This window comes from Panicum virgatum, chromosome 4N (assembly GCF_016808335.1).
Source record: "Panicum virgatum strain AP13 chromosome 4N, P.virgatum_v5, whole genome shotgun sequence".
NCBI lineage: Eukaryota > Viridiplantae > Streptophyta > Magnoliopsida > Poales > Poaceae > Panicum > Panicum virgatum.
The window spans coordinates 14,684,324-14,754,138 of NC_053148.1; the positions used below are offsets into that span (position 1 = coordinate 14,684,324).

Sequence of the window (69,815 nt, forward strand, 5' to 3'; positions counted from 1 at the left end):
TTGGCACTCCTTAGCCCAACGGCAACTTGCAACTACTGCTATGAAAGCACCCAAACATGATGGACAACGAGGGACGGATAGGGCTGTCACCACCTACCGCCTACCACAACGGTTTCGTGGGGTGGAACACAACCTGAGATAACTACCAAGCCTGGGCACCACGCCCATAGCTCTCGAGCTACTTGCTCCTACCGTGTACTTAGATAGAAAGCAACCTCAAATAAGTAGAACATGCTACTTACACAGACTCAGGATCCCGCAGATCAAAGAAAGTACATAAACAAGTAACTAAGACAGAAAGTAAAGCTAGCGAGAAACTGAAGTTGAGACAAGGAACTTACTCAAGTATATTCCTCCGAGGTGGATACAAAAGTGGAGTAAGACCGAGAGAACTCGAGTCCTCTCCTTTCAGCTCGGCTTTCACCAGAGCACTCACCTCACTCTCTTCCTACTCAACACAAGAGTGTAACAAGGGACTCTCTTCTCTAATGGATGGGTGTGTGTTACAAGAGGGGGTTTGGGCTCTATTTATACTACTCTATGGTCGGTACTGAGCTGAGCGTCGGTTGCACGTAGGTAAGGTAGTTGTGCTTATCTTTCACACCAAGGGAGCACATCAGAGACCGCCAGGAGGGGCCGGCCGGCCTCTGTTGGCGCCTACCAACGTCACCAGCGATGACGCCCGCAGACGCTAATTTGGGGTGGCAGTATTTCATGAACCACGAATGAATCTACAAGCGCACGGAATACCGCTGTAGCATTTTACCCGGGAGTATACCGGGGTATCATTTATATTTCCGCAGGGAATGCGGTGAGTGAGAGAATATATAGATTAGTGGATGAACTCTATCTAGATTGGATATTCTCATGCATAAATAGGGGTAAGATAATAACATGGTAGGAGGTAGTGTGACACACACACAAACTACCCTCTTGGATAAATAAATAAAAGAAAGATAAAAGAAAGATAAAAGATGCTTTAGGCCGGGAGCAAGGTAAAAGTCAGAGCTCAAGTCAGCTATGCTAGGCTAGCTATATCTACACTTTCTCATTGGTTAGCTCGTCAGAGATTAAACTACACAACAGGGAGATCGCTATCGAAGCGACGGGAGGAGCCTGTACACCCCGGCGACTTTATGTACCTCCTACCCCCCATATCAAACGTGGAGGATTACTAAAAGGCTCGGACAGGGCTGTCACCACCTGTCGGCTACCTCTACAAACCGTGGGTATAGTTGACATCCAGCAACACTTAGCTAATCTAGACACCATGTCTACACTAGTAAGGGATACTCTAGTGTCCCACGCGGAGCCCCCACCCTTCGGATGGACAGACATCACACTAGAGCAATCATACGAATACTGGAGCAGTTGATAGAGTTCTAAGAACAAAAGACTAACCATCTCCAGCACAGGGCGATCATACAATGCAAGCATAGAATGATAACGCAACCATGACAAGAAGCATATACTCGATAACTCAGAATATACTTCAAGCAGATATCGGTAACCATAGTCTAGTTCTATTACAAACAACCGAATATTACAAGAGAGAGCTAAAGATGAACCCATACCAGACTCTCGAGCAACACCGGCGACTCGATGACTCCTAGACTTCTCCTAAACTCCACTAAGCCTAAAGACTATGCAAGGAATGCAAGAGAGGAGAGGTGAGTGGTGTGTGGGGTGTGTGTGTGTGTCCTATTCTCCACCCCCCCCCCCTTGTATTTATAGCAGGGAGCCATGGGGTGAAGCCAGCACAACCAACGTAGGGGACCAATGGGGAAGCGCCACGTGCCCTGGTTGAGGCGGTGGGACCCACGGGCTAGGTCGGCCGACCAGGTAGGTCGGTCGGCCTGCCCGGGCCACCAACCGCCCCCAACTTCTTCTGGTGGGCTGTCTTGGGCCTCTTTGTCTGATCTACACTGGGGTTGGCCTGTCTTGACTTGTTTGAATTGGGTTTTTGCATCACTTTTGGTCCATCTGAGCCTGAATTGGTGCTCTGATAATTTCAGTGATTTTATGTTGGGCCAAAGTGTGCTTGTAACTTGCATATTAGCTTGAAAACACAACTTGCATATTCTAAAAGGTAAAGTGTGGTTTAGGGACCTTATTGGATAAGGATGCGTGTAAGAAATGCAAACTCTCATGATTTTTTGATCAAGTTGACGCCTGGAAATGATCGTTAGTGAGCGTCAACAAGATCCCCCAAGCTGTCCTTTGCTCGTCCCGAGCAAAGTAAGACATATCAAGTTGTTGATCAGAAAATCACTTTGACTCATACCTTACCTGTCATGTCATAGTCTGAAGCAAAGGGATTCATCTATAAGCTTAAATAAGTCGGTTAGCATACCCTTGCTCAATTATCTTACTCCTTCATGGGGTTTTTAGCTATCTCCTTGTCTTGGGCTGTTGAAAGTCAGAACGGTGCATAGAGTGATACTTACTTGTTCATAGATCCGCAATCCATCTGGAGATACTTTTTGAAAGACTTTTGAAAACATGGCAAAGCTCCCAGGATAACTCTCTTGAGGCACTCATCTTGTATTTCCTTACCAGGGCAGTATCTGCCTTTGATCTTCCCTACTACTACAAGCCTTTATGGAGCTCAAGGTAGGATAAGAACAGGGCACACTTGTATTCTATTTATTGTAAAGTCAAAGAGAGGATCCATGGAGAAACAAATCATGCAATCTCGATCAAAAGGTGCAAGTGTATGAGTGGATGGATGGATGGATGGATATGACTTACTCCTAATGGCTTTTCTCTCTCGAATCATCCCTATGTCTCTTTCTTTCTTTTTTTTTCTTTTTTTTGAGACATGGCTACCTCTTTTTCTCTTTCTCTTTTTTTTGGGTCATGCTTCTTTGGCATGCCATCTTTTCTCTTTTTGGGGCAACCATAATCTGACTTTATTTTATTTTAGGGATGTTCTACGAGAGAGATCACCAAGACATGGAGCATTTATTATGTGGAATGAATGGGTGGTGGTGCCAATTCCCAGTGTAGGAATGTAGCAATTAGATGGGATGTGTGCGTGCTTATGATCGAGGAAGCATGAAAAGCATCTCTCTAGGGTCACACAATTTGACAAAACTCAACAGAATATCAAGCAGCATATGTGCAAAGTGTTTTTCATGGAATATGACATATGGCTCTGGTAGGACTTTACATATCGCTGGGAAACTTGCCTCTTTAAAAAAAAATTTGAAAACAACTCCAGACTTCATGCATCACTAGAACAAGCTTGCACAATCTTATTTACCATATCTGAACTCGCAACAACTTAGAGTTGAATCAAGCATACGCAACCCACAGAACTTTCAGGTTCATTGACAAGATATTTGCATAACCAGCAGATTTAAACTCAAGAGAACTCTTATTTTCAAACCAAGCACAACAAACATGATAGAGCAAAGCAAAACTCATCCTTTCAACTTATCAAAAAGAGTTAAAACATTCTTACCGCGCATCATGAAAAAGGAAAATAAAGCATTAAATTTTTATTTTGTTTTTGAAAGTTTTTTTATCAAATTTTATTGAAAGCAAATAAAGGGATACAGTTGACTTAGGGGAGGGAACCTCCCCCAAGCTAGCTCTTGGTTTAGGGTCCAAAAAGCAGGACCTTTCTCCATACCTGATCAGGTTGAGGTCGTTTCGTCTGTACCTGGAGAAGTAGTAGCGGTCGATGACGTCTTGTTCTTCTTGCGCCACACCTTCTTGGTCTTCTTTAGTGGCGTAGGCGAAGCAGAAACAGGATCCTCGGATGCAGGATAGTCAATTTCCAGATCTTCCCATACTGTGTTGGTGATGAAGTCAGGGATCTTCTGGTCGTCTTCCACTGGCTCGGTTGGTGGAGTAAGAATTTCCCAATCCTCCCAAGCTAGCTTGGAAGGGGGATGATAATCTTGATCATCCCAACCTGGCTCTGCCCATAGCCCTTGTTTCATACTACCCTCATGAATCAGGAATACCTCCCTTTTGTTCTGGAACTTGAATTTCATGGTCTTTCCCATGATACGGAGGCTGATTCTTCCTGTCCCCACATCAATTCTGGCATTTGTATCCTTGAGGAATGGTCGCCCAAGTATGAGCGAAATTCTAAGATCTCCTTCCATATCAAGGACTACGAAGTCCACTAATATGTAGGTATTCTTGACCTTTACCATTAACCTTTCCACAACTCTTTCTGGATATCTTATCGTGGAATCCGCTAGCTGAACACACATAGTGGTAGGGGAAATTGATGGATGGCCTAGCTTCTCGAAAGTTACCTTGGGCATGATGTTGACGCTGGCTCCATGGTCACAAAGGGCGTGATCAAATTCATAGTCAAAGATTGAGCAACTGATCACTGGGGTTTCGGGATCTTCTCTTATTGTGGCTGCTAACTCGCCCCACACACCTCTTTTTGGGCGTGTGAGCTTTTCTGCATAGCTGAGGGGTGTCCTGCTAAGTGACTCTTTCCACATAGCATTGATGACATTTACGCTCTCTAGAGTTGATTCGGGTTGCTCTGGAATCTTCCCTAGTTCAGCAGCAGGTGTAGCAGCAGCTAATTGAGCCAATTGAGTTTCTAGCGCCTTATTGAAACTCAGCTGGTTCTTCATAGCCGTGGAGAATCCATCCATCTTGGCATGCATAGTCTCCATAGATTTGTCTATAACGGCCAACTTCTTCTGAAGGGACTCATTGATCTTCGTTTGGCCGTAGACAAGATCTCTCAAGGTAGGCTGGTTAGGACCGAAAGAATTCGAATTCCCATTACCTCCTTGGTAGTATGGGCATGGTTGATTCCACCCCTGACCTCCTTGTGGACGAAACCCATTGCTGCCATTGAGGAACAGAGCGTCTTCTTGGGTTTCTGGGCAATTATCACCCGAATGTCCAACATTCCCGCAGACCTCGCACGTCATGCGAGTCTCCAAGGCTTGAAGTGTTTGCAATTGAGCCTTATCTTGGGAATAATCCTCAAATTTCTTGAGGAGGATATCAATCTTCATAGCGAGCATGTCGGCCTCCTTAACGGAGTGCATACCTCGCTGGCGCGGTTGGAGGCGATCATCGCTCCAACCTAGGTTGGAAACCATCTTCTCGATCAATGATGTAGCTCTTTCAGTGGTTAGCGAGAAGAAAGCTCCACCCGCAGCGGCATCCACATGATCACGGGATGACTGTGTCAACCCATTGTAGAAGTTTTGTAGAATGAGCCAATTATCCATTCCATGGTGTGGACACGCTAGAATGTACTCCTGAAGCCTCTCCCAAGCCTCCGGAATTGACTCAATTGACTCTTGCTGGAAGTTCGAAATCCGACCACGAAGGGCATTGGTTTTGCCCATCGGGAAGAACTTCGAGAGGAACGCCTTGGCACATTTGTCCCAAGTATTCACCGCAGCCTTGTTAGCATAAAACCATTGTTTTGCTCTCCCCAAGAGAGAGAACAGAAATAGACGGAGCCGGATAGCATCTTGCAATACACACTTGATAACAAAAGTACTGCAGAGCTCCAGGAACTGCTGGAGATGAGCGCTGGCATCCTCATTGGCCTTGCCACAGAATGGGCTGGCCTGCACCATCATAATGAGACCCATCTTGATCTCGAAATTTTCTCCTCCGGTGTTAACCTCGGGCCCGGTAGGGACCTGATTAGCAGACGGAGGAGAGTAATCACGGAGTGTCTTCTGGGCCATAACTCTAGGAGCTGACGATGATGCGATGACTGGATCGACTGCCGAGAGTGATCTCTGAGGTGATACAACACGAGCTCGCGTCCTCCTCAAAAGTGACTCTGGATCGGAATGAAAGTTTTGCGGCAGATCGAAACCGGTCATACACTACCCTGTTTTCATATCAGCAAAGACAAGAAAACAAAGCCAAGTTAGCCTGTTTAGCAAGCGAATACCAATTTCGATTTTGTTCACAACTTTTATCTATATATTTCACTCTATGCCTTCTTCGGCAATGGCGCCAAAAATGCTTGTTGGCGCCTACCAACGTCACCAGCGATGACGCTTGCAGACGCCAATTTGGGGTGGCAGTATTTCATGGACCACGAATGAATCCGCAAGCGCACGGAATACCGCTGTAGCATTTTACCCGGGAGTATACCGGGGTGTCATTTATATTTCCGCAGGGAAGGCAGTGAGTGAGAGAATATATAGATTAGTGGGTGAACTCTATCTAGATTGGATATTCTCATGCATAAACAGGGGAAAGATAATAACATGGTAGGAGGTAGTGTGACACACACACACAAACTACCCTCTTGGATAAATAAATAAAAGAAAGATAAAAGATGCTTTAGGCCGGGAGCAAGGTAAAAGTCAGAGCTCGAGTCAGCTGTGCTAGGCTAGCTATATCTACACTTTCTCATTGGTTAGCTCCTCAGAGATTAAACTACACAACAGGGATATCGCTATCGAAGCGATGGGAAGAGCCCGTACACCCTGGCGACTTTATGTACCACCTACCCCCCATACCGAACATGGAGGATTACTAAAAGGCTCAGACAGGGCTGTCACCACCTGCCGGCTACCTCTACAAACCGTGGGTATAGTTGACATCCAGCAATAATTAGCTAATCTAGACACCATGTCTACACTAGTAAGGGATATTCTAGTGTCCCGCGCAGAGCCCCCACCCTCCGGATGGACAGACATCACACTAGAGCAATCATACGAATACTGGAGCAGTTGATAGATTTCTAAGAACAAAAGACTAACCATCTCCAGCACAGGGCGATCATACAATGCAAGCATAGAATGATAACGCAACCATGACAAGAAGCATGTACTCGATAACTCAGAATATACCTCAAGCAGATATCGGTAACCATAGTCTAATTCTATTACAAACAACCGAATATTACAAGAGAGAGCTAAAGATGAACCCATACCAGACTCTCGAACAACACCGGCGACTCGATGACTCCTAGACTTCTTCTAAACTCCACTAAGCCTAATGACTATGCAAGGAATGCAAGAGAGGAGAGGTGAGTGGTGTGTGGTGTGTGTGTGTGTGTGTGTGTGTCCTATTCTCCACCCCCCTTGTATTTATAGCAGGGAGCCACAGGGTGAAGCCAGCACAACCGACGTAGGGGACCAATGGGGAAGCGCCACGTGCCCTGGTTGAGGCGGTGGGGCCCACGGGCCAGGTCAGCCGACCAGGTAGGTCGGTCGGCCTGCTCGGGCTACCAACCACCCCCAACTTCTTCTGGTGGGCTGTCTTGGGCCTCTTTGTCTGATCTACGCTGGGGTTGGCTTGTCTTGACTTGTTTGAATTGGGTTCTTGCATCACTTTTGGTCCATCTGAGCCTGAATCTGTGCTCTGATAATTTCTGTGATTTTATGTTGGGCCAAAGTGTGCTTGTAACCTGCATATTAGCTTGAAAACACAACTTGCATATTCTAAAAGGTAAAGTGTGGTTTAGGGACTTTATTGGATAAGGATGCGTGTAAGAAATGCAAACTCTCATGATTTTCTGATCAAGTTGACGCCTGGAAATAATTGTTAGTGAGCGTCAACAGCCTCCCCTAGGCCGGCCGGCCTGGGGATGTGGCCATCTGGCCACCGCCTTTGAGTGGACGCTCTGGATCTCCTCCTGAAGTCGGTGGCGGTTGCGTGGCTCCAACGGATGTAGTTAGAGGCCGATCGGCTTCTCCTAGGCCAGCCGGCCTGGCTCTGGCTCGGCTCGGGCCTCCGTCACTCTGGCACGTTGCTCACAGGGCCCACATTGCTCCTCAAGTTGAGTTGGGTTCTGAATCTTTGGGTTGTCATTGGATTTGGGCTCAACTCAACTTGGTTCAAGCCTTTCGGTCTTGACTTGTGAATTCTGCCTGAACCACATTGGTGTGAACTTGATCTTGTGGTCAAGCCATATTCCACAAAGTTGCACGACGAAATGCTGCAGGGGTAGGCCGGCTCATTTTCGTACATGTTGCTCCTGAATTCAAATACTCACCAAAACTCATTGAACTTGTTAATGTTAGTGAAAATTATAACAACATAGTTATAAAAGCATGAAATCTGAAGGAATGTTGGCGGTAAAAATCATTGAAATTGACCGCCAACATTAGGCAAGGCAGGATGGCGAGGCGGCATGGCACAGGTTCCGCTTTGGGGTCGGACCTTTCGGCCTCCACTTCTCTTCTCCGGCGGCGGCGAGCCCCTCACCCTTTTCTCTCTCTGTTTTCTTGGCGCGTCGACGGCGAGCTGGGGCGGAATGGTCCTCCGACGGCGGGGCAACTCGACAGTCTTTGCTTGGCGGCGTACTTCGATGTGGCGGTGTTAATTTCTCCCTTCTTGGGTCCTGTGGCCACCCAAGGTGCAGTGGAATCGACCGGCGGCGAGGTTGCCCGACGGCGGGGTCGTTCACCGCATGTGAGGCTTCGTGGGGAGAGATATGTTGCCGGCATCACTTCTCTGAGGATCAGTTAGTGTGTGCGAGGGCCAAAGACCATGCCTTGGCCCAGTGGCGTGGCCCTCCCAGTGTGCACGAATTTCGACATGGCGGAGCACAGCGGCGGCGGCTTGGACGGGCTCCAAGGCTGCCAAGAGGATTGGCAGTGCGGCTTAGCTAGACCGGTAAGGGAGTGCGGGGCCAAATTAGGGTAAAAATCCTGGGCCTTGCCTTGGGCGTTGTTTGCTCGCGCGACAATGGCGAGCTTGCCTGCAGTGGTACCAGCTCGGAAGGCGGCGGTGCTAGGGTGGCCCTAGGGCCTCGAGTTCGTGCGCTAGTAGGGCCAGAGCGCCTGACCGGTGGTGGGGCACCAACTGCGAGTGGCGGAAACAGGCTCGTCCCGCTCTCAGAAATGTCCGGCGGCGGCTCCACGCACAATGTCGCGTCGCAGCACAGGGTGATCGTGCACAGTGAGGTCATGGCGCGGCTGCCGGGCTTGTGCGTGGCGGCGATCTCAGCTCGGCCGGAGCATGTGCACGCGCGTGCGGTCGCCCTCGTTCTGAGGTTGACGGTGCTCGAAACGAACCGGTTTTTCGGAAGGAGAACTCGACTCTCTATATCGTCGTGATAGTCCCTAGATCAATAGCTATCACATACAGAACTCATTTCAATTACATATCGCAGTCATACTCGTCGATAAATTCATTACATGGGATTTATTTATTACATAATCTTGAGGATTGTAATACGAATATCTGAGTACAAGCCCCTTGGGCTAAAAGGAAACAATCAGAATAGCGGAAAACGGTAACTACATTTCTAGGCATCTTCATGTGACAACCCAGGTTTTATGGGCTAACACCATCCAGTTAAAAATATAATTTTTTTGTTTAAACCATGTTTATCCTAGCAAGGGTATTTTTGTAAAATTGCAAAGTCCTTTTTACAAAGTAGATTTTGCAAAAGGTAAAATTTCAAATTTCATGAGGGGTTAAAATGCATATTTTCTTTTTACTTTTCACCCTCATAAAAAGACATTATGTCTAGGGCTGCCCTTGCAATTTTAAAATTTAATTTGTGTTTTTTAAATTTTAAAAGATTTGATGGATTTCAAAATAATTTCAAATCCTTTGGTCTAGTAAAAATTTGCACAACATGAAAGTTGTAGGTCTTGAAAAACTAAGCAACTTTCATATTGAACACTTTTCCATTTGAGCCCTAGATCCATGAGAAATTTTATTATTTTAGTTAGGTCCCTAAAATTTTGAAAAATCACAAAACCACCCCTGCCTTACCCCTTCCTTCTTCCTTCCTCTACCGAAATAGGAGCGCCGCCCTTGCCGCCATTTTGACCGCTGCCGCCGCCGTTTTGGTGTCATCGCTGATTTGCCTCGCCTGCCAACTGCCCCGCGCCGCCCCACGCATCATCAGCAACCTCTACTGCCGCCTCTTTTTCTATTTGCTGGCTGCTCGCGCGTGCCACGTCGCCGCTCGTGCCTCGCCGTCGGCCGCCCGAGGGAAGAACGCTGCCACCGTCGATTCTCGCCCACAGCCTCGACGAGCCTATCCCCTTCCATGAGCGCTCATCCTCTCCCTCCTTTGGCTATAAATAGCCCCGGTCGGGCTTTACCTCGGCATTCCCCAACCGCCGCCCGCCATTGCCGCTCGGGCTCTGAGCTCTTCGCGGAACGTGTCCCTCCACCCCATCTTAATCCAAACCAACCTCACCTAGAGCTCGACCTCACTCCTGTGAAGCTCCTAAAATAGGTCACACCACCCCGTTGCTGCCACAACGCCGCCGCCACGGCACAACCTTGTCGCCGGCCACCTGCTCCCGTGGAGCTGCCTCTCCTTCCTTGTACTACTCTAATCCAGCAACCCACTAGTCTCGCCTTGCCTCAATGAAGCTTCCACGCCTGGTCATCCTCTCTTTGCCTTGCCGGAGCGCCGCCGCCGCGACTCAGTCCGCCGCCGGCCGCCGGAGCACGCGGAACTGCCGCTACAGGTCACCCCGAGCCGCGCCGAAACCTCCTAGAGGTACGCCTCGACTTCCTCCTCCTTTTACCCTACTCACCCCTCGCCGCCGGCGACCTGAGCCGCCGGAACCCGGGCGGCTAGCGCCGCTGGTGTCCCTCCCTTGTTTTGGCCGGCCAGGGACCTGATTGCTTTAAACCAAAACCTTCCAAGGACCTTTCTGTAATAGCTCTAGTTCTTTTTCTTGTGAACTTTGAAAAATCCTAGAAAATAGTAGAAAAAACAAAAAAAAATGCCAAATTAATTTTGTTGAATTCCTCTTAACTAGCTCTATGACTTTGGTTACTAAAGGTTGTTTGAAACTTTATATTGTGTGTTCTAGTTTAAATGATAGAAAATGAGTGTTTTATTTTTTATCTCTTGAACCATAGTTGTGCTGGACTTCATCTTTGAACCATGTAACCTATGTGCTATGCATGTTCTTGTGTAAAAATTGTGGCCCTAATAACTGATTTTTGCTTGTTATTTCATGTACTTTGTTTAAATCTAGTTTATGCACTTATCTTTTTTTAAAGCATGTTTTTGTTAGTTTTCTTAGGGTCATCTTTTTACTATGGGCTCTACTGATCACAAGTAGCTCATGGTAATTTTGGAAGAATTTTAGCACTGTTTAGATCAAGGTTTTAATTTTTAACCATGTGGCTCTAGTTTGAATTCATGATTTATGTGTTGCATGAATGGTTTCGAGTCTAGTAGGGTAGAGTTGTTTTATTGTTTACCATGAACTTATAGGATTAAAACATTGTTGCTCTAGTTGGTTAGTTTTTGGTAAAATACTAGTCCACTTATGTTTGTCAAGTTTAGGTTAAAATGATTGAATGCAGGATCATGCCACACTTGCATTAAGGTTTAAGTCGTTTGACTTCTTTTAAATTCAACTTTAAATTTGAATGACACCACTCTGTGTTGTTAGAGTAGCCAGTCATGTTGTTTTATGGAATTTATTCTATTCACTTCTCCTTCTACTCCATAAATGACTGCCCAGTAAGTACAAAATGAAATGGTTATTTTCTTGACTTGAGTTTTATTGGATAACAACTTTTTAGTGAAAGAAAGCTATACTTTAAGCACTTCACTAATTTCAACTACTGCATTGCATATAGAAATAATATCGCTAGTCAACAGAATGTACGAATTCATCCAGGAACCAGACGGGAATATTTCTGAAGCCCAGACCAACGTTGCGGAATTAACTGAAGTCCCGAATGTCGATTCAGAAGAATCAAAATCCACTGACTCTATAGACATCACTAAAGGCAAGCCCGGTGCATAATTCTATTATTTTAAATTATGCAACTATTATTACTATTTATTTGTGCATTTAAGTTATTGGAGTTGAATGAAAACTTAGATGCATACTTCTAGGTACCTATTAATTGAATACTAGAACTGAGTCCGCTTAGATGCTATGCTAATAGGACCGGTAAAAGTCGAGTGATTTCCTGTCACTCGCGAGATTTATAGGAGTTTATTGTTTACATTCTCGCAATCACTATAAGGACCATGGACGGATTTGGTCATCAGCTTCATTTGAAGTCTGTCTGTGTTGATAATTTGCTAAGGCCGCAGTGTGTGGTAGCGGTGGTTAAGTGTTTGAAAGTACTAGCCACATGCCGTAAATATGGTACGCGGCAAGCCTAGTAACTCCTCGGCCTGGCAAGTGGACATACCTCCCACTCTCTCGTAGAGATAGGAAGTTAAAATAAGTTGGAAGTTGCGCAACACCACGGGTACAGAGATGTGGTGGTTCTCTGTAGTTGGGGAGAGTGGCACTGATCCATGAACCGAATGAGAAGCAAAAGGTTGCTTGGGAGTGACTCGACGGTACTCCAAGTGTGTGTGCTAGGTTTATCCTTGCAAGGTTGGAATTCGATTCAAAATCATCTGCATCTCACGAAGATTGAGACTGCTTAATCCCTTTGCTGCATAGAGTAAGAAGTGGAACAATGATGATATCAATTTGGTTGGATGAAAATAATTCTCTACCATCTTTGTTTAGATAGGAGCAAACCTAGAATGGTTAATACAACTAGAACTTGAAAGCTAAAATTTGAAATTAAGGACCTACTCTTTGTGGCTTTTCAGCAAAAGAAAACCCCAGAGCCTTCACAAGCCTTGCATGTCTAGTTAAAGGGATATTTTATACCCTTATTCGGGTTAGTCTTGCTGAGTATTAGTATACTCAGTCTTGCTTGTGACTTTGTTTTCAGGTAATCTTTGGGATGCTTGGTGAGATTGACGTCATGTACAGGCTTCCTCATGATGTCATATATCGTCGCTAGTTGTCGTTTTCATTTCTGCTGTTTGTAAACTCTGAAGAACTTGTCTACTTTCAAATTTTTTGAGGTACCTTGTTTAAATTTTCAAACTTAGTTTGCAATAACTTTCACTATTAAAGTTGTATGGTAAAATTTATGGTTATCGTAATCTCTGGACTCACCTTCGCGTGAGGTATGTTGTTACGATCGGATATTTAGTGGTTTTATCGGAATTTTACCCGACAGACTGTCAAATTACTCTATTTTAAGTGCGTATTAACCATTTTATCGGTAATAGTGATGGTTAACGCATTTAATCAAGATTAATTTTGGCGGTTCTACCACACTTCATCTTCTCGACTCCTCTCCACAGGCAACTCAGAGCGTAGCACGGGCCATCCTTTACTTCTTCCTTCGACGTCCTGGTGGAATCCTCTATCTGGATCCTGCATCTAACAGACTATCCCCAAGGACGGGATAGGTTCACGTCACCATCCGTATGCAGCTTTTTGGTGGATGCATCAGGGTAAAAGAATATAGCCAAGGATAAGGCTGAGGTTTCCTATGCAAGCAACAAGTAAGTATATAAACATATTCTTCAACCAAACTCCTCGACGCGGACCATTCCGGCATCCCGGACTCTCGGTCCACTGACTTCTCCAGACTAAGCCTATTCCACTCAGGTGGTACGAGAACTCCCACTCCTCACACCTCATCTGCCATCCAAGCAAGTAAGAAGACTAGAGGGAGGTAGAAATCTCTCTGGGGAAACTACTCTATGAAAGTGAAGCCAGATAAAGAAGTGTACTTGACCGTGCACGCGGCTATACGTATAGATTTAATAAATCTACAGAGCTTGTACACATGTACCCACTCGCCCCGAGGTTAGCCAGGAGCGACCCGACTAATTCTGGGGGCACCGGTCTACTGTAATGAAACTAATAGCTACGGCTACCATCCTGCTTTCCTGGTCTAGGATGCGTCCTCCCGCGAGAGGTCGCCCGGGACTGTGAAGCCTTCTACAGTCGGATTCCATCGAATCCTACTAATCGGGAGCCATTGGGTCGCCCCCTCTCCCCCTAACACTGATACCCTCTCCTCCTACAGGTATGGTGCCGTGCATAGCTAGCTCGGACCGGGTCCATCCTCATAATGGATAAGTGGTGTGTACGTTTAACATAGTTCCATCTCCAGGTCCACTATCTCGGCCCTTATGTTGCTAAGGCGAGTATCTCTGTCCAAGTGTGTATCCGTCAACACGGTCCGCGATCGGCACCCATTACAGGTATTGCCCGCCAAACTCCGCTGTGGTTCCCGAAGGAACACCTCCCCGAAGGGATCCTGCACCTGCCACAGGTGCTCCGTAGGATTGTGCCCAACACATAGTCCCCAGCCCCTGATCCGAGGATCAGGTTAATTCACTCACCTCCGCTAAGATCCTAGTCACCAAACTCCTCATATGGTGGATCTCCGCTCACATCAAGACTATCAGCACGAAACTCACACATCACTCTCTCAGCAAGCAAAGCAAGGTAACTCCACCATTCAACATGGTGGATACTAGGAGCACAAGGAATACGATAAAATAAATAGGCTATGCAGGTTCATCTCAAACGTAAAGTAAAGCACTAGCAAAATCTAGCAAGCAATGCCTCCTAGGTGGTTAAATCGTAGATGGTCGTGAACCTATCAATTCTTCGTGGTCTTCTTGACTATTTGGAGCTTCTGGTCATCCGAGTGAACCTCCTAGATCTTCTAGGTGTTGATGAAGTCCTCCGGGATCCTCTTGGTTGTCTGGGGCGTGGATCAACTCTTCCCCGTAGGGACCTATTTGTAAATACGTATAAACATAGAGACTAAAGTGCAAAAAGTACACAAAAGTATCCAAATAAGATCCAACTCACACCAAAACCTGTACTAACGGGTAGATCATGATTTTAGAATTATGAAACTGGTTTCATACTTTTTGGAGGTCCGGTTGATTTATTATGAATTTTCAAAGTTTAAAACTATTTCTGGAAATATTAAATGAATTTCGGAAAAGGAAAACACACATGCAGCGCCACGTGGTAGCCTCCGGGTGTGCCACGTGTCATGCTGACGTCATCAGTGAGGTTTGGTCTGCTGACGTCAGCAGTGGGCCCGGCTGACGTCAGCGTTGACCAAGTCAATGTGTTGACCATTGACTGGGTCAATGGTGGTGGGTCCACGGGTCAGAGGGGTCCCACATGTTGGTCTTAGCGTGACACTAACAGGTGGGGCCCACACGTCAGCCGGGTGGTTAAAAGGAAAAGGAAAAGGCTTAGCTAGTTACTGGGCTCAAAATAGACTGTCGGCTTGGCTTGGCCCAAAAGGCTGGGCTCACTCTGGCCCAAAAGGCCGGCTCAAGTTTAACAGGCCGGCTTGGTGCGGCTCCAGGTGTGGCATGGACTCGCGAGTGTGTGTGCACAAGTGTGTGGCCGGGGAACGATCGCCGCCATGAAGGAACAGAGCAGGGCGATGGGGGTCCGGCGAGGGTTCCCGGTGGCTAGGCGACGATGAGACCAGGTCAGAGCGAAGGTGGGTCGGCAAGGCGGGGCTCCGGTGGCCCGAAAGGCCAGCAGCGGCAGGGAAGCGCTTGCGTGTGGGGTCCACAACAGCGCGCGGACAGGCCGTCGACGAGGCTGCGGTGGAGCAGCGATTCGGCGAGGGGCTCGGCTCTGCGGATTTCTCTTTCTTCTCCACCGGCGGCATCGATTCTCCTCCCCCTTCCCTTCTCTTCTCCCCCTTGTCCTCTCTCTGCTTCTTGGGGTGGCGGCGACGGTGAAGTCCGGCGGCGGGGCAGAGCGAGGGCACCGGCGGCGGTCCCTCTCGGTGATGGCAGCGAGGAGCGATTGTGCTAGCCGAGCACGATCAAGGGCTCGATTTGATGGCTTGAAATTGCGGCAGCCACACCGTGGCAAGGCCGCGGTGGTCCAACGGTGGCGGCAAGGGTCCAGGCAGCGGCGAGGTCAAGGCCAAGGCGGGGCAAGGTGAAGGGGTTAGGGAAAGTTGATGGCGGCGACGAGGTCGAGCGGCGCTTCATGGCGAGGGCGAACCCGGTGAGATGACAGTCCGGCGAGGCGGCATCGACGAGGCTCTCCCTCTCCCTAGCGGCGGTGACAGAACGGCTTGGCTCGCGTGACGTCGTGGCAGCCAAAGGGTGGTGACCGCGCACGGCGAGATCATGGCGCGGTGAGGCTCTGGCGGTGAGGGAAGGTCGGGCGGCTTGGTCGTGAGCGCAACACGAACGCAACGTGGTGTTCCCACCAAGCAGTGACCGCGCACAGCGGCGGCGGTCGTTCTGGGGTTGAGTGCACGTGGGCACCGGGGTTTAGGCACGGCAAAGCTAGGGCCGGCTTCTGGCTCGGGTGGCGCGCACACGCAGGGTTTGGCAACCCAGGCCCGTGGCTGCGTGACTCACCAATACTAAGCTACACATCGATTGCATGCGGGTGGTGTGTGATTGCCATGCCGTGGCGTCGCGACGAGGCGGCGAAAGCGGGGCATGGCGTGCACAAGGGCAGGACGCGGCAGTGCCACGGCAAGGCCAAAGGCCCGACCTTTGGGCCTGGCCATCGCGCGAACGCATGCTCACGAGCGCCTAGGAGGCTAGGGCTGCGGCACGGCGGTCGGCGGGGTAAAAGACGACGGCGATCACGACCACAAGGAAGAAGGTCGATCGGCGGAGCACTCACCAGCTGGGCCGAGGTTAGAGATGGGCATTGCTGTGTCTTGGCGAAGCAGTGGAGAGGCGGTGCTGTGCAGGGCGACCCGCAGCGGCGGAGTAGTCGATATGGGTCGTCGGCGTAGTGAAGCTCGGGCGATCGGTGACCTCCTCCTTGGCACGGTGTAGGGTCCTCCCCCTAGGTGCATCGGTGTCGATCGGCACCTCCTCCTTCTCCTCCTGTCCTAGCCTCCCTCCGTGGCTCCTCCTTCCCTTGCTCCTCTTCTTCTTCTCTGGTTCCTCTCCCTCCTTGGCGCCCCATTCTTGATCCGCGGCGGCACACAGGGGGAACTCCCGAGCTAGGGTTGAGTGACGGCCGCGCGAGGTCTTAAATAGGAGGCCTGCTAGGGTTTAGGGTCCGGCGCGGGGTGGCTATGCGGCACGGACGTCGAGGATCACCCCGGGGTGGCTCGATGGGCGCACCAGCATATGTGGCGACCATCCGGTGCTTGGCGCAGGCGGTCGTGGGTGCCGGTGGAAAAAGCGGCATGGGGCGCGGGGAAGAGGTGGTGAGGCGGTTTCACTAGCTTATCGCGATGTGGTGCAGACTGCGGCGTCGTGTAGGAGCAAGTGGAGCAGCGGCAGGGAAAAGCAGAGCAAAGCGAGTGGCGCAGTGCGGAGGCAGGTAAGAGAAAGCTGACTGCGGGGCCCGCAGGTCAGGGGCTGGGCATGGGGAAAGGGTGGAAGCGGTGCTAGGCCGGTAGGGGAAACTGGGCCGAGTGGCCAGGTGCGGAGTTGGCGGGCTGGTTCGGTGTGGATCGGGCCGCGGAGCAGGCTGTGGGCTGGGGAGCAGGTCACCGGGCCGCCAGTGTGGCAACGGGCCGGCATCAGCAGGCCGGTTAGCTGGCCGAGGTCAAGGGGTTTGGTTGGGTTTGGTTCCAGGGTTAGAAGTTAGGATTGGTTAGTGTTTGAATTTTATTTGAATGGCTGATTCAAATAAAATTCCACTCAATCTTCAAACAAAAACTCAGCAAATGAATTTGAAACAAGGTAGATCCAATAAAATACAAATAACTCCAAATATTTTCACACTAGCATTCTATTTCTCCTAAATTTAAATCAGAATTTTTAATTACTAGGATTTTTGGAAAGAAGAATTCCTACTTAAGTGAGTGAAATTACAGCACTGCCACAAATTTTTTTGAATTTCACATTTTTCGATTTTATAACATTCCGGAAAAATCCAGGATGTTACAGTGTGGTGGTGGGGTGCAAAGGCATGGCAGGCGCTCGCTGGAATGGCGGCGCACGGCAGAGCACCCTTTGGCCGCCAAAGGCTCAGCCTTTGGGGCTAGTCCGGCCAGCACACGGCTGTGTGTGCACGGGTCCCTGGAAAGCCAGGGTTGTGGCACGGCCGGCGAGGTTTACACACACAACAAGGAGGAAAAAGGAAAAGAAGAAGTAGGGGTGATCGAGAGCTCACTGGTGGGCTTGGGGTGGTCAGGGCGGTGCAGTGGCGAGCAGGAGCACAAGCGGGGTGAGGCCGTGCAGGGCGCCCAACTTCGCCGAGGTAGTCGATCGGGGCGTTGGCTTGTCGTAGCCTTGGCTGCGGCGGGGCTCCTCCTTATTCCCCGCCTCCAGTCCTCTTTTTCTTGGCTTCTCTGGCGGCGGCGGGCGAGCAAAACTGAGCTCAAGGCTCTAGGGTTTGGAGGTAGCGGGCGCGGGGGTTTTATAGGTGGGCAATTAGGGTTTGGAGGGCATGCGTAGGAAAGGCGGTGATCATCAGTGTCCTTGCTACGGACACACGGGGCACATCGGTCGGGGCAGCGCCGAGGGTTCTATCATGTAGCGCTCGAGGCGGGAGCATCTCGTGGTGGCCGACAGGGCTGGCGCTGCTTCAGGCGTGACGCGAGCGTAGCAGAGCAGGGTCAGTGCGAGCAGCGGGCGGAGGAGAGGTGCAAGCGTGGGATTAGGTGAGGCGGCGTGCCTGTCCGCGATAAAGTGGAAAAAGGGAGCGGGGCAGAGCGCAGGTGTGTGCCACCTCCGGTTTGGCGCGGAGTGGGGAAGGTGGGGTGCGCTACGCGCGAGGGCAGAATAGAGCAGGCGGCAGGCGGCGTCGCGGAGGAAAAGAATAGGGGGAGGGGAAAGCTGCCCTGTGGGGCCGGCACGTCAGCGACTCCGGAGAGAGGGCGGGGCGGCGGGCTCGCGTGCGTGCGTGATGGGCCACGCGCGCGGAGTTGGACCGGCAAGCGCGAGGCAGCGCGGGCGGGCGCGGCCAGGCCGAGTGCCGTGCGTGGCAGGCTGGGGTCGGTGCGGAGCTGGGCCAGGGCCCAGGAGTGGGTCGAGTCGTGCTGTGTGCAATTCGGGCCGTGTTCAGGGGAAATGGGCCCACGAGCCCGGGTTTGGGTGCAGGCCGGGGTTTGGGGTCTCAGGCCAGTTTGGGTTGCTGACCTAGGTCAAACTCGGGTTGGGCTGGACCCGGGTTAGTGTCAGGGCTCTACTTTGGGCACGGGTCTGGTCACTGAGTTAGGGCTCGGGTCGAACTCGGGCTAGGGTTTGGATCAGGGTAGGGCTTTAGGCCTAGGTTAGAGTTTGGGTTGGTGGTTTAATTTGAATGCCACAATTCAAATTAAACCAACTCTCAAACTAGTTAGCGTTTGAATTTAAATTGAGGGGCACACCTCAATTTAGATTCCACACAATCTCACACAAGGAAAAATTAAACTCCATTTGGAATTCGATTAAACAAGGTAGAGTGATTTAAACATAAGTGAACATAAGTGAACACATAGACAAGTGCACAGAAAATCGCTATCCAGGTGTGCCACTTACAAGGAGGCGCCCATAAATCAGCGGAAATGGGTGTGCCAAGGCAAATGCACCCTGTGGATAAGATCAAGGGCCACAGGTCAACATCCCAGAAGAGGATAAGGACAAGGGGCTTCCGTGTGGGGCCGCCCAGCCTCCCGTCCAGCTGTACTTCGACGTCGAGCAGCCCCTACTCATCCTTATCCCTGGGAGATAAGGTTTCCTTCTATAGGGACACGTGGAGTAGCCTTTACTCCACCTCCACCACTATATAAGGGGCCTCCCTCACCCCCTCTCATTCATACACAATTCACAATTCATTCAAGGAAGTATTAGAGTAAAGAGGCTCCACCACTTGTATCCTTAGCTTAGGGAGTGTGTGAAGGAGAGAGTGCGGAGAAGAGCCGAACTTGCCAGCGTCTCTTTGGCTTCGTACCTCGACGGATATGAGGCACTTGAGTAAGTATCCAGTTTTGTCTAATCAGTGAGTTCTTAGTAAAGTTATTCTTTTGTCTTCATTCATTTACGGGATCATCGTACATTCTAGTAGTGGATACTCTAGAAGAGGGCCCTTGATAAAGACGGCATAACCTTGGGCAACTCTAGAGTAGTAGTCGAAAGCATAGGCGTGGTGTCTGGATCTTAGATTACCTTTGTTTGCTCCGAGCTCCACGATGTTACTGGGGTAGAGGGTAGGTGGTGACAGCCCTGTCCGTCTGCTACGGAGACAGTCTGCATGGTTAGTGCACTCCCCAACGTTCGGGCTCGGTAGTAGAGCTACTAGCCGGATGTCCTTGGCAGACCAAGGTCAGACCGGTGCCTGAAGTAAACGAGTGAAAGAATCAGTTTATCTTCCTTGAGCCTATCCTTTAGATCAGAACCACACTACCCTAAAGCCTTTCTACCTCTTATCTTCCAAGGGTAATCTAGTTAGAAGATAGTTTCACCCCCGTTCCTCGTGAAAAATATGATACCCTAAATACTCCTGGGTGAAGTGCTACAACGGTATTTCCGTGCGCTTGCGGACTTCTCTGTGAGAGTTAAGAAATACCAACAGACGCCATGTTCATCACCATCTAATCCTGCATGTACTCTTGCTTTGATCGCGCACCATGTGGATGAGACATCTCTACATAAGTAGAGACTAAATGTGATACAAAGATAAGTCCCAGTAGGCTGATAACACATATATTCAACAGATAGTTCCGTCATCGTTCAATCTCCGTAGAGGTGGGCACTCGATACACACGATAATAAGAACTAAATATGCCACAAGGATACCCCAAAGCACGACTAAGACAAAGTTCGGGTCGGACTCAGAGTATCTTGCTAGCGGAAGCATCCTACAAAGGGCCAACACCACAGGCAGCGTTGGGTGCAGAAGCGACCATCTATTCGATGTCCTCGATAACGAAGTCTGGATCTTCATCTGAAGCAACAAAATAGGGGTGAGTACAAAAGTACTCAACAAGTACAACCCCATCCACGGAGGGGGTAACAAAGAATATACACAGGATATAACAAGGATTAGGCTAGGGTTGATTTGCGATAAAGCTAGATTTTACACATGCAAAGGTTTATTTAAAAAATGGTTTTCTCAAATCAATTCTTTAGTAACTAGGTAGTAAGTGTGGTTGATCTTATAGAAAGAATCTAAATTTTAATGATATCGGACTCCTCATCCGCCATAGATCACGGCACGACTGTCGGTCACCTTCCAAAACAACTCATGCCATAAAACCATTCATCCCAAAAATCTAGTTATATGACCAAACCGTAATTTGCCCGATGCCGTGCGCACCGCTATTCAACTAGGTTTAACTCTGCAGAGGTGTACACTTTCCCCATAAGTAAGGTACCATAGCACGATCACCTTAGTGTCAGTGCAAATTCTATCAAAGCCATTACCCACCTTAGCTAGACCTGACTAGCCAACACGGAATTCACCAAGGGGTCGTCGACCTACCAGTGAGGTCCAACCGAGGCATAAGTCACCCAGATCTTATCATGTCTCCTTGATCACTCGTTGCTCATCAGCTCTCCAAACGACTAACAGACTAGCTAGTGGGATTTATGCTAAGCCGTTGCCACACACAATGGTCGAGTGGTTGTACGATAATTTGAGTTAGGCAAGATGACACATCAACTCGGTCCTTAATTATGACAAGATGGATATCTCCCAACCTTGCTCAACCACTACGGTACGAGCCCATCATGGCATTTCACACAAGAAACACACGTCCATCTCATCTAAGCAACTCTTTCTTTTATCTTTCAAAAATCTTATTTCCCTCCTTTTAAATACTCACGCATTTCTTCTTTAAAAACACATTGTAATTATATTTGAAACGTAATAAAATGAGTGACAATGTCCTAAGCATTCTAGCAGGATTTAGCATTCAAACAGAGCAAATTATATTTAGAGACAAACCTGGGTTACCAAGGAATGATCATAGCAATTAAGGGGTGGCTATCCAACCATGTTTCAACAGCAAAACAATATGCAATTTTATAAATAGGATATCAGGTTGTGTCTGTAAAACTGGGTAAACCATGTTTCAACCATGTCTTTGAAGACTTCGAGCAACTCCTATTCGCAGTACGGGTCTTCTTGCTCCGGTACGCGGTACTGGCCTCCAAGATCCTCAGCGTTCTCCTCCTCAATCACTCCGTCAGCTACATCGAAAACGACAAATGACACAACCACGCACAACAAATAAAATAAAATGAGCTTAAAAGGAGATGATAATAGAAGGGATAGATAGTATGTGATCTTAGAAAAGTTTAGAAAGAAGAATCAACTGAATCGGAGCTTAGATGGGTGAGATATTGGATGACAAAGCGGGCTGATAATTAAGTTGTGTAATTAAATTAGCATATTCCACGTGAGGCATGGATGGGTCTTTTGGGCTGCTCTACCAGCACATGGGCTGGTGGGTTTAATCGTTTATGGGCTGGGCTGTAATACATGTCTCAATCCACACAATAACCCCTGCTTGTGACTATCATCACATTTGATTATGGCATAGCACACATCTTGTCATATGAGCCTTCTATCTCAATTCTCAATCCATTTCTTCACAAATAGATAACTGAATATAACGATCCATTTCTGCACATATACTCAACAAGATGATTAGTTCCTTAATTGTGGTGTTATTCAATTCACTAAAACCCACTAGGGGTCTAGATGCACTTTCACAAGGGAACATAAACATTTTCATGTGCCGAGTAAAGTATTTATATAGATACTAGTAGAAGCTAAAAGGTTTGGTTGTCCAAAAGCAGTGATTGTTTTTTTTTGTCTCAAAGCAGTAATTGTTTTTACTGGAGAGAGTAAGTGAGATTTTCTTTGAGGGCGTGAATCTTCAAAATTAAAATGTTGCAGGAATCATAGTACGGAGTCAAGGCTGCTTAATTTGCCCCCCTTTTTTCATTTAGGCAAAAGCAAGCACCTTTAAAGAAAAGCAGAGGAAGATTTTGCTCCTTTACTACAGTTTTTTCTTCGAGCATGAAAATTGTATGCTAACCTATGTTTGTGCGACGAGGGCTCTTCAGACCTGCCCAGCCAACTGGCACAAGCGACGGCCTACATCAAAGATCTGCGAGGAGTAAAAAAGCTGAAGCAAAGGAGACATGACTGCTATGCAAAGGTCCTGAAGTCCAGCCGCGTCACTGCGGCAAATGAAGCAGCACTAGAATCCTGCTCACAGGATGTTCAGGTACAAATGACAGGAGCAGCTCATTTTTTACGTGAATTTGACGATGAATTCAAATGCATCAAAGGGAGCAAGATCAACGAACCAAACATGCCGGCAACAAGCTCTGAGGATCTCTTGGATGCACCAGTTGTAGCAACGAGACCCAGAAGGTTGTTTACAGAATAGCGTGCGAAACTTGAAGGCCTTTGTGCCGAATCCAACTTGTTGAACACTCGATACATACAGAAAAGAGATTATTACATTCAGTTCCTTTTTCAATTGAGATTTATTGGTTGCATTCCATTTGTTAGCTTAAGTTGTATATTCCTTTGTTATATGATATCAACTATAAAAGGAGTGCCTGTCGGCATCTGCAAACCTGACCCCCACCAAGTCCACAATGGATGCACCTCAGGATGCAAGTGAGTCGCATTTGGGTCAATCGGTGACCGACCCAACCTACCCATAAGTAAATGGGGACGGCTAACTTACGGCCGGCCGTAAGATAACCTCCCCGTACGGCCTACCTTTTTTAGGAAACTATATTAGATTATTGCTTTTCTGTTTCGGTAACCCCGCCTCAACCTCCTTGCCTACCCCTTTTTTTTGGCGCCAACGCTCGTCGGGACCGCGCTATAACTATTGCGGGCCCCACAAAAACCCTCCTGCACGAAAACCCTCCCCTGCCTCCTTCTCTCAGCCGCCAGAAAAATTGCTTTCTCGGATCTCCACCACTGCCGCCGCCGCCTAGCACACACAGAAGCAGATGCAACTCCAACAAAAAATGGCGGCGGCACAGAAGCAAAGATAGGCATCAACGAAAAGGCAAAGAAAAGCAGATCACATCGGATTAGGTACGTCACACATAACGAAGTCTTTTATGCTGCGATCATCTGCAATTCTTCCCCTCCCCCAAGGCCCCAACATCTAGGTTCCAGTAACCACATGGATCCACATGCGGTGCCATCATCATCCCCAGAAAAAAAATGTGAAGAAAAAAACAGCAGATCTTCTCCCCAAAATACAGATGCAGATACGCTGTAGTTGGGTCCAGTGTTGTAGAACCACTTTTGAAGCCGCTGCCATAAAGCCTGATGAAATAAGTATAGAAAAATGCTTGATTAGATTGGTTGTGGTGCTGAACAAAGTACAAGCTAGCTTGATTAAATGCATATAGACAAAATATACATACAACAGTTATCTAGAAAATATAAGCTAAACAAAAATAACTGATCTACCTGTTGAACAGTACATTATTGCCTACTGAATCACATTTACTTGCTTTTTGATGCATATAAAAAATCATGAAAAGGAGATGCTTGATTAGATTGATTGTGGTGCTGAACAAAGTACAAACTAGCTTGCTTGGATGCAGATAGACAAAATATACATACAGAGGTTATCTAGAAAAATATAAGCTAAACAAAATAACTGATCTACCTATTGAACAGTACATTATTGCCTACTTAATGACATTTACTTGCTTTTTGATGCATATAAAAAACATGAAAAGGAGATGCATGTTCAAAACAATGTGTTGTAATGGTCTGGTGCTTCTATCTAAATCAGGTTTGTGATCTGGTACTGAATTAATGTGCAGGGGGCAGAGTTGCAAGGGGAAAAAAGAGGTTAAGAAAAAGAATGGATTTAAATAAGTCCCCACCAGATTTTGATTATGATTTCCTTGGTGAGTCAGATGCAAATCCGCTCTATTGCACTCAGGCAGAAGATGGGGGGTGTGTGGGGGCAGTGCATGATATTGAGCATATTCCAGAGCAAGATCCATCTGTATTTCCTGTTGGCAACTATTTGGCTACTGTTGGCAACAATGTAGATGAGGCCGCCCAGAATGTGCAAGTGAATGATGAGAACACACAAGATTTGCAAGTTGTGGAAGAGATCTGGTCAACACCTCCAGTGCCATATATTGGGCAAACATTTTCCACTAAACAAGAGGTGAGGGAGTTCTACAACTCTTATGCAAAATGAATTGTGTTCTCAGTTCGTACAGGGACTTCACGCCTCTCAAGTTTGACTAGGGAACAACAAAAGATTCTGTTTGTTTGTAACAAAGAAGGCCGTGGAAGGAAAATGAAAGAAGGCAATTCAGTTCCAGAATATGATGACAGTGATTCTACGGTGCAAGAATCTGAACCTGAGAAAAACGATGAAGGTAATGACATTGAAAATGCTGAGAAAAAGAAGAAGATGGATGGTGGAAAGAAAAGGAAAAGGGAGAAGATGCATCATACAGATTGCAAAGCAAGAATGATTGTCAAGTTAATTGGTGATAGATGGCATATGATTTTCTTTGCTCCAGATCACAACCACGACCTTGTTGTGAAGCCGTCCTTGAAAAAGTTCATGAGGTCTCACAAAGGCATCCCTCAGGCAGAGAAAGATTTCATTGAAATGTTGCATGGTTGCAATTTAAGCACTGGGCGCATAATGCAGCTAATGAATGAGTTCTATGGGTCTGCACAGCTAGTGCCATATGAAGCAAAGGATGTTGGCAACTTTCGCTCCAACATTCGAAGAACAGAAAAATTTAAAGATATGCAGGAGACATTGGACTACTTTAGGGAATTGGAACATGGAGATGCAGAATTTTTCCACAAGATTAAACTTGATGCTGAGCACAGGGTTGAGAGCCTCTTTTGGGTTGATGGTGCAGCAAGGCATGCTTACATCGAGTCATACCATGATTGTGTGTCTTTTGACGCAACCTACATGACAAATATGGATGATATGCCATTTGCTCCTTTCATTGGGATCAACAGGCATGGGCAGTCATTCATGTTGGGATGTGCCTTCCTAAGGGATGAAAAAACTCCTAGCTACACTTGGTTATTTGAAACATTTCTAGAGGCAATGAAAGGCAAGGCGCCTGTGAGCATTATCACTGATCAAGATGAAGCTATGAGGTGTGCAATTGCTCATGTATTCCCTAATACTAATCACCGAAACCGCCGGTGGCACATTATGGACAAGTTCACTGGTACAATTGGGCCAGTTTTGGATGGGGATGAGGAGCTAGAAGAGGACTTCAAGGAATGCATGAACCACACTGTGAATCCGCAAGAATTTGAAGAAAAATGGGATGCTATGATAAACAAACATGGATTGACTGACAATGTCCATTTTCAGCGCTTATATGCACTCAGGAGCAGCTTTGCACCAGCTTACTACATGCACTGCTTCTACCCCTTTTGCAGTCCACACAGAGAAGTGAAGGGTTCAATGCTGTCCTAAAAAAATATGTAAACCCAAACATGTCTGTGTTGAACTTTGTTAAGCAATACCAAAAGATTCAAGACAAGTGTTTGGTTGCACAAGATGGGCAAGACTTCAAGACTGACGATAGAGACAGGAGAAGATGGTCTAGATATCCTATTGAGAAATATGCATCTACTGTCTACACTAAAAACCTATTTTACAGATTCTCAAAGGAATTTGAGAAGACCGCTGAGTATGATGTGAAGCCTGAAGGGCAAATCCAATACTACCTAGTGCCTAACAACAATTTTGTTTATGGCTATGGCAAGCGGGCATATCTCGTGACTGCGATTGAGGACGAGGGAAGCTATTACTGTGAGTGCAGAAAATTTGATAGAGATGGTCTGATATGTTGCCACATAATGAGGATAATGACTAGGCTGGGTGTGAAGACAATACCTAATCATTTCATACTGAAAAGATGGACACAAGAATCAGTCCCTGAGAATGAGAATGGGGGAGTTAATGCTAATTCACATGTGCAAGCTGACTTTATTGCTCGAGGTATGCCCCTAAACAACAGAAAGACCATGTGGTTTGCAAATCTGTCTACAGCGTTCGTGGGATTAGCTGTTGAAGGGAGTGTTTCGAGGGAAACTTATGATCTTATGGACAGTCATATCAAAATGATATGCTCTGCACTAGATGAAATCAAGAAGAGGAAAAGACCAAGCAGACAGAGGGTCCGTGCAAACACGCAGCCTACCGGAGGGACCATTATGCCTAGTGTTACAACTGAAAGTGCTGCAGATATACCCGCGGTTTCAGCTCCTGTTATTGGTGTTCATTCTGCTCCATGTAGCGGAGGAGTCATTGCAACTACAAATGTTTTGCCTACTGTCCAGCCAGGTGTGTGAAAAAAATCAAAAACTATCAAACCTAACACTATGCACTAGATTAATTTGCTGGTTGGTGACTCTGCGGGCATGAAAAAATGTTGTGACTAATATTGAATACTTTGTCTGCAGGTGGTAGTGATGGTCTACCTACTAAAAACCCTGGTGCTGGTGCATTATTGAACCTTGTGGGCAATCCCCCGAGGTCAAAAGTGAAAAGCCGTAAGAAGGAAAAAAGACTGAAAAAGGGATGAATGCAGAGGCAAAGAGGAAGAACAAGTGCAGCATTTGCAAGTCCACTGAGCACAATGCAGCAAGGTGTCCAGAAAAAATGGGAGAGAGAGTTTCAGAGTCTGGGTGTGTCCGAGCTTTGGGTGGGTTGGAGGGATAGTTAGGGTGTGTGTGAGGCTATATTGAATAGTGTGCACCTCAAAAAAATGCTTTTATGCTCATAGGAAAATGCTTCTCAAATACACTTGAGATGCTTGTGTGGCAATGTGATTTGCTTAAGATGGTGGAACTTTCTAATTTAGTTACTAAATTGCTCCATGAATACACTTGAGATGCTTTGTGGGTTATGCTAATTTGCTTGTGTGAGAAAAATAAGAAATCATACATATTCTGCATTTAAGATGCTCTCCCAGTCTACGTCATTTTCTTCATAGCTGAGCCATGTATGCGCCAGGATCTTCCGTATGTTAGGAATGTCCTTTTCATGAAGCTCACACACCAAACGTCCATCCCAATGTTGAGCATGCATCAACATGTGGAACCCACAATCATGGCTGCAAAATGTAGAAAAAATCATAAAAAATAAGAATTTAGTGTGTCCAGCGTTGTGCATCTAATTGCATACATTGAAAAGCACACAATTTTTTTTGCTTACTTGTTTGTTTGTTTTGGAACTGGAATTTGAACAGTTTCATTGTTCTCTATTTGCTTGGTTGTCTGAGCTCTGTTACGCGGATACTCCTAGGAGGTGGCGTATCCGTATCCGATACGTATCGGATACGGATACGCCCCGGATACGACTCGGATACGTTTATAGCCGTATCCTGAAAAAACGGATACGTATTTGCTTGGATACGCGTATCCGATACTTTTGGGCCAGATGGGATACAGCCCAAAGCAGTAATCAGCCCACCGAAATGCTGTTTTGGTAGTAAGAGATTATATAAAATGATGAACTTGCTGTAATAGAACTAGATGAGCAGCAACTGAAGAACCCCTTGTGGAATCAGTTGTGCTTTTAGAGAAGGCTAGTTATAGAGGTAATGTTATATGGACATGCAAGTATTGCACATCTGAGTATAGGGGAAGTTACTCAAGAGTAAAATCTCACTTGCTGAATATCTATGTGATATTTATATATAATTATTAATTATTCTAGCCGTATCCGCATATCAGTGTTTTTTGGGAAAGTGCGTATCCGCGTATCCGATACGTATCGTATCCGATACCCGTACCAGTATCCGTGTAACATAGTGTCTGAGCATAGTAGATTTTCCACAACTGTTTGATTCCGCTGGTGATTGTGTTGCAGCACTGTGCCAGCGCTTCATTCTCCAGTGTTCTCATAGAGTCGAGGACTTCAAACCTGTTGTTCCGAAGGTTCAGAACAATTAGGAAGTAGTGCCCTGACTGTATATCGCTCGAGACAAGCCTTTGCAACACAGGGAACAATACCTGTGTAATGCATGTCACAAAAAAATGATAAGATAAATTTGGATAAAAGGGAAGTTACAATGGTAGAACACAGAGGGGGGTGGGGGGGTTGCTTTGCACCATACCAGTTGCCGGTGGTTTAGATTGTTTTCACTTTTTGTGAGTGCATGTTTGACCGCGCTTGCGCAAATTTGTTGACTTTGCAGGAATGTCTGTCATTTGGTTCGGTTATATGAGAAGTGTCCAATCCATGAAAAAAAAGAGGAAAAGCAAAAATGTTGTTATTGGACCCCAAAAAAAAAGAGGAAACTCACCGTAATGTATAGCGGCATGACCCATCTGGTTGCACCCCTTTTCTTCTTGCCATTAATTACATGAATGCCAATCTCTGCGATAGTGTTGGTTAGCTTTCCCCCTGGTTTAACTGAATCAACTAAATGTCCCAGTGTAGCATAGTTGGACAAATAGTTGATTATGACTACACTGCAAAGAAGCAAAAATATAGTAAAAACAAACACAATTTATAATTTAAGCATGCAAAAACGCTAGATGATAATTTAAAACTAAGTGGCAGGCATGATATACATACTTCCTGTTCTTGGACCTCGTTGACCTTCCTGAGAACATACAAACTGCGTTATAAGTCTTTGTCACGGCTCTACTGCAGCTGAACGAAACCTTCCTTGCACCATTAAGATAAGGGGACTGTAGTGCAGCAAGCAGCTTGTGCTCTCTTCTTGGTGGAGGTGCATACTCTGGTGTGATGGAAAGATCTCCAACAGCTTGTGGTGCCTGTGCTGCTGTGTGAGAGCTTGTCCCGACGTCTTTGCAGTGTTCCTGCACCTTTTTGCTGTTGCTCTTGATATCTTGCTGCTGGTGGGATCTGCATCTTTTGCTAGTGCTGCTGCATAAGAGGGTGTTGCTGCAACTTTTGCCGTTACTCCTGAATGCTTTCTGCTGCTTGAATCTGCTCTTGGCGCCTCCGGCATAGCAAAAGATGGTGTCCCGGTGGAGCTTGTCATGACAGCTTGCAATGTTCCTGCAACTTTTGCTGTTGCTCTTGATATGGTGCAGCTGGTGGGGTCTGCATGTTTTGCTGGTGCTGCTGCATAAGAAGTTGTCCCAAGAGGTAGCGGTGTTACTGCAACTTTGACTGCTGCTCCTGAATAATTGCTATTGCTAGAATCTTCTCATGGAACCTCTGGTGCAGCATAAGATGTTGACCCGATAATTTGAGTTGTTCCTGCAACTTTTACATCCCTATGCTTGGCCTTTGCTTTCTCATTGATCTGAATAGCCTGTGCTTCCAGAATTTCATACACATCATCATCCAGCCCATCCAATGTCCACACAGATCCGGGGTCTGCTGAGAGAGAGAGAGAGAGAGAGAGATGATTAGACACACGCTGGGGGTTTGATGAACTTGGTTCCTGATGCATTAAAAAAAATGAATGCAGTAGCAGCGAAAAAAAGCTGAAAAAATGAACTCATTACCCATAGGATCAAGGCCTTGTGTGTTGGATACTTTCTGAGGTGGTGTGGGATCTACAATGAACTTCATAATATCACAATCGGGGGCGGGGAAATCCCATGAACTCCCTTTGACATCAACAACAACTGCCTTCGATGAAGTAGCTTCGTTACTATGTTTTTGGTCCCTGGAACTGCAACCTTGATCTGTTGCACCAACCATATTAATCTCATCCACTCCATTAGTCAGCTTGTCTGGCAGTATTAATATGGAACGCCTGCTGATCAGACTGCTTGGTCTGGAAGGTTGTTGAACTTCAGGTCCTGTTCTACCCATTGGTTGAAGTGTAGGAATGCCAACAGAGCTGTCAGTAGCTGTTGCTGTTTGCACCCTGCATGCTTGGCTTGTGGCTGATTGCATCCTTTTTAACCGTCTACTAATGGGGACAAGGTCTTCTTCTTCTCCTCCTCCTCCTCCTCCTCCTCCCCCTCCTCCTCCCCCTTCTTCATCTTGATTGTCTTCACTCTCAAAATCCTCATCAAAACCATCCTCGCTGCTGCTAATCCACTCCTCTCCATCATCATAATCTGGGTCTTCGTCTATGTCTTCTTCGCCATCGTTTTCAGATTGCTGTGCAGTTTTACTACGCTTTGATCTTCTCAATTCTGGCTTGGGAGAGTCTTCAGCATCAGTCATATCTTGTATGAAGGTGCCAAGCAACTCTGATACCCCAGTCAGAACTTTACTCACAGCATTGGCGATTTTTCTCTTCTTCTGCAAGACATTAAAAAGTGAATCCGGTGCGTGTATTCTGATTTGCTCAATACATGCTATAAAACTGCATGAGGGGAGGGCCTAAATTACTTTAACAGAGCACAAACACACCTCAGTAGCCGTGTGGGGGGCGTCTTTAATGCTACAAATCTGTTTACATCATCCATCTAGGAAAATGAAACTTGGGCCACCGAACTCCCTGATAATTTTAGCTGGAGAAAAAAATGCAGAAAGGTTAGTGAGGCCATTTACAGAACCTAACTTTACTGCAGTGAATAATGTGCATTAGCCCATTACCTTTAGCTTGCCAAATGATCCATCACGGTTTGTATCGAGCTTGATTACCTGGTCCAAAAGTTTCCTTGACCATGCTGCAATCCTGGGCTTGGTTGTAGGGATTTGCACATTACCAACATCTAATGAATCTACATACAGGATCTGAAAAAAAAAGGTGTAAGATGCAAGAAAGTAAAGAACTTACAACAAGATGTCGAAGGCAGAAAAAAAGATAAGATGCAGATAGTAAAATGACAGTGCATAAAAAAAAGAGATGAGGACTTACAACAAGTAGTAAGATACAACCCCTCACAGAATTTTGTTTGTTCATTTTTGTGACTGCCTCCTTGAGCTGGTCAACAACAAATTGACACCAGTTTAGCTTGTTCACGCGTGTAAGGTCAAGAAGTGCTGGATAACATCTGGGGCTTATTCCCAAACTAGTGGGCGGGCACAAAAAGGTTGACACTGCAATCATCATCCATGATCTCAGAAAATCCTCATCTACGCGCTTGTTTTGTTTGATCCTTTCCATTATTTCTTCAATCCTAGGTGCTTGCCCTTGGATAATTCCATACTTGCTGTAGATGAAGTTGATTGCATCCACATCCAACTCATATTTGACCTCGTCACCTTTGTCTGACAAGTTTAGGATATTGGCCACAGCCTTTGGTGTCACTAAAATCCTACCCCTCCCGAGAAGAACTAGTTCTGATGATTCCGGATCAAAGCACTCCGACATCAGCCAATTGGCGAAGTCCACTGGCATTGTGGTGCACGCAATCTTCAACAAGCCATCAAATTTGAATTTAGCAATCATCTTGCGCTGATCCTCAAAAATGTATCTATATAGCTTGATAAGTCTAGCAGGGGATGCCATGTTTCTAAGGTTCTGCACACATATTATAATAAAAAGTACAAATGAAATTCAGAAAAAAAAATGCCTGACGAGATGCATGAATTTGCTGTGCTGAAAAGAAATTATTACCTAACTGTGACTTGGGGCTATTGCGGGAAATAACGTGGGGGAGGGGAGGGGGCATACTGCATTGGATGATGTCGCACGGGCATGTCGCTGCTTCTCCGCTCTTGCATTGTAATTGGAGTGTGTTTCAGAGAGAAAAAGCTGCGCATTACACAAATAAAAAGGGGTAAGTACTGGTGCTGGTGGTGGTGTTAACAAATGAATAAGTGAGTAATGGTGCTGCTGGTGGTGGTGTGTGCAAGCCAATGTCTAAAATACACATGTAGTGTCTAGTTTCATTTAAAAACTGATCCATAGCAGAGCAATGTGCGGTCTAGCACTCTTTACTTGATGCATAACAGGACAGGTGTGCGCTTAGAAAAAGGCAAAAAAAAAACAAATTCAGACAAGTAACCATGCATATATACTGCATCTTCAGAAAAAAAAACTGAACACATGTTAAGATTTTAATGTCTGAAACTAAGCATTTTTAGGTTTAGTTAGCTAAAATGTCTAGACATGTTCAGATTTGTGGTGCAGGGCAAATGTGCAGCCTAGTTCAGATAGGGGAAAAAAGGCTAATAACTATACATGTTCAGATATAATTACCTGGATAAACACATGTTCAGACTAACTAGATTGCCAAAAAAATAAAAAAAGGGCCAGCACAAAAAACACAAAATCGCCACCTAAAACAATCTCTGAGCACATACACACAAATTAGCCTATAGATGCTACGGATGCATGAAGCACATAAACAGAGCACATGTGGGGCCTTGGATCATGCGGGGCTAGAAAAATCACACACACATGCATCAATTTCGGTTGGGTTTGGACTGAGGCATCCAATCAGGGGGGGATCCAAGTGAGCTGCTCACCTGATTCGGATCTGGGATTTCTGACGAACCCCCTGATGATTTGCGCTTGGATCCCGCAGATATGCTCGCTGGTGAGCTCCACCAAACAAAACAAAACAAATGGATTAGGATTACCTCCGCTCGCACAAAAACCTCAGGAAATCAAAATCGCAGAAATCAAACGCGGATGTGCTTGGACTAGGAGTGAGGAGAGGCATGGATTTGGGGGGAGGGGGGCATGAACTCACCTGCACTTCCTGCGGCCTCTCGATTCCAAAATGACCTTGATGATAACCTCCACCAAAATACAACCACGAAGCAAATCAGAGAAAATCAAAAAAATCGCTGCACGCTCGAGCGGTGAGGGGGAGTAAAATCCATCAAATCGGCGCGCGAAAAAGGAGAGAACACCTACCTGGATAGATTTGTGCTTCGATCCCCCCGGAGTGCTCTCGTGAGATTCCCAGATGAGCGGATTCGGGTGACCAAAATGTCCCCCACGGAAGAGAGAGAGGAACCCTAGAGAGAGAAGATGAGGAGAGGAAATGAACCCACGAGAGAGAAAGGGAGGGCAGGGAAATGAACGGGCGCGCAATTTGATGTTTTGAATGAAAAAACAACGTTACTAATGATGCGTGGGCCCACGGGGTTAGAAGCGCGTGGGCCCGCTAGCCGTGCCGGTAGATGCAGCCGGCCGTGTGGGAGGCCGAGAATACGGCCGGCTGTTGTAAAGTCTTTACCTAAATAAATATTACAATTTTTTCTTTTGGGTTAGTCCGACCCATTGCAATATTTACACTAGTGTCCTAGTGGGTAACCCAAAATGAATGCAGTAAATATATCCCTGTCCTGCACCAGCACCAACACCAAATCACAAACGTACACTCTGGATCATGCAACTGTAGCAACATTCTGGGTTGGGGACGGGGGCGAGGCAATCGAATCGAATCGAATCAACGGAGCCGGAAGAGCAGCGTCCGCGAGCTGCACAGCACGGTGATTAACAATGGCTTCCCCTACTCTAATCCTACGGCTCAGGACACAGGAATTGCAAAGCGATTCGCCGCCGCGGCTGGGAGATTCGAGGGGCTCCCGATCCCGACTCCGGCGGCCGGGCCGGCCGGCGCGGTGGCCGGTGGCTCGCAGCCGCGGTCAGCATGCGTAGTACTCGACGAACTCGTCGAGGGACTCGGGCTGCGGGTCCGCGTTCTCCAGCATCCACAGGAGGTGCTCAAAGAGGACGACCTCGCAGCCGACGACGGTGCAGCCGGCCTCGGCGGCGCCGCCGGCGCGGTGGACGAGGGTCTGGAACAGCGGGTGGCCCACGAGCTCCTCGGCGACAAGGTACCGGCGGCGCGACCTGCCGACGTAGATCGGGTGCAGGCCCTTGGGCACCTCATCCGCAGCGCCGTGGAACGACGCGCCCCGGGCGTCGCCGCCGTCCTCGCCGGGCGACAGCGCGCGGGCGATGCGGCTGGACGAGTGCCACCTCCTCATCATGCACCGGAGCTTCCCCAGCCCGCCCTTCGCCATTGCCCGCCTTCGCGCTCCTCCTCCCTCGACGACGGCGCGGGACGCGGCGGCGGCCAACGCACACCAGGCGCGGCGGCGAGTCGCGATGGGGACGGGGACGTCGGAGGGGGAACGGGAAGGTGACGATAAGATGGGATTGAGTTGGTTGACCCAGCCTTTTTGGCACCAATTGACACTAAAATTTTATGGCCCGGCTCAATGGATAATTACACCAAATTTTCAGTTTTGGGTATTGGGTCATTGGGTCGACCCAGTAAAATCTGCATCCTGAGATGCACCTGATCCCCATCAGAGACATGAACCAAAATCCGGATGTTTAAATACACAATTATGAGGTGCCGTCAGGAAGCCGGAGGCAAGATTTGCCTCGGCACACAAACATCATGTGGTCAGCAACAGATGTGAGAAGACACTGGCAACAGGTGTGTGCGATTCATTAAGCACTGGGCAACTAGGCCTCCAGTTTTTCGTAATGAACTACACAATAGACAAGGAATTTTCTTGACATTACAAGTACAGGATTATATACAAGCACCCTCAAGTTTCCTCACATAGCAAATAAGCCTACAGTGTTCACAGGGGCGATCTATCTCCTCTACAGAAAAATCCAGAGTCAGCAGTTGGTTAACCTGTTCTGGGAGCATCAGTCACAAACTGCAGGTTTCTTCAATTTCAATCAAAGCATGGTCTTTTGCTTTGGCAGCATCAACTGTCTCTTGCAGGTGCTCTGATGTTGTTGGCACGGTCACATCATTCTTGGGTTCAGCTTCCCCAAACAACTCAGTTGCAAAGCTCTTAGGATCGGCTTCCCTGCACTTCTGGAGTAAATGGCGGATTTCATCTCTAAGCTGAGATGGCTCTTCAGGCCGAAACCACCGTTTGCCAAACTAACAGAAAGGAGTGAAGAAAGAAGCGAGTCACACATCCATGGGCAGGCCAGAATGCTATCTGCAAATAAAATGAGAGGCAGTAATAAAGTCGTGACTTACCATTGAAAGATCTTTCTTCTGAAGCCTTTTAGGCGCCTCCTGAATAAACCGCTGCATATAGTACAGCACAAACAGGCCACAATCATAGTCGTTTTCCTGCTGTGGCACCTGGCAACAAAGGGTGAGCTTGTTTGATTCATTATGTATGCTGATTAAATGGTATATTAGTATATTACAACTATCAGCCTCTTCCACGCCACCAGACGTAGAGACTGGAAATACTGTATGAGCTACCCTCTGATTTCCAGAAAAGGACATTGTGAAATTGTTAGCAAGGCATTTAGGGTTATGGTTAGCAGGCTCTAATGGGCCTCTGGTGGACTTAGGCGCCAGCCTTCCTGGCTGTGTGCGCCGCCACCCTGATAGGATAGATGGGGGGCAGGGATCCCACTGATGGTGTTGTTTCCATAAACCTCTTAGGGTTCCCTGCCCTATATATGTACACCCTTGTGCACCTCTATCAATCAATCCATTATTTCCCTGCAATCTCTATTGCTTACATGGTATCACGAGTTAGGGTTCTGATCCCTGCTCCTTCCGCTGCCATCGCGCGCCATACCTAGGCTACACCGCGCGCCCCATCGGCTGTGCACTCCCCTCCGGCCACCATGGCCGGCACCCCACCCTCCTCCCCAAAGCGTGGCGACCCCAAGGTCGCCGACGCCTCTGCCCTCGCCACCGAGCAGGAGGCCGCCGCCGCCACGCAGGAGCGCGACGCCGCCGCCCAGCGTGTCCGCGACGCCCACTCCAAGGCCGCCCGTGAGCGCGCCATCGCCGCCCAGTGCGATCCCGACGCCCAGTGCGAGGACGATGACGCCTCCATCGGCACTGGCGACAACGATCTTCATCAGGCCGTTCTGGCACATGAAGTCGCCGCCCTCGTCAACCTGCACGCCCAAGCCATCGGCGTGCCGAACATCCGGAGCCTCGTCCACGTCATTCTCGACCTCACCGCCGGGAACTACACCCGCTGGCGCGATCAGATCCTCCTCGTCATCGGCAAGTACTCCCTAGAGTCCCACATCCTCGCCGACCTCGCTGCGCCCGGATTCCCGGACTGGACCCGCATGGATTGCGTGGTCAAGTCCTGGATCGCAAGGACGATCTCCGACCTCGCCAAGACGGTGATCGATCGCGCCGCCACAACCCGCACCGTCTGGTGCGCCCTCGAGGACCAGTTCCTTGGCAACCGGGAGACACGCGCCCTCCACCTCGACGTCCAGTTCCGCAACCTCGTCCAAGGTGATCTCTCCATCACCGACTTCTGCAGGCGCCTGAAGAGCATGGCGCAGCAACTTGCGGACCTCGAGGAACCCGTCACCGACCGCACATTGACCCTCAATCTCATCCGAGGACTCAACGAGCGCTTTCGTGATGTCAACCGCCACATCCATCCTGGCAACCCCTTCCCCAAGTTCAAGGATGCCGTCAACGAGCTGACCCTGGAAGAGCTCACCATGGCGCACCAACCCTCGGCTTCCTCTACAGCCCTCCTCGCCGCCGCCAAGACTGCTCCTTCCGGGGCACCACCGGCGTCATCATCAGGATCCCGCCCCTCCCAACAGCCCTCATGCACTAGGGGCTCCAACTTCGGGGGCGGAACTTCCAGCGGCAAGCCCAAGGACAGCCGCGGCAGGCGGGGCGGCTAGTCCCGCTTCGGAGGGACGCCATCGCCCTCCAGCAGCGGCTAGACCGGGGGCGCCTCCACACCCAGCGCAGGCGGAGCACCCTGGCCCTCATTCCTGCACCCGTGGGCCGGGGCCATTGAAATGTGGCCCGGCCTGCAGCCCTCGACGCCCCTCCCGCCAGCCCCGACGCAGCAGCAGCAGCAAGCGCTAGTGGCTCATTAGGCCTAGGCGCAAGCCTTGCTGGCCCAGCAAGCGCAGGCGCACGCCATTCAGGCGGCCCAGGCTCAGGCGCTGCAGCAAGCACAGGCCGCCCAGGCCCAGGTGGCGCAAGGACAGATGGCCTACTTCCCGTGGGCACCCGGCGTCCAGCAGCAGGTTGTCTCACCGGCAGGCTGGGATCAGCAATCCCTGGCCTCTGCCCTCAGCACCGTCTCTCTGAATCAGCCTCCCACAAACGACTGGTTCTTCGACTCAGGTGCTACCTCTCACATGACCTCCGATTCCTCCACTCTTACTCATAATTTTACCTCGCGGTATCTCTTGTCCATTGTTGTCGGTAACGGTTCTTTACTCCCCGTCACCTCCACTGGCACAGTCTCCCTACCCGGTCCTTTTTCTCTTAATAATGTTCTAGTTTCACCAAGCCTTATTAAAAATTTGATCTCTGTGCACCAGTTTACTTCTGACAACAATTGTTCTGTCGAGAATGCCTGCGCTGGTTGTTCTGTGAAGGATCTGGAGTCTCGGAGAGTTCTCGTCAGGTGCAATAGTGCTGGCCCACTATACCCACTGTGCCTTCCTCCTGCTGCCGCCCTCGTCGCTGGCTCCTCTCCGCCTTGGCACCGCCGTCTCAGTTACCCTGGTCATGAAGTCATGACCAAGTTAGCTTCTGTCATACCTTCATGTACTAAAGAACCTAGCAACTCTTTATGTCATGCGTGTCAGCTCGGTCGCCACGTTCGGTCACCGTTTACTTCTTCCACTTCCCGTGCGTCAAACAATTTCGACCTCTTCATTGTGATCTCTGGACATCGCCAGTTGTTAGTGTCTCGAGTTACAAATATTATTTGGTCATTCTCGATGATTGTTCGCACCCCTTGTGGATTTTTCCTTTACATTGAAGTCTGACAAGTTTTCCACTCTTGCTAACTTCTTTGCTCATGTGACAACTCAGTATGGCGCCACCATAAAGGCAGTTCAATGCGACAATGGCTGCGAGTTCGATAACTCCAGCGCTCGCACATTCTTCCTCACCTATGGCGCCCATCTCCGGATGTCGTGCCCCTACACCTCTTCCCAGAATGGTAAAGCTGAGCGCATAATTCGTTCAACTAATAATATCATTCGCCCGCTTTTGTTCCAAGCTAGCATGCCGCCATCTTACTGGGTCGAGACTCTTGGCGCTGCCACATATTTGCTTAACATCCTTCCCACCAAAACCCTAGGGTTCGTTACGCCACACTTCGCTCTTCACGGGGCGCTGCCTACATACGATCACCTGCGGGTCTTTGGTTGTGCCTGTTATCCAAACCTCGCCGCCACAGCTGCTCACAAGCTAGCGCCGCACTCCACTCTTTGTGTCTTCCTTGGCTACTCTCCTCACCACAAGGGATACCGCCGCCTTGATCGATCCACAAACAGAGTCATCATTACTCGTCATGTGTCTTTCGACGAGGGCTCGTTTCTCTTTGCTGAGCCTTCCCGCCCTGTCTGCGGGGCAGAGTATGAGTTTTTGGATGACTATACTACTAATGTGCCGGCCCCCATTGGGCCGTCACCTCTTGTTTCTTCCACAGGACCTTGTGCAGACAGCGCCGCGTTGCCACACGCAGCCCCCGGAGTCTCGGCGACGCCACCAGCAGGCGGCTCAGCCTCCAGCCGTGCCGGACCACTTCCTGGCTTCCCACCACTCCCGGTCAGCGCCTCTGCACCACCAACCGGCCGGCTGTCGACTTCCAGCTGGCTACTCCGACGCCCGTCGCCTCGTCGCTTGGTCAGCTGCAGCCGGCCATGCCGCCTGGTCAGCTGCAGCCGACCTCGTCGCTGTCTGGACAGCCAGCTCTAGCCTGTTGTCGCCCGTGGTCGCTCTCCACCGACCACCCTCCGCCTTCCAGCACATCTACACCCGGCGTCAGCAGCCTGCCGCTGTTCCCCCTCCCTTGCCTAAGGGAGCCGTGCCCGTTCCCCCTGTGGTGAACCAGCACGGGATGACCACCAGGGCGAAGGCTGGGTTTCGTTAGCCGCCACTCTACCACGCCGCCCCACTGACGCCGATTCCGAAGACCTTCCGCAGCGCCTCGCCGATCCTAATTGGCGGGCTGCTATGGAAGCTGAGTACGGCGCCCTGCTGGGGAACAGGACTTGGGATCTTGTTCCTCGCCCGCCTCGCGCCAACGTCGTCACCGGCAAGTGGATCTTCAAGCACAAGTTCCATGCTGACGATACCCTGGAGCGGTACAAGGCACGTTGGGTCCTTCGCGGCTTCAACCAGCGTCCCAGCGTGGACTTCGACGAGACCTTCAGTCCGGTTGTCAAACCGGCCACGGTCCGCACTGTGCTATCCTTGGCACACTCTCGCGGTTGGCCGGTTGATCAGCTGGACGTGAAGAACGCCTTTCTTCACGGGACTCTCTCCGAGACAGTATATTGTGCTTAGCCTACTGGTTTCGAGGACACAGCTCACCCGGACCACGTCTGCCGCCTCAACAAGTCTCTTTACGGACTAAGAAGGTGCCCCGAGCTTGGTACAGTCGATTTGCTACATATCTCCTGTCCTTGGGTTTCATGGAGGCCAAGTCAGGCACCTCCTTGTTCATCTTCCGGCGAGGCGATGACTTGATCTACCTGCTGTTGTATGTCGACGACATAGTCCTCGCAGCTTCTTCTGCCGAGCTCCTTTAGCGCACCATCACTTCGATGCAGTCTGAGTTCGCCATGAAGGACCTGGGACAGCTCCATCACTTCCTGGGCATGCATGTTCAGCGCCATGGTTCTCTGGTTCTCTCTCAGCGCCAGTATATGTTGGAGCTTCTGGAGCGCGCCGGGATGGCTGAGTGCAAGCCGTCCTCCACTCCTGTCGACATCAACCCGAAGCTGCCTGCCGACGGACCACCTGTCCAAAATCCCTCGGATTATCGCAGCCTTGCGAGAGCACTGCAGTGGCTCACCTTCACTCGGCCGGATATCGCCTATGCAGTTCAACAGGTCTGTCTCTTCATGCATGATCCGTGGGAGCCTCACCTTGCCGCCCTGAAGCGCAAGCGCATGGCACCTTGGATCTGGGTCTTGTTCTTCAGCCGTCTCGGAGCCTCGACTTGACTGTTTACTCTGACGCTGATTGGGTTGGCTGCCCCGACACCAGGCGCTCCACCTCTGGCTACGCGGTGTTCCTCGGCGACAACCTGGTCTCCTGGTCATCCAAGCGGCAGAACACAGTCTCTCGCTTCAGTGCAGAAGCCGAGTATCGCGCTGTGGCCAACGGCGTGGCTGAGGCTACATGGCTGCGTCAACTTCTGCTGGAACTTCATGCACCTCCTCGGCGAGCCGCACTGGTATATTGCGACAATATCAGTGCTGTCTACATGTCTCCAACCCCGTTCAGCATTAGCGCACCAAGCACATTGAGATTGATCTTCACTTTGTCCAGGAGCGTGTTTCTATTGGTGATGTCCGCGTCATGCATGTACCAACGTCCGCATAGTATGCTGACATCTTCACCAAGGGGTTACCTACTTCTCTGTTCCAGGAGTTCAGGTCCAGTCTAAACGTTCGAGGCTTCAACAATCAGACTGCGGGGGCGTGTTAGCAAGGCATTTAGGGTTATGGTTAGCAGGCTCTAATGGGCCTCTGGTGGACTTAGGCGCCAGCCTTCCTGGCTGTGTGCGCCGCCACCCTGATAGGATAGATGGAGGGCAGGGATCCCACTGATGGTGTTGTTTCCATAAACCTCTTAGGGTTCCCTGCCCTATATATGTACACCATTATGCACCTCTATCAATCAATCCATTATTTCCCTACAATCTCTATTGCTTACAAAAATGATAAATCCTGATGAAGTGGACAACAAATACCCAATTTGAAGGGTTATATCAAAACTAAAAGGACGTGAAAATATTAAACTTTGAGCATGGAAAGTGGATCCAATGCATTTTTTCTCAAGAAATGTCTAGACACACGTACTCTACATGTGCTTCTGTTTTGTACATTTATATCCATCCATTTCTGTATTTTGTATATGTGAAACACATATGAGTTCTCGAACACCTGATATTCAAACTAAAAGTGGATTTGGAGAGGATGGGTGGTGGAAAACAGATAGGGAGGACCTAGTCATACTATTCAGATTCAGACATTCCATAGATAGCCATCCCTGGGTCTAAATAACAACCTAGAGATGCATAAAACATTACAAACTGCTACAGAATACACACATTTTATCAGCTTCAGCCTCTAGCAGTAATGCTTTTCAAGGACCTCCCCTCCAGTATTCCTTGACAAAACAAACATTTCAAAGGGAACAAGAGATCACCTCAATTGTTTTCTTTTCAATTTTACGAGGAAAGTTCTTCCACACTGTTTCTCGTAAGGGACTTTCTGAGGATGAAACATTCTCCTTCAGGTAGTTCCATTCTTCCTTAAGGAATCTGAAAACAAACATGTGAGTTACAAATAGAATGGAAATAAAAAAACAAACATTTGTAAAAAGCATGAATGTCCTCACACCTATACAAGTGAAGTTAATGGCAATAGTGTCTATATTCGGAAATCAGTAATTCAAAGATAAAACCAAAATCATCACACTCGTGTTTGTGTAAATACAGGGTAAAGCAAGACAGGTGCAAAGAAAATACGAGTCAAATACAACTGAACAAAGTCTTCAAGGTCGTTACCTGCTAACAACACTGAAAATCAATCTGCTACTATGAAACTTCAGAGAATCCAAATGAAGGATGATGGGACCTGCTTGATCTTCTTTTGTTGGCATGCATATAATTACGAGACTCCAATGTGTTCTAACAAATTGTAACCATAAGAGTAAAAGTTTAGCATTTTTAACAAAATATTATAAGTATTAAGTTACTATCATATAGGTTGGAAATAACAGATGAGACCATTCATGCCTCTATAAATGTCATGATACAACCATTTCTGTTCTATCAAAGCATTTGATATTTCAATAACTACACCCTTAGTCATCAAAGTGGAAAAATTACAAAAATTAAACCCTAGATATCCTCGGTGGACAAAAACTGCAGAAAGTTTTCTCCCAAGCCCATGGACAAACATAGTGAAACAGAGGGAGCATTTTAGTCAATTGTGAGAACTAAATGAGTCTATATTTGGAATTAGAGGGAGTATATATTAACTGCATTATCTGCATAATAAACTAGTCAACACAAAACATGCAAAACTTTTGTTTCTTAACCTTAACATTATGAATGTACATGATATCTACAAAATCTCAAAATGTAGGCAAAAAGTATGACTACTATAAATTCAATTTATTGGGTTATACAAGTTTGAGGATATTCAAAGACGAGCTACATCATTTCTTCTTGAATAGATGAGCTACACAAATTAATTAAGTTTTATCAGATTTTGCTTATTCGTTAATAAATATATCAGCATTAGCCTCAACATGCTGGTCACCAGTTCAATGAAGTCCCCAAAACATGAGTAAGTAGACATAGGAGAGAATCTAGAAAAGCTAATTATTGCCAATAATTAGGATTCAGGAACATCTTAGTCAATAGCTATGCAGTGGCAGTGGAGGTTAATAGATATGGCCTGAAAGCCAAGATGACCTTTACCCCATCATGTAGAACTCAAAATAAGTATCACCAGTTCATTATCCCAACTCCAATTAAGTTGTGGTTATGACATAGGTTTTCAAATATCACTAGTTCATTATCCCAATTCCAATAAAGTTTAGTTATGACGCGGGTTTTCGAAGGATTAAAATACACAAGCGGTTCCCATGGTATCATCAAGGTCCCTAAGCTTCTAAAATGCACACCTGGGTCTGTAAACTAGTTAAGTGTGCCACATGAGGTCCAAATCACTCTAATCAGCACAAACATATATATGTGGCATGCAAATACTGGTATTTAGTAAAGCATGGGGAGATCTTAGGCTCCTCATTAGAGTGCCACATGTAATCACTTGCTGATTAGGGTAATTTAAACCTCAAGTGATCCAATGTGCATTTTAAGAGTAGGAACCTAGATGACACGACAGGACAAGTTTAAGAACTGCCCATGCATTTTACTCTTGGGAAAGCTGCACAAACTCTGGCTCTGTGGAGTAAAGATAATTTGTTTGAATGTGCCATGCTGTTTAGTTATCACACACCGACACGTAGTTTCTGTTATTGACAATTTTATGATTAGTCTGAATTTACTGGAAGACCAGATGGTTGTTAGACTGCTTCATGGCATTTCACAAGCAAGGTTAGTTGCTGTATCAACCCAGACCAGACCAGGCGCTTCCAGCTTTTCTTTTTCCTGGTAAAACAGGCAGTCTGGTTTTCTCAAAAATTATAATTGGAGCACCTAGTGGAAGAAATGTTGATTTCAATTATATCAAGCAAAACATAACTATGCCCATCAGCAAGAGAAAAATAAATTACTTACTCTGCATGCACAGGCAACAACATATATGCCTTTTCAAATATATCTACACCCTTCCACCATCTTCTCAACTTCAAAAAATAAGTGGTCTTGTCCTCCTTCAAATTAAGAAACAAAAGTCAACCAAAATTAACATATACATATGATGAAAGATATGTTTGTACATGCATCGAATTTTGATTCTCAAGAGAAAAATAAAAATGAATTGTTCCCAGAACATCACATGAAAAATTTATCTAGTGTGGCTGGAACGTTCCCATTATTTCCTAAACCACAATTTAATGTGCACCCCCTCCCCGAAAAGTGGCATGTATTCTGGGAACTAGCTATACACCTTGGCAGTAAGTGGACTTAACTGCTACTCCCTCTCATCGGCAATATAAGTCCACTAGGGCATCGACAAGTATCCAATATGACAATTTTACTAGCAAAGTGTTAGCAAGGCTGTTAGGGTTATGGTTAGCAGGCCCTTCAAGGCCTTGGGTGGCCGGCGCCCAGCCTTCCTGGCTGGGGGCGCCGCCCCCCTCCTCTGGTTGATGGCGGCAGGGTCCCTGATGATGGTGTTTCTATAAACCATCTAGGGTTCCCTGCCTATATGTACTCACATTGTTGCACCCTATCAATCAATCCAATCATTCCCTGCAATTCATATTGCTTACGTGGTATCACGAGTTAGGGTTTCACCATGGCTCCTTCCGCTGCCCTAGGCGCACCACCCCTAGGCTGCGCCGCACGCCTGGTCGCGCCTCCGGTCACCATGACCGGCACCCCCCCCCCCCCCCCCCAACCTCCCCGACGGCCGCCGCCGCTGCCGCCGAGCGCGAGGAACACGCCAAGGCCCTCAAGGCCAAGCGCGATGCCGCGCTCGCTCCGGCAGAAGCCGCGGAGAAGGAGGCCGCCGCCGCCGCGCGCGCACGCGAAGCCCATGCCAGGGCAGCCCACGAGCACGCCGCCGCTGCAGAAGGCGATCCCGACGCCGACCGCCGCGACAACTATGCCCACGACGACGACCATGACCACGACTCCGTCCACGCCAGCGCCGATCTTCACCAAGCCGTTTTGGCTCACGAAGCCGCCGCCCTGGTCAACCTGCACGCTCAAGCCATCAGCGTACAGAACATTCGGAGCCTCGTCCATGTCGTCCTCGATCTGAACGCCGGCAACTACACGGTCTACACCCGCTGGCGAGATCAGATCCTTCTCGTCATCGGCAAGTACTCGTTGGAGTCCCACGTCCTCGACGATCTCCCGGCTCCCGAGTTCCCAACTGGACGCGCATGAACTGCGTCGTCAAGTCCTGGATCGCCGGCACGATCTCCCCCGACCTCGCCGAGACGGTGATCGACCGCACCGCCTCTGCCCATACCGTCTGGTGCGCCCTCGAGGACCAGTTCCTCGGCAACCGGGAGACGCGCGCCCTCCACCTCGACGTCCAGTTCCGCAATCTTGTCCAAGGTGATCTATCCATCTCGGATTTTTGCAGGCGCCTCAAGAGAATGGCACAGCAGCTTGCGGATCTTGGGGAGCCCGTCACCGACCGCATGTTGACCCTCAAACTCATCCGATGCCTTAACGAGCGCTTCCGCGACGCCGGCCGCCACATCCGTCGTGGCAACCCCTTCCCCAAGTTCAAGGACGCCGTCAACGAGCTGATCCTAGAGGAACTGACCATGGCGAATCAGCCCTCGGCTCGCTCTACAGCTCTCCTTGCCGCTGGAAAGGACGCCCCATACGGGGCGCCACCGTCGTCCTCGTCCGGTGCTCGCCCCCCGCAGCAGCCCTCCCGCAACGGGGGCGCTAACTCCGGGGGTGGAAATCCCGGCGGCAAGTCCAAGGATCGGCGCCGACGGGGCGGCAAGTCTCGCTCCGGCGAGACACCGTCGTCCTCTAGCAGAGGGCAGTCTGGGGGCGCCAAACCGGCCTCTGCGCCCAGCACAAGCGGTGCTGGTGGCGCCCCCTGGCAGTCCTTCCTCCATCCGTGGGCCGGGGCCATCCAGATGTGGCCCGGCCCGCAACCCACGACGCCGCTCCCCGCGGCCCCGACGGCGCAGAAACAGCAGCAAGTGCTGCTGGTCCAGCAGGCTCAGGCGCAAGCCCTGCTGGCCCAGCAAGCGCAGGCCCACGCCATCCAGGCTGCCCAAGCCCAGGCGATGCAGCAGGCGCAGGCCACCCAGGCGCAAGCTGCGCAAGGACAGATGGCCTACTATCCCTGGGCGCCCGGTGTCCAACCTCAAGCCGTCTCCCCCGCCGGCTGGGATCAGTAGTCCCTGGCCTCCGCCTTCAGCACCGTCTCCCTGAATCAGCCCGCCACCAACGACTGGTTCTTCGATTCAGGTGCTACTTCCCATATGACCTCCGATTCCTCCACTCTTACTCATAATTTTATCTCGCGGTATCCCTCGTCCATTGTTGTCGGTAACGGATCCTTGCTTCTCGTCACCTCCACTGGCACAGTAACCCTCCCAGGTTCCTTCTCTCTTAATATTGTTCTAGTTTCGCCTAGTCTTATTAAGAATTTAATTTCTGTGCGCCAGTTTACTTCTGACAACAATTGTTCTGTCGAGTTTGATCCCGCTGGTTGTTCTATGAAGGATCTGGCGTCTCAAAGAGTTCTCGTCAGGTGCAATAGTGCTGGTCCGCTATATCCCCTGCGCCTGCCCCCTGCCGCCGCCCTCGTCGCTGGCTCCTCTCCGCCCTGGCACCGCCGCCTTGGTCACCCTGGTCATGAAGTCATGACCAAGTTAGCCTCTCTCATACCTTCATGTAATAAATAACTTAGCACATCTTTATGTCATGCGTGTCAGCTCGGTCGCCATGTTCGGTTATCGTTTACTTCCACTTCGCGTGCGTCCAATAATTTCGACCTCATTCATTGTGACCTCTGGACATCACCAGTTGTTAGTGTCTTGGGCTATAAGTATTATTTGGTCATTCTCGATGATTGCTCGCACCACTTGTGGACTTTTCCTTTGCGCCTAAAGTCTAATACGTTCTCTACTTTGGCTAACTTCTTTGTTCATGTGACCACTCAGTATGGCGCCACCATCAAGGCAGTTCAGTGCGACAATGGCTGCGAGTTTAATAACTCCAGCGCCCGCACGTTCTTCCTGACTCATGGCGCTCATCTTCGGATGTCATGCCCCTACACCTCCTCCCAGAACGGTAAAGCTGAGTGTGTCATTCGTTCCACTAACAATATTATTCGCTCACTTCTCTTCCAGGCTAGCATGCCGCCGTCTTAATGGGTTGAGGCTCTCGGCGTGGCCACCTACCTGCGCAACATCCTCCCAACCAAAACCCTAGGGTTTGCTACACCGCACTTCGCCCTTCACAGGGTGCCGCCTACGTACGATCACCTTCGGGTCTTTGGTTCTGCTTGCTACCCAAACCTCGCTGCCACAGCCGCTCACAAGCTTGCGTCGCGTTCTACACTCTGTGTTTTTCTCGGCTACTCTACTCACCACAAGGGATACCGCTGCCTTGACCGTTCCACCAATCGAGTCATCATCTCTCGTCATGTGTCCTTTGACGAGAGCTCGTTTCCCTTTGCTGAGCCGTCTCGTCCTCCCCGTGAGGCCGACTTCGAGTTCTTGGATGATGTTACTACTAACGTGTCGGACCCCATTGGACCGTCACCTCTTGTTTCCTCTACAGGATCTCCCCCCGGCGCCCCCGCGTTGCCACACACGGCCCCTGGCGTCCCCGCGTTGCCACACGCGGCCTCCGGCGCTTCGACGACGCCATCAGCAGGCACCCCGGCTCTCTCCAGCCGAGCCGGGCCGCCTCCTGGCTTCCCACCCCGCCAGGTGGGGACTCCGGCACCGGCCGCCGCCTATGGCCGGTCCCCTGCGTCGCCAGCCACAGCCAGCCACTTCGTCGCCCAGGCAGCCCCAGCCGGCTGGCCTGTTGCCCGGACCGCCTGCTGGCCCGGCTGCTCTTCACCGACCGCTCTCCGCCTTCGAGCACGTCTACGTCCGACGACAGCACCCCCTGCTGGTCCGCCTCCTCCCTTGCCCAAGGGAGCCGTGCCCGTTACCCCCGTGGTGAACCGGCACGGCATGACCACCAGGGCGAAGGCTGGGTTCTGCCAACCGGTACTCTTCCACGCCACGCCACTTTCACCGATTCCGAAGACCTTCCGCAGCGCCCTTGCCGATCCAAACTGACGAGCTACTATCGAAGCTGAGCACGACGCCCTACTAGTGAACAAGACTTGGGATCTTGTTCCTCGGCCGCCCCGTGGCCAACGTCGTCACCGGCAAGTGGATCTTCAAGCACAATTACCTTTCTGATGGTACCCTGGAGCGGTACAAGGCGCGCTGGGTCCTTCGCGGCTTCACCCAGCGCCCTGGCGTGGACTTCGACGAGACCTTCAGTCCAGTTGTCAAGCCGGCTACAGTTCGCACAGTGCTCTCCTTGGCACTCTCACGGCTGGCCTGTTCATCAACTGGACGTGAAGAACGCCTTCCTTCACGGGACTCTCTCTGAGACAGTTTATTGTGCTCAGCCTGCTGGCTTCGAGGACACTGCTCAGCCTGACCACGCCTGCCGCCTGAATAAGTCTCTCTATGGACTTAAACAGGCGCCCCGTGCCTGGTACAATCGATTTGCTGCTTACCTCCTGTCCCTGGGATTCAGGGAAGCCAAGTCGGACACCTCTCTGTTCGTCTTCCGTCGCGCCATGATATGATCTACCTGCTACTTTATGTCGACGACATAGTGCTCACAACCTCTTCTACCGGACTCCTTCAGCGTACCATCACTTCGCTGCAGTCTGAGTTCGCTGTGAAGGATCTCGGTGAGCTCCATCACTTTCTGGAGATGCATGTCCAGCGACGTGGCACTGGTTTGTTCCTATCCCAGCGTCAGTATATGGTGGAGCTTCTGGAGCGCGCAGGTATGGCTGAATGCAAGCCATGCACCACTCCTGTTGATATCAATCCGAAGTTACCTGCAGATGGGCCACCCGTCCAAAATCCTTCGGATTATCGCAGTCTTACATGAGCACTTCAGTGGCTGACCTTCACCCGCCCGGACATCTCATATGCCGTTCAGCAGGTCTACCTCTTCATGCATGATCCTCGGGAGCCGCACCTTGCTGCCCTCAAGCGCATCCTGCGCTATGTGCGTGGCACGTTGCATATGGGTCTTCTGCTTCAGCCGTCTCGGAGTTCTGACTTGACGGAGTACTCCGACGCTGATTGGGCTGGCTGCCCCGACACCAGGCATTCCACCTCAGGCTATGCAGTCTTCCTCGGCGACAACCTGGTTTCTTGGTCATCCAAGTGGCAGAACACAGTCTCCCGCTCCAGTGCTGAAGCCGAGTACCGTGTTGTGGCCAACGGCGTGGCCGAGGCCACCTAGTTGCGGCAACTCCTGCAGGAACTTCATGTGCCTTCACGCCGAGCCTCGCTGGTATATTGTGACAATATCAGTGCCATCTACATGTCCTCCAACCCCATTCAGCATCAGCGCACTAAGCACATCGAGATCGATCTCCACTTTGTCCGGGAGCGCGTTGCCATTGGTGCCGTCCGCGTCATGCACGTCCCGACGTCTGCTCAGTACGCCGATATCTACACCAAGGGGTTACCTACTTCTTTGTTTCAGGAGTTCAGGTCCAGTCTGAACATTTGCGGATTCGACGATCAGACTGTGGGGGCGTGTTAGCAAGGCTGTTAGGGTTATGGTTAGCAGGCCCTACTGGCCTTGGGTGGCCGGCGCCCAACCTTCCTGGCTGGGGGCGCCGCCACCCTCCTCTGGTTGATAGATGGCAGCAGGGTCCCCTGATAGTGGTGTTTCTATAAACCATCTAGGGTTCCCTGCCTATATGTACTCACATTGTTGCACCCTATCAATCAATCCAATCATTCCCTGCAATTCATATTGCTTACACAAAGTCTATAGAAATATATTATGTACTCACAAAAAAAAATATTATTTCAAATGAAAATAGTAATTTATTTTGAAAATATTTACTGTAATGAATCTAGCAAACCAAATGTTAAGTTGTCAATCCATATAAAAATTTCAATATTAATAGTCAAAGATAAAAAAAGTTTGACTTAGAACAAAACTAAATTTACTTATATTTGTGATCAGATGAAGTATGTTTGAATGGAAATTAAAAATAATCTATTTAGGCATCATAAACCCAATAATTTCTGCAATTGGCCAATGAAAACTCTGATTATTCCATTCATGAAGAAGTGAATCCAGCCAAAGGACTGGAGTGCGGCGTTAGGAAGGCTGATCATGGGTGGGACAGCCAGGTGGCAACAAGAAGATGGTGAGCAGCACCAGAATTGGGCAAGCTAAGTGCCTGTCCACATCATCAGAAATCTCGGTGGACCATGGATCGGGGTTGAGGGACATGTGTGCAGGTATCTCCATGTCTGGAAAAATGGGTCAAAGGGCCAAAGGGGGAGTAGTTCGGAATCAGTGATCCCAACAAATCCAGATCAATGAACTATTATAGGCCACAAGTAGTTAGGCCCATTCAGCCCATTGCCCACCTAATGTAACATTAATAGCCTCCTCTCTGCTCAGGTAAACCAGCACTACCAGACACAAATCAATTGCCACCAGCCACCATCAACCAGGCCTATCTAGCAGACTATGCTGGCCCATCCAGCCCATTACCCACCTAATGTAACATTAACCTTCCTCTAGTCTCATGAGTCACACGAGATTGCAATACATTTGTCTTAGAGAAGAATCTTGCCTATTTAGGCATTCATCTCATACACTATCAAAATAGAAATTACAAGATAGATTTTTTGAATGTTGACAAGCAAGTAAAGCATTAAGAGTTTCATATAAAAAGTTACCTTTGATGTCATGGCTTCAAGCTTGCTAAAGAAGTACGTGTTGAAAATGTGATACTCGCCTCTTGGTCTACTAATCGGTGACAATGGTCCCTGTAGATACCTACAAGGAAGTCTAGTTATGATTGTCATGAAACAAGTCGTGAAAAGGTAACTTGCAAACTTCAAGCAAAATCAGCGCATGGAAATATAAATTACCCAGTGTCAAAATCACCAACTACAGTCAGATGTCATATCTCAAAAATGTTTAATTACTACTACAAAAATAAAGCATGTCAAAAATGTTACATTAATTCAAGGGGAAAAAGTTACAGTGGACCCCTTTTTTCTTAAATACAAGACCATTTTGAAGGTAAAAAGGTCACATGACAACTTTGAGTATGACAGTCACATACTGCAATTACATTTTTACAATTGTAAAAGCAACATGTATAAGTATGGATGCTTGACATGGCTAGCTCATGAACCTTAAGTTTGCCTCAAAGTTTGAGGTATTAGAGGAAAGAATATATATAAAATTTTGATAATTGAACAAAGCCACATCTCTATTTCAAACTCCTAGCAATTTTAGTTTTGCATTATAAAATCCAAAAAAAACAAAACTCTATACAGTTCCAGCCGTCAAAATATATTATGTTGCTTCAGATAGCTGTAATCGTTACATGAATCATGAAACTTGATAATCATGTCTACGACCATAGTAAAGTCAACATGTATTCAGTCATTTTAGTATGGATGCCATTTTTCAGTTGAGTATACAATATTACCATTTTGCCATGTCAAAATTAAACTTTATAGAACAAGCTGATGGCTTGAGCTAGATACCATTTCTGAAATAAACAAGGCCATTAACTATCTTCCATGCTACAGCTCATTAAAAAACATAAGCTGATTCTTTTGAGGCTTCACCATGAAATGCTTGGCAGGTTGACATTGTACGGCAGCAGAGTAAATCTAGTGTCATAAATAATCACAAAAATGTTGTATAATGAGTTCCAAGACTCCGTGTTTTACAATGTTATCAAAACTAAATACTATTTGGGATAGGTTCCATGTTGCTGCATATGCCAAAGGTGAAAAAAAATCAGTCATATGTGTATCAGCTCATCAATACATCTTTAAGCTCAATTTGAGTGACTGAGTTTGGTACCCCCATTATTACTTCTTGAACATATAAGATCAAAAACTTTATGGAGGAAAAGGAGAACAGTACTTACATAATGTAGAAGTTCATTATAGGTGAGGTCAGCAATGATTCAGGTTGGAGACATCTGATGTCATCAGAAGATATCTCAACAGAATTCGGGTGTTCCCTGTGGATAAGCCAGAAAATAAAATAGTGATGAACTATGTATCAAATGAAGGTCAAAGAATCTATAAGTTAAACTGCCAACCTTGAAGGATAGTATAGCTTCTTTGCATCCCTAAAAAATGGTGCCAGCATTAGTCAGAGAAGTAATTAACTTAAAAAAGGTACTTGTGAAAACCTTAAGCACAGTGATGTATGATGTATACATTTGCACCACATAGTTCACGGCCGGCAATGACGTAATTTATGGTGTATTCTCGATTATAATGATTCTGACATGAGCAAACTGACTAGTTTCATCTAAACAGTTACCAGTTAATGTATAACTTACAGAAGACACTTGTGAAAACCATAAGCATAGTTGCATACATCAAGACATCAACCAATCATGAAGTATACATTTACGACACATAACTCACAGCCACTGATGTACGATGTATACATTCACAACTATGAGAATTCTGAAAAGAGCAAAATGACTTAGTTGCATCATTTACCTGTTATTGGATGTTCCTTCAGCAGAATCTGGATGGGGTGTGTCTCCATCCAGGAGGACCACCTCTTCCTAAATCGTAAATTCACAATACAAAAATCATATCACAATTTGTGTAGAGAGTAATCTAATAAATAATAATGATTGCAAGAAAAAAGGTTATCTAACAGTAACAGTGTCCGGACATTCACATGAGATGGTCTCTACTTACAGATACCACAGGATTCATTTTAAGAATCAAGCAGAATTGCAAGAAAAACGGTTATCTAATAGTAACAGTATCTGGACATTCACATGAGAAGGTCTCTACTTACTACTTACAGATACCACAGGATTCATTTTAAGAATAATCAAGCAGAAATAAAATGAAGGGTAGAAGCAAAGCATTGTACCATATAAGATAGCACGTATTCTAACTTCTATGATCTCTAAAATACATTTTAGACTGCTGATACATTATCTCGAAATATTGACATGTTATTTGTAATGCTGATTTTGCACTCATATGAGCAATGACCCAATATCTAGGTTATTAAAATTGATTGTAGATCTGTCCTCTCCAAAAGGGTTTGGCATGCAGCCCTGGTACTCCATTGACATGACATCAGCATCCTAACCGGCATCTTGGCCGGCTGACATGACAGCAATTTCACAGGTTGACATGGCACCACAGCAGTGGTATCCCTCTCTACCCTTCACTTTCCACTTGTGGCTGGGATGCCTCTTTCTTTGAGATGACTATATAAATGCAGAAGCAAATGACTACATAAGTGCTTAGCTGGCGGCTATGGCGCATTAGCTCTAAGACAATGCTGGAATAATTTCCAAGATTTATTTTCATATTTTTATGAATCATCCTTCGTTCAGGATATAAACGATTTATATCTAGTACCAATGTTTACAATTTTTTCACTAGCAGCATCTGGTGGAGATGTCTGTTGGATTTAATTGATGCCCCTAGTCTTCATTGTGTTCTGTTCCTCCGTGGGTTCACAATCAAATATAGCGTATTCTACAGTGCACAAAATGAGTGCACAAAAAGCTTCAGGAAAATATATGATATGCATATTTCAAAATTGAGCAGCTCAAATTCTGGCAATGCATGTGTAGTGCAACGTGTACAGTACTCAAGTTACTGCACCATGAATATTTTTACTTTTTTATGAAATGCAATACATACAGCATGCAGTGCACCATATGTACAAGTGGGTAGCTATCAACATGGGAAGATATCACAAGTACATTACTGCATATACAATCAACTAGTTGTTTTGTTTTCTTCTCTCAACAAAGGTTTTTTTTTTTGAGCAACTTCTCTCAACAAAGGTTGAATTCAAGATTAAGTATGTGCTTCACTACTATGCGCATGAAAGATTTAACATATTCAAACCAGCACGTGTACAAACTTGAAATTTCTTTTAGACAAAGGATAAATAAAAGCACTCTAACACCTATGTCGTTGAAGTTGGTGATATTAAAGTTGCTCTCACGCGAAGGTTTATCATGTTTAAATTAGGGGTGGTAAAGGGCCTTGAAATTTGACTTAGATAATCTAAGGGCCAGGCCCTAAAAGGGCCGGGCTTTAATCTTATTCAATTTTGAGCTAGAAATATATAAAAGCCAAGTTGGATTGTGAAAAGACCATTAGGGCCATGATCCGTTTACCACCCCTATGTTTAATGTAAAGGTACATCAGCATTTCTTATTGTCCCATGGCGATCAAATTAAATATCAACAACACAAAAGAAACAAGCATGAAAGCTTTGATTATATAGAAGCACACAGAAACCTAGAGTTGAAGGTTCCAGGACCGTGAGCGAAAAGGTGACATGACCATCTACAAACCAGCATTTCATTACCACAATTCGAAATCTAGTAACCATTTCCAAGTTATCTATAGCATAAGAGGCAAACACAACCAATTGCCTAAGCCACTTGCAAAAACTGAAACATTTGCGGATCTGCCAGTTGTAGTGCAGTGCACTGAACTAAAATATTTGACATAAATGCAAAATAAATATATTAGTCTTCTGGAGAGAGAAAAAAACTAATGTACAGAAGCAAAATGGCAAGAAATGTCGAAAATCCATACTAACTTTTCTTGATCTCAATCGCATTGAAAAATTAGCTGGATCAGCTCCCTTCCTAACAAAAGTCAGTTAGCTCAATGCAACAAAAAAAATCTACAGGATGAAAAATAGATTCAACAGCTAAATTACACTTATAAAGCATGAAAGAGATGAGGTCATATAGAAAATTTTACTGTAACATTTCCATTAACCAATACTGTTACAACTGCATAAAAAGGCATGCTATCATCATGTCTCCCATATATATAGTCCTCTACAGCACATGACAGATTAGCACATTTTATCATGTGTTGTTATCAACCTAGACAGCGCAAGCTCAACTGTCCCACAATGGAAGTTATTACAATATCGAATTCATAATTGTTACATATTGGTTGTTAGACTAGTGATACTTCATTTTCCATCTGAATTCAATAATATTCACATTACAATTCAGGGAAGATTGAAAAATGATTATGGTCTAGCAACTATTCAAAATGAATGCAGAAATATTTCAAAGAATGAATGAGATGGCGGATAGACTTTTTTCAGGACAACAATGAAAAAGCTGGGCAATTATCTTTAAGCTATCAGGTAACTCTCAACATCATGAGCAACAAAGCAACTATGCAGTTTCCTTTTGGAGGATGCAGTGTTACTTAATGAAATGTAATTCCAAAACAAAAACAAAAAATATCGTATAAAATTGACACAAAAGCGTATAAATACAGACCTTTTACGAGAGGGTGTAGGAGCCGCTTCACATATCCTATTGTGGTCATTGTTATTCGATGCATCATCAGAAGATATCTTCTCCGTATTGTATGAGGTGTCCACATGCAACTCTTCATGAAATAAATCTGTAGGCTCTGACGAGGGTTTACAAGAATCTTCCTCTTTGCACAACTTTCCCTCATTCTCTACTGAAGTGTTAGGCTCATTCAGGCTCCTAGTTGTTATTTCCAAACTAGATATGTCGACAGCTGCCTAATGTACAGAACATAAACATTTGCAGAGAACAAGATTTTTAAGCACCACAGAATAAAATATTCACCTTTTCATCCACCCCGAATGAAAACTGGAAATCAGATAGTTTAGCTCTATTTGGGTCACTATGCAAACCTGCATATAAATTGATTCAGAAAAAGTGAACCTTTTCATCCATCCCGAATGAAAACAATACAAATTGGAACAGCAGAAAAAGTGAACCATGATAAATAAACATATAAAGAAGATAAATTCTAATATTGAGACAAATGTTACATTTTCGTCACTGTACTGTTTTGCACCTATCCTCCAAAGTGGGATGAACTTTTGGGTGGTGAAAAAGATAAATTGATTCAAATAAGATTAAAACCACGCACCAGATCCAGGCTTTCTCCCTACTTGATCCATACGGTGGCGATGACTTGCCTTCCTTGTATCTAGTAAGATGGCCATAGCAGTGAGTCAAAAGTGTTGGCTTCCAATTTGACAGGTTAGTTCACCTGAACTGCTGGCACTTTCGAGCTATTTTTAACTATTTCTATATCTAGCTAACTGATCAGCTACATGGAAAATCTTACAATGCTTATCAAATGTTGAAGAGAAAGATTAACCAATTAACTATTAGATGTGTAATTACTCTTCAAGATAGCACTCCAGTGCAATAGGATAGCCATCCATGCCAGTTTTCTTATTCCAGTTGAACTATACAAACTTGCATCACATTTTCATGTGAATTTGTTAAAGAACAGGGAACCCATATCTTAAGGAAAGAAAAAGCACATGGAAAAAGCAGTTCTAAATTAGTTACAATGAACAGAACAAAGTTATAGTTACAAAAATAAAATAATGAGAAACAATTATAAAGTCGAAAACCAATGGAAACCATATAACGTTATAAGCAGCCAACACTGGCACAGTAAGCAACAGTAAGTGTAGAATATTAAAAAAACTTGAAGTTGATAATCATCATTCATCAAATATTGATATAAAGACACTATAAACACAGGTTCTTTTTTAGGGGTCACTATAAACACAGGTAAAAGCAAACACGAAAAAATATGTCTTGCATTTTGCCTATTTGAGAGCATGAACCATGTTATGAACAATGAGTTTATACAACATGCTCTGCTAAAACTCCCAAGTCCAAAGTCCAAACAGTGCTAAAACCAGATATCAATAACGTACCAGATGATTCAGCACAGTTTGATAGGACTATCCTTTCACATCCATCACCACCCTGCAAGAAAGAATTCCAAAATATGGCTGACCAAGTGCGCAAATATACTCGTAACGTTTAATGCATTGTACAATTATGGCGTTCCAGATTTCACTTGTCAGCAGATTCCCACTGCCATAATTCCACGTCAATGTATTGCAGAAGTTAGCTTTTTACATAGCTATGCTGGACATGGTTACCACTATGCATGCTACAAAATTGATGTCAGATCATATACTCTAGCAAGATACAATGTTGATGTCAGATTTTTTTTTCAGTCACACCTGTACACCGCCAAGATTGCATAGCAAATTTGCGTCACTTCTGCATTGACTGCACACGGCTTGCAGGCATTTCGTCGAACAGGAGCTTGAAGTGACGAACTCCCAACCTCCCCCGAATCCAGGGTCTTTTACATCAACTCGGCGAAAAGGAACCAGAAATCGAACCTCTAAACTCACTCCCGCACACGATGACTAAGAACAACGAATGAGGAAAAGGGACTCACCGGCGCTCGTGCCCCGCCGCGGGGGGCCTGGCGGCGATTGAGCTCCCGGAGTATGGCATCGAGCGACAAGCGCAACTTCTTGCCGCGGTCCCGGAGGCGGTCGGCCATTTCGCTGTCAAGCATAATCTGCAAGCGCTGGGCCTTCTCCCGCAGCACATGGTCCGGTAACTGCCGCACTTCGGGGTCGACCCCCTCCCTCTCCCGCATCGCATCGTCAGCGGCCCCTGCCTCCAGGGGGAGCTCCTCCTGTGAGGCCGCGGCCATCGCCATTCACGGGGGCGCCGCGTCGCCTCCCCCGAGGAAGCGGCGGAGGCGGAGAAAGGGGTAGAAACGGGAGGGGCAGAAAGTTGCGAAATGTAGGCGAAAGTTACCGTGTTTCGTTGTTACTTGATAAATAATATCTAATTATGAACTAATTACGTTTAAAAAATTCATCTCATACTAATCAGTTAGATTATGTAATTAGTAATTTTTTTCAACTTATTTAATACTTCATGCATGTGTCCAAAAATTCGATGTAATAGACACTGTACGAAAATTTTTGTGAAGTGAACGGGGCCAAAGAGAGGTGCGAGGAGAGAGAGGGGACGGGAGACTAGAGTGACAGGTGGGACCCATGAGGAGATAGAAGAGGCGGAAAAGGTGACGACTGACGAGGATGAGTGGATGATAGATGGGGGACACGTGGGCCTTGGGAGCTAGGATTTCTAAAGTCAGTCTTTAAAATCAGTTGGAAGCTTAAATAAATGAAATCTAAGGAGATAGGAGTAGAGTCCCGACCTTTCGATAAAAATGGAGAATAACTCGATAACTTGATTTAAAGAAGGATCGATGTTGTGCTGCCAGACTAAAGATCACAAGGGACAGTGCCTTAGCAACAGTTACACTACCTTTGATTTGTGATATTTTCGTTGTGCTAAGAACAATCTTGAAATTGCAAGCAAATCAAAGAATAAGCAAGAACAAATGGAAAAGCAAACAGCACACAGACCTCGCCTAAGGAATAAATCTGATACACACGAGGTTTTGAACCAAATAATCGGGTGGCCTCGTTCGACGCACGCGAATACAGGGAAATAGCAAAGGCTAAACTTACACTAAAATAAAATCTAATCTTCAAATGGTGGCTGCTACCAGGACATGCTTGATGAGCTCCAAACCCTAGGACGCTCTCCTCATGGGCCCTAGTGAAAACAAGGCCCAATAGCTGGGTTCTATTCAACCTAAATGATCGATCGTTCTTTAGCAGATTACTCTTAGCTACAGACGAATTTGATGATGAGGTTGGATCCATTTGAGAGTAGACTTCAATATCATTCCAACGAGTACTCATGGGCCTTGAGCAACCTTCAGAGTAAAGATTGTGCCCATCTCAATCTGGCACTTCTTGCAGGACGAACGCGTGAACCGAAAGGCTGGTCCGAATTTGTTTCCCGTAGGTTTGAGCTAGCTGTTGTCTGCTCACTTGGTTGGTTCATCACCCATGCTCCTAAATATAAATAATTCATCTACATGATTTAGTAACATCCAATTTTGAGAAAAATATGTACGAACAGCTAGGAACAAATTTACCTGAGAATTAAGCATGTAAGCTCGATCTCTAGTCATGTAAGCTTGTTGTCTCATAGATGTGGTTGTATCAATTGAAGGGATGTCCACATCACTTATATTGTCATAGATTGAGATTCTATAGCATGAAATCATTTCACAAACTAATATAAAAGTAAATCAAAATTAGATAAAATTATTTTTTCATCAACAAAAACTATTTTTAAAAGAGCCCTCTTAAACGGCTCCTATGTCTCTCTATTGAGAGAGCGAAAGACAAAATTCTAATCTAAATACATAGATCTATTTGTCACTATCTGTAATGCTCCCTCTCTAAATGGTTAGCTCTGGATCTTGAAAACCAAGGTAATAAGGGTTTAAAGTTAGAGTAAACTTAAAAGAAAGCTTAGGACGGATGGAATACTCTTACTTTTAATAGGCAACTCTCCAAAGAATTCGAATTAAAACTCCTATCTTGTTTGTATAACTTTCGAGACCAATATATGCTGCTGGATCTAAACCTATAACATGGTGTAGCTTTATTTATTAGGGTTGTAGGTTGCCAGCTGAGCATGTTGGTAGGGGCAGAAAAAAAAGAGTATAAATAAAAAAGTCACATTTCAGTTCACCTCCTTAAAATTAGCCGTCTGAATTTCTTTAACTTTTTAATCAATGTTTAAATGATGAAGAGATTAGGGATGCAGGGAGTTTTAGGGGTTAGGTTTCAGGAGTTTTAGGCCCTGTTTGGGACGGAGGGTGAGAAACGCGCGGCGCGTATACGCGTAAGTGGCTCGGAGGCCGCTTTTGCGATTCTGGCTCGTGTAGTTGTTTTTCTCACGTTTTGCGTTGTCGGCGGCCGGCGGACGCGCGTTGGTCGCGAGGCGTTCGGCGGGATTTTTCCACGTTTATCGCTCATACGCGACGCAACGCGGTCCCAAACAGGCCCTTAATGGTCTGCCAGATTTGAAGGGGTTTGGTGGGAGGCATGAAGAATGACCTCTGGTGGTGGGCGTGGTGATGAAGATGTTGTTTGGGTGTTGGAGACTTGGAGCCATTACCGCGGAAATGACTTGTAGAAGCGCCATGTTTTTTAAAGGGGGTTGAGAAATTTACCCGCACCAAATATTAAAAGCAAAGATCAAGACCTTTAGTCTCAGATTTGCAATACCGGTTGCAAATCCGGTTTGAAAGTTCTCAACTGATACTAAATATGTGTTTTTAGTAGTGATGGTAGGCCAATATTATTAGCAAAATAATGATTTACTTTCACGCAGCGACATGATCAGGAGAGATGTCTGGTTCATGACAAGATTAACTACTTTCTCTTTGCCGATGCACGTAAGATTGACTACTTTCTCTCTGCCGATGCACATAGAAGAACGACATAAGACAACCTATAGGACTGCAGACATGTAACAATATGTACTTATCGTAATGTACTACTATGTTAGAAAACATTGAGCCAAACCTTGTCTTAATACATATATCATAGATGGTACATCAATATATAATGTGGCATTGTTTAATTGGCATGTGCACGCTTGCACAATGTTTAGTGTTAGAAAAAATGTGTTCCACTCACATAAGGTGTGGTGATTGGTGAATGTGTGACACATACATTTTGATCCTAATTGTTTGACGAGGATGAAGTTTCATTTGATGATTGGTGGATTAGGGTAAAGACAAGGGTGAAAATCTGGTCAGGAAAGGGCTTAACTCTCTCATTATCCTTGGAGCTTGGAAGATATGGAAGCATCACAACTGGTGTGTTTTTGACAGTAACACTCCCAAACCTAGCTGGATCGGTGTCTTGCTGCATGCCGGTGAGAAGATGTAATTCAAGGGTTTACCGTTCGGTCTGCTCGCGACTAGTAGGAGGACCTTGTAGTTTAGGTCTAGCTAGTTCCGTTGTTTATATTAGCCAAAGGTGTGAATCAGTGAATGTATTGTTAACAAATTATGCACATGTGTGTGTTTGTTGTAAGGGTTATTGTTCCTTCATTTAATATAAAGATACACACCTCTCATACTTGTCCGATATAGAAGAAACCCATTTCTCATTAAGTGATTATACTTAATGAGAATGTGAGGTGCTCGATCTTCCGTCAATAAAGGATAAATATCAATTGTTGACAATCCGACACAAGCGATCCAGCTTCAGACCAATAAGATTCGAGCCTACAACCGAAGCACTACATCGTCTTTTAGTTATCAATCGTGTGTTGCCTGTTTGACCTCGTCGCAAAGGTTAATTCTTGCCTGTGAATCGAAGAATACAAGCAAGAATAAGAAAGAACATAGCAAAAATTGCAGATGGATGATTAAGGTCTCGAAGTTGGAGTTTCAGAAACCAATGATGGCGAACTGTTCAAGACGGATTGAATCTAAGCAACACCCAACCCTTACTTAGATGATGATCGCTGAATATAGAGATTTAGGGTCTGCCAATTAACCCTAGACATGTCCTTTAATAGGCTCCAACACGATACATGGCCCAATGGTCCAAAAAATGGTGGCGCAACACCTTGACAGATTCTCAATGTCCACATATTTCGATGATTCCCATTGACTCCGACTATATGATTATGTGTGATTGGTGGCAGCGGAGAGCTCATCTCCTTAGCTTTCCTTACATTACATATATAGAACGTTGAAATAGAGTCTGTATGTGGTCTTGTTGTCGATTTTAGTGCGGACTACTTCCGGATTCTGAGGTGGACTCAAATTCGGGATGTTGTGTGCGTTCAACTTTACTTGGACGCTCGGGCTAAGCTTCCCCTCCAAGTCTCTCTTCAAACGCTTCTTGTTCCTTCTTCATTATTTCTAAGTATAATATTATTATTATCTAGCATACTATCTCGCAATTATCAAATGTACATAGGAGCGCGCTCACCCGATGATTTAGTAGACATGCTCGAACTCTAACGATCAGTCCTTATATATTTATACGAGGAGTGTTGTTTATATTCTGAGGAGTGATATTCTCATCAGGACTCTTATATACCCACGATTTCCATTTTAGTCGTAAGTATTCAAAGATTGATATATTTACGGAATGATGTACTTAGGCCTTATTTGGTTGCAGGACTTTTTTCATAAGTCCCTATCACATCAAAAGTAATCTTACTATTTTATAGTATTAAATAAAATCTGTTTATAAATGTTTTTTGACAGCTGAGTGCTAATTCGCGAGACGAATCTAATAATCTTAATTAATTCATAATTTGCTACAGTAGCCATCCGCTAATCATAGATTAATATACATCATTAGATTCGTCTCGCAATTTAGCCCCAGGGTTCTGCAGTTAGTTTTATAATTAACCTTTATTTAATACTTCTAAATACTAAAAAGTTACATGGACTTAAAAAAAATCCCTGGAACCAAACAAGACCTTATTATTATGGGATAGATTGGCATACGTCCACCAGATTAAATTATCCTAAGTTTATCTTATGGGTTAAATATATTTTTTTGAACGAATCGGTACAAGATGGTGCCCATTTTATTGATAAAGAAGAAATAAATACAAGTAGGTAGTCATGGAAGACTACATTCAGGAAAAACAAAAAACACAGTCAGAAGGAAAGACGACAATAAGGCGCGCGACATCCACTAACAAACACTTTTAAAAAAGCCGCCGCCGAACTCCCGCTGTGACCTCACGTCAACGAAGAACCTAGGGAAGAAGACCGCACCGCACCAAAAGGCCACCGCCGTGCGGGGCGGGACCCATCGCCGAAGTACCGCTGCAGAACCACACTCCATCTGACATGATGATAACATCAGATCCGGACCTCTCGTAGGCTGCCTCGCAGTCTCGCAAAGGCACAAACGCGCGGGGGCCTCACCACATCCGCTGTTGGACTCCACCTCACTCTCATCGCCTCGAAGAAACACCGCACGCACGGGGCTCCTCACGTCCGCCACAGCACTCCACGTCACAGATCCGTTTCAGAAGTTGCCATCAGGATAGAGGCGGAGTTGCCCCGCTTCCTAGAGCCTCTAAAGAACAGCCATGCCCCAACCGAAGACCGACATCACCTCATTGCTCCACCCGCGCAAAAGGCTCCTGCCGCCATGCCAGCAAGCCAAGGTAGTCGCTTGCACCGTCTTTCCGACGATGTATCACACCGGAGTAGTCCAGCAGAGCTGAGCCACCCGCCGCAATCCGCTGCAAGCCAAGTCGTCACACGATGTCAATGCCGCAAGCGCCGTCGCCTGAGGCTGTCCCGCACCGCACTGACAGTTGCCTAGCAACGCCAGCCGCCACGGTCCGCTGCCAGCAGCTACACAGACAAAGTAAGATAACCCCTGACCGCGACCAGGGGTGCGAACGCCGCCGTGCGAGCTTTGCAACCACCATGAAGCTCGCCAACCTACACTAGACCGCTTGACACCACCACCGAAGGGGCCTTCCATGAGCCGTCGTCATCGGCAATGTTATAGCAGAGTTGGGTCTCAAGAGACGATGCCTACAAGGAGGGGACGATGCTAGTGCCGCCGCCGTCGCTCGTCCAGAGAACTGGACAAGGTTTTCACCCAGAGAACCCGTGCCGCAGGGATGGAGATCCAAGATGACGCCCCCAACAAAGAAAACGACACCCTAAGACGCTGTTGTCATTGCTGCCAGTAGTACAGGCAAAGGCTTTCGCCCAGAGCATCCCATCCGCACCACAGCACGTACCCCACCTGACACTCCCGGGACCACGACCGTGGAAGGCCTTCTGGGGGTGGCGCGAATGGACGTGCCTTACCTCGCGCAGACCGCCATCCTGCTGCCGCTGCCGCACGCGAGTCACCGAGGCCCTCGCCGACCACTGCCGTCCTGACACGCGTCGATGAAGGCGGCCTATGCCAGCCCGCGCCGCGAAGTGGCACCGCCCGGCGCCCCGCGAATAGCCTGACGTCGCCGGAGGCGGCCACGAGCCTGGGTACTCTGGCGCCCACTCCGCCACCGCAGACTGCCTGGCCGCCGCTTCCCTGGCGCCTCGCAGCACCACCGCCGCGCCCTACGCCGAGGCAGCCACTGCGCGCGGGCACCTCGCCCCACATCAACGCCGACGCCGCGCTCGGGGCCCGTGTCGAAACTGCCGGCGCACACAGACCATGCGCCCCGCACCGTCGCCGCCACTGCGGCCAACGTCGGATGCTGCGCACCGAGCACCTCGCCCTGCGCCGAGGCCGCCGCCGCCGCTACCGTAGCACGCAGCACCGCCCTCCGCCGGGAAATCAGGTCCCAGGCGCTGTGCCGCCGCCCCCCATCGCCGTCCGCGCGCGGCTGTCCCCCATGGCCGCAGATCCACCCATAGGGGTGGCAGATCCGGCCATGGGGACGGTGGATCCGGCCGCCAAGTCGCCGGAGGAGCCCCGCCGGCCAGCCTCGCCAAGCTCCACGATGGCGACCGCACCTCCTATGCACGCTCCGAGATGCGGCACCGGCCGCCGAGGTCCCCGCCGCCGCCTTCCTTGCCACGCACCGGACTTCCGGCATTGGGCTCTGGCGGCGGCAGGGAGGAGGACAGGTGGGGAGGCGGCCTCTCGGCGCCGGAGGTAGTCGCCGCCCGAGTCGCCCAAAGGAGAGCAGCTCCCGGGCAAGAGGCGTAAAAAAAGTTACTTTTCCACGCCGTGTTTTGTTTTTAAAGATAATTTAAAAGTGAAAGCAGAATGTGGCCGCCCTTCTAGTGGTTGTACGCTTTCTCCCATCTAATACGCATTTTGCGGTACACGTGCATGACAATTCGTGTGTATACGTCTTCGCGTAGCTGGAGCACCGCCAACAGCTCATCATTTCTCCCCAATCTCCCACTCTTGTTTAGTAGGAGGAAGCAGTGCGTAGTGCATACTGGTAGGGAGGCGACTATTTCCTCCAATCCCCCCCCCCCCCCCCCCCCCCGCCTCACCAGCCCTTATTTGCACATATATATAACTTAAACAATCCATGCATTATTCTATCCATATACACACATACATACATGTAAAGTCATAAACTCCTGTCGTCGTGCTCCAGCAAGCACGTACAGCCCAGTCCAGAGAGTCGTCGCCGCCACGTTCCTGAGCTCCCCCACCCCAACGACAAGAGAGAAGTGCAGAGAAGAGACGACGTTGCTGGTCGCCGGGTGGTGGATGGCAACACGCTCCTGAAATATCTGCAGACCTCCATCAACCTCTCAGCTCTTCTTCTAGCTTCTTCCTCTTATCAAGCCATCGTCCCTTGCTTCTCCAGAGCAAATGCGGCATGGGAATTGAGCTGCATTGCCGCCTGGTCGGTCGCCTCGCCCCGGTGCCGGCGTTGGGCGCGGGGTTTGAAAGAAATCGGGTGCTCGTAGCCTAAAAAGAGGAGGGGGTGAATTAGACAAATTAAAAATCTTAACTTCAAGCTCCAACTATTTGCATATAAATTAAGTTAAGATATACTATCTAGATGTGCAACTAGTGTTCTTCTAGTGTAAAAACCCTCATCCCAAAAGAGTTATGCAACCTATAGCCAATCCTATCAAGATTCTACTGTAGAAAGTAAAGGCACACAAAAATTGTAATAAGCAAACACGGAAGTTTAAATAAGGATGAGAGAAAGCAAATTCTTGTGACACGAGAATTTATCCCGTGATTCGGTTAGCCACAAAGGCACACCTACATCCACGTTGTTGAAGCACTCACAAAGAGTATTGTTTCTCGGCAATCAAGTCTCTTCGAAGGACACCAAGTCCACGGTCACCTTGATCCCGAGTTCCACTAAGGAGCTTCTCCACCAAGGAAGAGAGTCTCCACGTCCCCAGCACAAAGCTTGTCCACGCCGCTCCACACCAAGCCGGAGGGTCGTTGACGTTGCCGGCGAGTCACAAGAATCCAAGGATGGCCAGCTCACCGAGTACAAGTGATGGTTCACTATAGAACCACAGCACAAGGTACACAAACTTGCTCACTCACTCACTTAGGAGCTATCCTAGCACTATCCCTAACTAAGGATGTGCTAAACCTAAAGATGTGATCAATTTGATCTTTGGTTGACTTGGAGATGTGCTTGGATGTGTGTGGGTCTTCTTTGAATTCCAGCAACTCCAAAATGGCCGGGGAACCCATATATATAGCCCTCCAAGTTGAACTAGCTGTTTAGAGCCGTTAATCCTTTTTCTGCGTAGGGCGTCGGATTAGTGTTCACTGTCCACGGCGTCGGATCATCCGATCCCACTGTCAGCAGACCTGTAGCCGTTACAGTTTAAACCTTGATGCTGACGTCATTTATCCGACGAGTTAGTCCGACGTGTTCTGAGTCCTGCGTCGGATCATCCGGTGCAACGGTCAATTTTGAATTCCAAAATAACGGCCATGATCATTACTCCTGCCAATTAGTCTGACGCTCTGAAGTTGCCACGTTGGATCATCCGACCCTGAAGCCAAAATTCCATCTCGAGAAATCATGCTCTCTGCAGAATCACCCGAGCCTTTGTCCGACGCTCTTTTTCTCACCGTCGGATAATCTGATCCCATAGGCAATTTTCCAGAGTGTGAAACAAGCTCTCTGAAGATTGATCCAAGCCTTTGTCCGACCTTTTTTCCATGGCGTCGGATAAACCGAGTGCTTTGGTCATATAGTCCGACCATGGGGGTGTCGGATTATCCAAGCTCACTCTGTTTTTCCTGTTTCCTTGTTGCACTTGTCCAACTCGTCGCAGCGATCATTTGGACACTCCAAATATATGATATCTCTGTTTTTTCACTACGACTTGATATCTCTACGGTGGATTGGACAACTCGTCTCGACGGTGCATTGGACATCTCGTCTCGACGGTGCATTGGACGTCTTGACGGTGCATTGGACTCTATCCAAGGGACCTAAAGAATTCTATAAATATGATCTTGCAAACTCGTTAGTCCCATTGATTGCGTTATCATACGATCACCAAAATTACTTGAAATGGCCTAATTGGGGCTATGTTTGTTACAATCTCCTCTTTTTTGGTGATTGATGACAACACAATCAAAACAAGTATAAATTTGTAAAAATTGACGAATTGAACCACTTACACTTGTTTGGATTGTTACCACCATCCAATGTCGGCTTGGCCTCTCCCTAAATCCATGATTTTCCCCTTTGCTTCTCCCCATATTTCTCCTCTATTTGGAAGATATTTCTCCTCCTTTGGAAGATACTTGCTTTGATCCACATTTCTTCTCTTTGGAGTCAAATCACCTAAACAGACCCCATGGTGATCCAAGGTACGGTTCCATGGGTCCTTATGATCTTCTTTTGACTGCTTCCTGCATTGTTCTTCGCAATTCCTTTTTGTCCTCACCAGAGGATTGCGAGCTTATTATTTTTTAGAGTTAAACACACAATACCGTGAGGGTGGTCTTGCCCGCACTTGTTTATTCTTTTAATTGTTTTTAGTTTTGAAAATGCCGCCCCCAATAATTTGCTCGGAAAGAAAAGAAATTTCCATGAACTTTAAGCGAGCCAAAGGAATCTCTTTTTTTTTAAAAAAAATTAAGAGATGTGATTTTTTTTAAGGCCAGGAACCATGTTCTGATCTGTAGATTGGAAGATTTGTCAAAGCTCATATGCTGCGGTGGCTTAATTATTATTATTACTTATATGTCCAACACCACTTGGATCATCTCTGTCACCGCTACACGTTCTGTGAACTGTGGCAATTCTAATTTATTCATGGCATACAACCTGATGGTGTAGTGGGGCTCCATGTCTGCAAGCAATGCTGCTTCCCAAGTTTCCTTTAGCAGGACATTCCCAGTTCTTGATTGGAGCTAGCGGCAACGGCAGACGAATCCTTTTATTCCTGTGTGGATCTCTCTTGTGTGACATTATTACCGCATGATTTCCGCTCATGATGCTTCTGTTTACAAAGAACCTGCTCCTCACGTTGTTGTTGTTGTTGTCTCAACCCACGAATTTCTGCTTCTGAGTTGACTTTGAGATAATCTGTTCAAGATGAGCAATCGTGACAGGATGTTCTTATGAGCAATGCGGTTCTAATTGCATTCCCTCCATTCTCAGCTCTTGCAGAAGTAGCACAGAAGAATGAGAACTCTGCTCCAGGCTCCGGCCGCCGGCGCCGCCGTTGGAAGCGTACCAAACACGCTGGCAACCCCAGTCAGCGGCCTTCCTCCCTCCTTATCGTCGCCGCTGACACCGACCGCCTCCACGCCGCCGCCTACTGACACGTCGTCAACTTCTTCCACCCCTCCACCGTCGCCGTCCTCTGATCCGCCGCCACCTTCTCCGTCTTCTCCAACTCCGCCGCCGCCTTCTCCTTCGGAACCGCCCCCCTCACCGCCAGTTGCCGCGCCACCTCCGCCAGCACCCGTTGCCTCCCCTCCGCCGCCGGAGGCATCGCCTCCGCCTCCACCGGCCGCATTGCCGCCCCCGCCTCCGGCGCCAGTGCCGGCGACCTCCCCGCCACCTCCGCCCGCCGTCGCACCGCCCCCACCGGACAATGCTGCGCCCCCGCCTTCCCCCACGCAGGCGCCGCCACCGCCCTCCGCTCCCCCTCCGCGGCGGTCCCACGCCACGCCGCCTTCTTCAAGTTCAAGCCCGTCTCCTCTCCCACCCGCCGCGCAGCCAACCGCGTCTCCCGTGGCCGCGACGCCGCCGCCGCCGAAAACGCCGGCGGCGCACCCCACCGTGGATTACGCCCCTCCCCCGCCGACCCGGACGAGCTCAACGGCCGCCACGCACTCGCCTGCGGCAGTTGATAGCGGCGCCACGCCACCGCCGTCCAGCAGCAGCGGGCTGAACTCCGGCGCCACGGCCGCGGTGGCGGTCGTGGTGGTGCTCGTCGTCCTCGGGTTCGCCGGCATGTTCGTCTGCCTGTCCAAGCGGCGGAAGCGGAAGCAGGCGGCCCGTTACTACGCCGGCTTCGCCGCGCCATCCTACACGCCGCAGCACCTGTCCGGCGAGGCGCCGTTCCTGCGGCCGCCGTCGGCGCCGGGGTCGATGAACTTCAGCATGGGCGCGGGGGGAGGCCCGGGCATGTCGGCGCCGGCGAACCAGGGGTACGGGCAGCAGCCGTGGGCCTCGTCGGCCAACTACAGCGCGACGATGGGGAGCCAGGGCCCGGCGCGGAGCGTGGCGACGGCGTCCGGCGACCTGAGCGTGGGCAACACAAAGGCGTTCTCGTTCGACGAGCTGTACGACATCACCTGCGGGTTCGCGCGCGAGAACGTACTCGGCGAGGGCGGGTTCGGGTGCGTGTTCAAGGGCACGCTCGGCGACGGCAAGGTGGTGGCCGTGAAGCAGCTCAAGGGCGGCGGCGGGCAGGGCGAGCGCGAGTTCCAGGCGGAGGTGGAGATCATCAGCCGAGTGCACCACCGCCACCTCGTCTCCCTCGTCGGCTACTGCATCGCCGAGGACCACCGCCTCCTCGTCTACGACTACGTCTCCAACAACACGCTGCACCACCACCTCCATGGGAGGGGGAGGCCGGTGATGGACTGGCCGACCAGGGTCAGGATCGCCGCCGGCTCGGCGCGCGGCTTGGCCTACCTGCACGAGGATTGTAAGAAGTGTTTCTTCTGTAGGAAAAATGGAGCCAATTTAATTCTGCTGGTGTTTCATTCTAATGATGCTTCTGTTGCAGGCCATCCAAGGATCATCCACAGGGACATCAAATCCTCCAACATCCTGCTCGATGACCAGTTCGAGTCTCAGGTTTGTTACTCTTCCTCGCAGCAGGATTGCTGTATTTCCTTTTTCAGAACTACACTTTTCTTTTTCTGGGGAACGCATGCATGTTCAGGTCCTGATGACACTTGATCCGTGTCCATGATCATCAGGTTGCCGACTTCGGGCTCGCAAGGCTAGCAGAGAACGATGTCACGCACATCTCCACGCGTGTGATGGGCACATTCGGGTAATGCATCTCTGCAAGTTTATATCAGCAATGAGAAAAAAAAACAAGAGGATGGAACTGCATCGATCAGTGCCAATCATGTATGCATCTCTCATCTCGGCCCGATGCACTCAGGTACTTGGCGCCAGAGTACGCGTCGACGGGGAAGCTGACCGAGAAATCAGACGTGTTCTCCTTCGGCGTCGTGCTCCTGGAGCTCATCAC

General features: G+C 47.8%; 5 protein-coding genes and 1 non-coding gene across 10 annotated transcripts in view; 2 read left to right on the forward strand and 4 right to left on the reverse strand.

Moving 5' to 3' along the window:
- The first annotated feature begins 5,220 nt into the window (after window positions 1-5,220).
- LOC120671691 lies at window positions 5,221-5,327 on the forward strand. Its single transcript, XR_005673789.1, has one exon. It is a non-coding gene; the product is annotated as a small nucleolar RNA R71 (small nucleolar RNA).
- An 18,408-nt stretch (window positions 5,328-23,735) lies between these two features.
- LOC120669547 lies at window positions 23,736-30,466 on the reverse strand. Of its 5 annotated transcripts, none has more exons than XR_005672692.1 (7): window positions 30,159-30,466; window positions 29,254-30,027; window positions 28,979-29,142; window positions 28,790-28,876; window positions 27,886-28,685; window positions 27,616-27,784; window positions 23,736-23,978 (listed from the first exon to the last, which is right to left on the reverse strand). XR_005672692.1 is itself a non-coding variant. In XM_039949319.1 (7 exons), the coding sequence occupies exons 2-7, from the start codon at window positions 29,289-29,291 to the stop codon at window positions 23,766-23,768; spliced, it is 765 nt and encodes a 254-aa protein (XP_039805253.1). In that variant the 5' UTR covers window positions 29,292-30,027; window positions 30,159-30,466; the 3' UTR covers window positions 23,736-23,765. The 5 variants fall into 5 exon arrangements, 1 of the variants encoding a protein (XP_039805253.1); XR_005672689.1 differs by having other exon boundaries at window positions 28,466-28,685; window positions 28,979-29,147; XR_005672690.1 differs by having other exon boundaries at window positions 28,979-29,147.
- Window positions 30,467-30,639: 173 nt separating this feature from the next.
- On the reverse strand, window positions 30,640-32,281 carry LOC120669546. The gene is made up of 5 exons (XM_039949318.1): window positions 32,231-32,281; window positions 31,472-32,077; window positions 31,207-31,347; window positions 31,021-31,121; window positions 30,640-30,909 (listed from the first exon to the last, which is right to left on the reverse strand). The coding sequence occupies exons 2-4, from the start codon at window positions 32,063-32,065 to the stop codon at window positions 31,077-31,079; spliced, it is 780 nt and encodes a 259-aa protein (XP_039805252.1). The 5' UTR covers window positions 32,066-32,077; window positions 32,231-32,281; the 3' UTR covers window positions 30,640-30,909; window positions 31,021-31,076.
- A 1,594-nt stretch (window positions 32,282-33,875) lies between these two features.
- LOC120669548 (auxin-responsive protein SAUR76-like) lies at window positions 33,876-34,849 on the reverse strand. Its single transcript, XM_039949320.1, has one exon. It carries the CDS (start codon window positions 34,537-34,539, stop codon window positions 34,159-34,161), a length of 381 nt encoding a protein of 126 aa, XP_039805254.1. The 5' UTR covers window positions 34,540-34,849; the 3' UTR covers window positions 33,876-34,158.
- Window positions 34,850-34,945: 96 nt separating this feature from the next.
- On the reverse strand, window positions 34,946-57,548 carry LOC120669545 (ubiquitin-like-specific protease 1D). Its single transcript, XM_039949317.1, has 15 exons — window positions 57,195-57,548; window positions 56,656-56,707; window positions 55,848-55,907; window positions 55,538-55,605; window positions 55,217-55,470; window positions 54,511-54,559; window positions 52,419-52,486; window positions 52,007-52,036; window positions 51,830-51,925; window positions 50,616-50,715; window positions 43,789-43,883; window positions 42,046-42,168; window positions 41,685-41,799; window positions 35,529-35,636; window positions 34,946-35,426 (listed from the first exon to the last, which is right to left on the reverse strand). Exons 1-15 carry the CDS (start codon window positions 57,462-57,464, stop codon window positions 35,187-35,189), a joined length of 1,728 nt encoding a protein of 575 aa, XP_039805251.1. The 5' UTR covers window positions 57,465-57,548; the 3' UTR covers window positions 34,946-35,186.
- A 10,232-nt stretch (window positions 57,549-67,780) lies between these two features.
- LOC120669160 (proline-rich receptor-like protein kinase PERK8) overlaps window positions 67,781-69,815 on the forward strand; it is a 2,903-nt gene continuing 868 nt past the window's right edge. Inside the window, exons 1-4 of the mRNA XM_039948960.1 lie at window positions 67,781-69,257; window positions 69,339-69,409; window positions 69,535-69,611; window positions 69,726-69,815. The exon at window positions 69,726-69,815 is cut by the window's right edge and continues 58 nt beyond it. Coding sequence (XP_039804894.1) covers window positions 67,781-69,257; window positions 69,339-69,409; window positions 69,535-69,611; window positions 69,726-69,815 — 1,715 coding nt within the window. The remainder of the gene's footprint in view (window positions 69,258-69,338; window positions 69,410-69,534; window positions 69,612-69,725) is intronic.

What these genes read in the sequence shown, in the direction of transcription:
- LOC120669545 (XM_039949317.1), bottom strand. Translation starts at nt 57,464, where the DNA reads ATGGCGATGGCCGCGGCCTCACAGGAGGAGCTCCCCCTGGAGGCAGGG. An exon ending in AGGGAGAAAGCCTGGATCTG is followed by an intron (nt 55,606 to 55,847) that starts GTGCGTGGTTTT and finishes ATTTATATGCAG; the next exon opens with GTTTGCATAGTGACCCAAAT. An exon ending in CATTCGGGGTGGATGAAAAG is followed by an intron (nt 55,471 to 55,537) that starts GTGAATATTTTA and finishes TCTGTACATTAG; the next exon opens with GCAGCTGTCGACATATCTAG.
- LOC120669546 (XM_039949318.1), bottom strand. Translation starts at nt 32,065, where the DNA reads ATGGCATCCCCTGCTAGACTTATCAAGCTATATAGATACATTTTTGAG. An exon ending in GTTGTATCTTACTACTTGTT is followed by an intron (nt 31,348 to 31,471) that starts GTAAGTCCTCAT and finishes TTTTTTTTTCAG; the next exon opens with ATCCTGTATGTAGATTCATT. An exon ending in GATCATTTGGCAAGCTAAAG is followed by an intron (nt 31,122 to 31,206) that starts GTAATGGGCTAA and finishes TTTTTTCTCCAG; the next exon opens with CTAAAATTATCAGGGAGTTC.
- LOC120669548 (XM_039949320.1), bottom strand. Translation starts at nt 34,539, where the DNA reads ATGGCGAAGGGCGGGCTGGGGAAGCTCCGGTGCATGATGAGGAGGTGG.
- LOC120669547 (XM_039949319.1), bottom strand. Translation starts at nt 29,291, where the DNA reads ATGTTCTCAGGAAGGTCAACGAGGTCCAAGAACAGGAA. An exon ending in ATCTAAACCACCGGCAACTG is followed by an intron (nt 28,686 to 28,789) that starts GTATGGTGCAAA and finishes TGCATTACACAG; the next exon opens with GTATTGTTCCCTGTGTTGCA. An exon ending in CTGAACCTTCGGAACAACAG is followed by an intron (nt 27,785 to 28,596) that starts GTTTGAAGTCCT and finishes TACATTTTGCAG; the next exon opens with CCATGATTGTGGGTTCCACA.